Here is a 63,577-nt window from a genome sequence, read left to right as displayed (position 1 = left end):
CAAACACCCTGGCAGCTGCTGGCAGTGTCCCTGCTCTTGTCAGCAATGGGGTGAGAGATGAGTGGGCTACAAGGGATTGGGTTGGCAGGAGCAGTGGGGGCAAGAGTTGTCACCAGACTAAACTCATGGAGGGGGTGTGGAGGTGAGACTGCTTCATCTACCAGGGAGTGGGAATGGATGACCCAAGAAACCTGCTAAGAAATGGGCTGAAAAATGCTAAAAATTGGAAGAAAGTATAATTATGCATGTTATGCATCCTCACTACTCTGCTCAGGCACTTCAGAAACACTAATGGTTCAATGATTGCAAAGAGATCAGAGGAGTCTGCTGTTCAGAGTGGCCAAAACTGAGCTCAAAGCTCCTTGTAGATCAGAGGTTTTTAATAAATTCTGGATTTCTAAATCCACTTTGTGAGGTGTGTAGAGGTTGCATTTGTGGAAGTAGAGGTTTAGAAATGAAGCAGCTAATCAAAAGTAAACCAGCAGCATATGAAAGGGACCTCCTGATTTCTGTGGCTACTGCTCAGGGAGAGCAGTGGGGAACAGTAGTGTGTGACCAGAGTCCTCTGGTGCTCTGTGCACACAACACAGCACATTAGGTCAGCCACACCAGCAGTAGCTGCCCTGTGGGCAGGCATGACAAGGGGGTTATGCAAAACCATTTTTTGTGTCTGTGTCTGTTCATGTTTACGTCCGAGTTGCGAAGACTGATCTTTCTGGGGTGCCTTGTGTGGGCTGGTGGTTGCAGCGGACTGGCTTTCTAGAGAGCTTTGCATTGTATCATACATTTGTAATTGCTTCAGTTGCCTCTAATCCATTTTCTTCCTTCAGCTGCTCCTAATTTTTGAGTTACTTTAATACTGCTGATTTTGAGGGTGGCTGCGTGCACACTTCCTTCCTTCTTGCCAAATTGGAGCCATCTCATCTGAAACCCCTCTGAAGTGCACTCTGAGCATCTGCAAGTGTTGAGACCTTCAAAGAGAAACATGAGGCTTAAGCAGGAGAAGGCTCTCACACACCTGAATTTCCAACATCCAGGAGCAATTGCTACTGCTTTTGTGTAGTGCACAGGTCTCTGATGTAAATGAAAAAGCATTTTATATTTAAGTAATTTAAATGTGGATTTTTTTACAGGAGATCCTTCCTGGTCTCATTGCTGATGGCCCCTAAATCCTGTATGCTCCCTTCTGTGTCACTATACATGGATAGTTATCTCCTAATCATGGAAACTTGCTGTTATAACAGAGTGAGACAATAATGCTTTAAGATTTAAAATTATAGTGTATCTGTCAAAATTCTGTAATTCTCCCCCATTTTTAGTGTATTTGAGAGTTTATACAGCTCTTAGTTTAAATTGAGTATGTGATACTTATTAAAAATGTCAGTAATTCCCTGGATAAAGTACTTTCACATACATTGTGTATGTATCACTACATTTTTTGATTGGTACCTATATGTACATTTCTGGCCAGATTTTGAATATGGACAGATGGTCATATGTTGAGGCAGTGCAAGGCTGCCAGTTTAGTAACAATATTTTCCTTCTATGGAAAACGCATAAATGCAGAACTGATTGGTACAGCTTAGGCCATGTAACCATTTCCCCTGTATTTCCTTGCAGAGTGTAGAAAAGGGAATTGTTTAGTGCATAGGTTCAGCAAATTTTGACCTGATCATATGGCACTGGGCATGCAAGGAGGGCTTCAACGAAGGCTGCAGGGGCAAAGCTTCATTTTGGCATTTCCTAGCTTTTGAAAGCGTATCTTCACATTTTTTTGCGTGTAATTCCTGATTTCTTTTATCACTACTGCCCCCATAGATGGTGCGCCCCTCTGGTAAGAAGACAGCATCATGCATCATGTGGAATGAAATTGTAGCGTTAGTCTGAGCCTCAGGGAAAACTTGTGAACTGGCTTTAAGAGATGGATGCTTTATTTTCTGTACGCTAAAACCATGGTTTCCGTAGAGAAACTGGCTTTGTTATTCATTCAGGTTTGCTGGGTGTTTCTCTTTGCAGCTTGTGCTTGATAAAGCGAACAGAGCCTGACGGTTTGGCAGGGATTGAGCGCCGTTCCCCTCCCTCGCCGTGCTACCGCTGGATTTTGGCGGGAGGACGCTGTGAGGGGAACCGGTGTCCCGCAGGCTGCCGCCGCCAGATGGCGCTGTGCCCCCGGCCCGCGCCGCTCGCGCGCCGATGCAGCGCCCCGCTCCCGCCTCCCGACAGCCCGGCCCGGGCCGATCCAGAGCCCCGCTCCCGCCTCCCGACAGCCCGGCCCGGGCCGATCCAGAGCCCCGCTCCCGCCTCCCGACAGCCCGGCCCGGGCGCTGCTCCTCACCCTTCTCCAGACAGCCTGGCCCGGGCGCTGCTCCTCACCCCGCTCCCGCCTCCAGACAGCCCGGCCCGGGCGCTGCTCCTCACCCCTCTCCCGACAGCCCGGCCCGGGCGCTGCTCCTCACCCCGCTCCCGCCTCCTGACAGCCCGGCCCGGGCACTCGTCCTCACCCCTCTCCCGACAGCCCGGCCCGGGCGCTGCTCCTCACTCCGCTCCCGCTCTCCCAGAAAACGGCAAAGTGTCTGGAGACTTGGTGTCTCTTGTTTGTAGTGTTGAAACTATTGTTTGTAGTGTTTGTTGGAAGATGCGATTGTTTCCAGAAATGCCTTAGAGAATCCTAGAATGGCTTGGGTTGGAGGGAACCTCAAAGATCATCTTCCAGGTTGCTCAAAGCCCCATTCAGCCTGGCCTTGAACACTTCCAGGCATGGGGCATCCTCAGGTTCTCAGGCAACTTGTTGCCAGAGTGCAGCAGGTGCCTCATCATTCTCACAGTAAAGAATTTCTTCCTAATATCCAATATAAATCGACCCTCCTTCAGTTTAAAGCCTTTGGCCCTTTCCCTTTTGCAGCAGGCCTTGCTAAAAAGTGTGTACCCATCTTTCTGATCGACCTCTTTTAGTTATTGAAACACAGTAATAAAGTGTCCTTGGAGTCTTCTCTGAAGTGAACAGTGCCAGATCTCTCAGCCTTTCCTCACAAGAGAGGTGCTCCAGCCCTGATCATCTTCGCGGCTCTTGCCTGGATCTGCTCCAACAAAGTGCATGTCTTTCTTGTGCTGAGGACTCTGGCGCTGGATGCAGCACTCCAGATGGGCAGGTGGGCTCTCATATTGAGCAGTAATAAAGCTGATGCCCATAGATAATTTAGATTTTTTTTTTGGTCTTTGGTTGGTGCTAAGAGCAAAGGGATTCAGTCGTTGGGCAGTTATTGAAATGAATTAATAATGTATGTGTCTGTCCAGCAAGCATCTGTTCTTTGAATGACAGTACATATGTCTGATTCTGTTATTTTACTGTGTTAATCTAGGAGGTATAATGCCCAACAATCCCAAGTATAAACTTTTTTCTCCCAGCATTTTTCATTTATTTCTTTGAAGACAGGACTACCCTGTGCAGTGTGCTTTTTCATTTTCCAACAGACCATCTTGGAAATGGCAGGAGACAAGAAGCACTGGTGTTCTCATGGGAACGGATGTCCGCCTGCTTTAAGGTGGTGATCATGGGCAGTTCCCATTATTGGATGACATGCAGGAATTAATTTACTGTCCTCAGGGCTTGGTAGTACCTTAGTTAGAATCCATGCCGTGGACTGGTCCTGTGCCCTGGAACAGACTTGTGAAGAATATAGATGGGCAGAGGGTGCCTGATAAATAATTGCTCAGGCCAACAGTACTTCTGCCTTGGCTGTTAGGGCCACCCATGGTGTGATTCCTCAAAACTGTGTTTGTCTCTGCCTGATTCAGAAGTGGAGTCTCTTATTATTATTTATTGCTGGTAGAAAATGGCAATGAGAAAATCCAAAGTGATTGCACTAGAGAAGGCTAAAAGGATAAAAATACTTGTAGAAAGAGTAAAAATGATGGAAAGTTAATGGAACAGAATGAACCAGAATGAGTGGTGCTGGTTTTTGTTGTCTGTCCTTCCCAGTTCTGTCAGGACCGAGTAAATTATGCCAAGTAGAATCTTGCAGAATTTTGCAAAAAATTGCCTGAATTTATCCATACTCACTGCTTTGTGAGGAAGGGAGGCCACTTCAGAGGCTGTGGCCTCTGCACTTGGAGTACCTTGTAATTTTGGGCATATTTCCTGAAAACAGAACTCATCTTTCAGGGATCTCCTGAGTCACTTTGAAAAACTCAGGAACGGGTAAACTCCAAAGCTTTCGATCGTGGTGGTGGAAGGCTCAAAGACTGTATTTCACCTCTTTCTGCGTGTGAGGCAGGAGTGAAACTGCAGAGCATTGAGCAAAGATACTTCTGTTATCCCGTGTCTTGCTCTTCCTTCGTGGTTTGTTTCAGGTTTTTCTTTCTTTTTAAGAAGTGGCTCTTCCCTCCCTGCTCCTTGCCCCAGGCTGTAGCCCTTAAAGCAACTGGGATGGAACAGCAGAGAGGCAATAGTTGTTTGTTGTTTAGATCTTACTTATGAAAAATACTAGGTTTCTGTTGAACAACAGCTGTTCTCACCACACTCTCTCATTACTCATTGGGCACCTCCAGCCACAATTTTATTCAGAAAACCTGGAGATGTGCTGTGAACCCCAAATCCCATGTCTTTATCCATCAGAACTGTTCCTAGTGACAGAGGTGTTCTGAAGCAAAAAATGTGTATGTAGTAAAAAGTGAGCTTTTCTGTGCACAAGTTACTCAACATTCAGGTTTTTGGCTGTTTCTTTCCAAGACACCAAACATTTGTTTTACATTTAGAGAGTCAACAGAACAGGAAGCTAACATATAGAAGAGGGAAAAAATCCTTAATTTTACAGTTAGGCTTTTTTTTTTTTTTATTTCAATCAATAGTTTAACAAGTGCTTAAACTTCCCCAGCAGTTTAATCTGGAACATAGTTGAGAAGAAAAATATCTTCTATAACTTTACAAAAATAAAAAGATTTTTTTTTCTTTTAGAATCCTGCACTTTAGGCAAGCACACTCCGACTCAAGCAAGACTGACATTATATCTTAAAATACAAACTTCTGTTCATAGAAATGACATTCTACCCCAGGACAGCAGGCACAATAAGTAAATGGTATAGAAACAGAGTAAGAACACTTGTTTTGACTTTTCTGATCCCTTTTGTCCTATTTCTTGAATAGAGCCTCTTGAAACAATTTGCCTAAGAATTTCTTTAGGTTGCCATTTCTTCTGTCAGGTGGATCCTTGAGTAGGATATTACTGAGGGAAAAGCTTTCACCTCTCTTGGCAACATTGGCAACAGCTAAAGATACCAACATTAATGGATTATTTTTTTTTTAAACCTGCATTTCAGCAAGGGACAAATCACCCAGCTTGCAGGTCTTTCACTGCTAAACCACTTGCAGCTTAACCTCTTCAGCAGCCAGGGCTGCCAGCACATGAGGTCAGGTTGGAGAAATAAAATGAATGGAATATATTGTGTCACATATGTATGTGGTGCTGTGCAGCAGTTAATTTAGTGAGTGATGAAACCAAAGAGGGGGTAAGCTTAGCTCCTCGTTCTGTGCCTGCAAGCAAGGAGAAGCCTCACAGAAAATACAGACCAGCACATAAACTGTGCACTCTGAAGACTTACAGCTTTGTCCAACTTGACTTGTATTGGCTAAAAGAAAAATTAAAAATATACAGGCACGTGGAGGTAAGCTGGTGCAGCAAATGCTAAGAACCCAGATCATAAAATTGTTTCTGTCAACACTACAAATAAACTACAGAAGTCCCCAGTCAGATTTCATGTAATGCATTGTGAAGATCTTTTAAAAGTACTTCCTTTTTAAGTGTCTTTAAATAACGGGGAAAAAGAACATTTATGGTACAATTTGTACAGTGAGTTACATTTTCATGTAGTCTAACCATAAACCTTTTAAAACCTAGACCTTTGCGAGTCTGTGATTCAAAACAGCTGAGATGTGAATGTGCTTTTAGAGGTTATAACTGGACAGATCTTTCTCTTGAAACTGTTGCAACATTTTTGACATTAGACAATTTACAGAGGAGTCACAAGGCACTAACCAACTGTAGATGATTGCCCTGATAAGTATAGAAAATCATGCTGTGGAACAGCTCCTTTGGTCTTTGCTTTCATCCTGCATCACAAGGATGTGCAGATTTCAGCTGGGATTGAGTACGTGTGGCACTTGCACAAGCCAGTGACACAGTCTGGCAACTTCTAACCACGGATGTTTTTTCAGAGATAGGACCACATGGGAGTGCTCAATGGTGGTAAAAGCAGCTTGTCTTGTGTGATCCAAGGAATGCCACACAGTACCCATCCTTTAAAAAAAACCCAAGTGTGAATTCACTCCTGGTGCTAGATCTCAAATAGAAGTCAGAAATGCAGCAGGTACTTAGGGGACTTGTTTGACTTTAACAGCTCAATAGCCCAGTTAGAGAAATGCTGGTATCACTCTGCTGACTACAAAACTCAATCCAGAGAAAACCAAACTCCATGCTGGTTCATAGCTACTCTGTCAGAGGCATCCAGCCTCCTTCTTGACCCTCTAGTTAAAACTGTGCTCCCCACCAGCAACTGATCCAGAGCTGGCTCTTCAAGTACATTTGACTGCATGGAGCAAAAAATACATCAAGAAATGCTGATCAGAACAGCTGTTGTTCATTGGGCTCAATTCACCACAGCTTTCAGATCCTTCCAACAGGCTGAAGAAGGATCTAACAAAAAAAGGATGGATAAATACTTTGTCTGGTGATTACTGAGCCAACCAGAGCTCCATTCCTGACTCTTAAGTAACAGTCTTCTGTGAGTTTTTATTTGTCTGAGGAAAAATATGAAAAGATGTGGTCTGACTCAGCAGTGCATCTATCCATGATACTGCTCCTTCCCCCTGTCTTCCTGCTGTCTCAAAACTAGGTGAACTCATTCTGTTCCAATCCTGAGGAAAGTCACATCCATGTTTTCAAGGAATGGTTTTGCTATAGTAGTCAGTATGAAGATTCACTATGTAAAGTTGAAAGACTTTCATTCAAAACATACTTTCCCTAGGATACTGAAAATAATACATTAAAGGTTCTTTTTCTGACACAGTATTGGGCTGGGCAGCTAGCAGCTGCTTATGCTGTGAAGAAACACTACAACTTTTTTCCTTATGTTTCTTACAGATGTTCCTGCTCTTCCTGTGAGCCAGAATGTGTACATCAGTAAAAGCCACAGCCCAAACACACGACTAAGCTACGTTCTCAATTCATTCCCCATTAAAGCATGGGAACGTGGTTCATCTATGAACTTCCAACCCCTTGCTGGCCTTAAACATCTCCCCTACTGCTTCCAGAGTCTGCTCTGACTTGCATCAGTGCACAAAAGGATGTATTCACCACCGAGAGAAACCTGAGAGTTTCCAGGGCAGGCTCTAGTCGACAAATGCTCTCTGAGGGCTGTCTCTCCACCTTCCCAGCAGTGTCTCTCCATACCAATGCTGATTTAAGCTCCATAAAACCATGGCATGTGTTGGGACACTTCAGCAAGGAGAAAAGGAAGGACGTGGTTGCATTAGTGCATCACTTGCTCCTCCCTCTCTAAGACTGGGCTGGTGTTCCTCCATCCGAGGGGGTGTTTCCAGCTGCTTTCTTGTTTTACCAGGAGCTACAGTGTGTTTGCTGCTGTAACCCTTTTCTCTGTTCTTACACAAGGTCAGATGACTAAAAAGATGCTGCTAAATAGGGCTGCAGAACACATTAGATCCCATTTGCTTTACTCTGCCCACCCAGCTCACCCAAGTACTGCACGTGGAGTATGTAAGGCCTCAGGAATATGGGAAGTCTTTCCTGCAGCCTTGTATTGGCAGCTTACCTGCACTCTGTGCATCTGACAGGAAAATTGCTGCTGCTGGCTGGCTTTGAGGGGGCTTCATTGTAGCTACTCTCTAGATACAAGGGGAGGCCTCGAAGCAATTACACAGCCAAGTTAATTGAATGAGAAAATACTAAACCACTGGTTATTTTTACAACTTAATGATTGTAAAAATAGCTTAAATTACTTGGAGTATTTTTGTTTTAATTAGGGGTATCAACCCAAATTTAGCACTTTTTGAACAGAGGGCTGTTGATTTGCTGATTCTTTCTGTATTATGAGCTGTGAGATAATGGCAAGATAAATCTTTGTGGGTTTCCTCCTTATATACATATCTACATCAGAGCTGTGAAGTCAGAGGGGGAAGCTGCTATCACAGTACTGGCACAACACCGAGCCCTTCCCCAGAGCTAAATTCTGATGAGAAATCAGGCACTGGGGATAAGAGTACCACAACAGTAAGATGGCAGAGATGACTGAAGCAGGATCATAGAGTTCATCCCAGCAGTTAAAAAAAAAAAAATAAAAGGAGACCCCTTCCCTCCCCCCAGAAGTCTGCAGTCCTAAAGTGCAATTACTTTTGTGCAGTCGTGTCAGGCCAGGGATCAGACTGGATGAAGTTCAAAGCACAAACTTCAAACGAGTGCCATTCGGGATTCGAGGAGGAAGAGGGAAGTAAGGAAAAGAACAACAGTTCTCAGGCATTCAAGTGCATCAAGAAAATAAATGTCCTTTTCTGTCTGAAGAAAAACAACCCCCAGTCTGGTGGAATCCTGGCTCTGTAGTCATGAAAAAGAAGTTTTCCTCGCTTCTAGCTGAGAATGTCCCAATATGACACAGTACAAATAAACAACAGAGCAAGAGCTGGGGTGCTGCGATATTTTTCCGGTGCCCTGCTGCTATACAGCCTGATTTTATTCTCCTCGTGTGACTCTTCAGCTCTGGGCTCTGATGAGGTGCACTGAATTAAAGGCATCTGGTAGGAAGTGGCTCTCTTCTCGGGTCGGTCGGGGCTGGAGCCGTCGCTGGGTCTCTGGCCGTTGTAAAGCAGGTACCTGCCCCAGGCATCCTGCTCCATCTTGAAGATTTCGTACTCGGTGTGAGGCAGGCGGATGCCGAGCGCGATGCAGCCGTTGGTGTGGGTGACGTCCTGCTGAACCCCAACCTGCCAGGATCCCTGGGCTCCACACTCGTTCCCGTTGAACACATTGAGCAGCGAGGCTGTGGATATATCCATGGGAGTGACCTTCATGTGATTCACTGTGAGAGAGGAACAGGGGAGCTGTTAGCGGAGGGACGAAAACAACAGCAAAGCCAACGTGCAGATTGGGGCACACCTGTTAAATCAAAATTGTCTCCCCTTGTTTCTTCTTAAACTTGTTTTTCACATTACAGGTGTGGCCAGCAAATCTAGGAGCACCATTTAATGTCTTTGTCTGTGCAAAAATTGCTTTTTGCAAAGAACAACCTCCCTCCAACTCAGCTGAAGAAAACCTGATGGCCACATATCTCAGCCAGAGATTAAGCAGAGCTTTTCATAAATTCCAGACAATCCTTCACAGATAAAGCCTGGTTTGTTGTACTAGGAGATAAGGAAAAGAGGAAACAATAAAACTTTACCCATGTTTTATTACTGCCTGTATTAATTCGTAAGTGGTGTATTTATCACATATTTTTCATCATTTCTTAACATTTGCGAGCTACCCTGCAAACCTAATAAAATAATTACTTCCCACTGGGAAATCTGTAAAACAACACAGTTGCACTATCATCCTATATTACCTGTCCTTTTTTGCATGAATTATAAAATATAGATGACCTACAGAAAGATGTTTTTTCTCATCTCTCAACATTGGCTGCAGCTTGCAGTATCAAATGTAGAACTGCTGCAGTTTCTTTAGTTCTAACCTGCTTGTATTTCAAAGGAGTTTAAGGCATATAAAGTTTCATTTTCCAGCCAAGTTAAAGAAGTTGAGAAAAGCCAAAATGAATAAGCCTGCAGAAGCTGAATAGAGATTTTTCCTGGTGTGTGTTTGACATTGTATATCAAGAAAAAGGGATCTGAATGGATTGGTGCTACCAAAACAGAAGCAAATAACCATCCCTCATGCCTTCCAACATACAAAAATCCCAAATTCTCTTGCAGATCATTTTATAGTAAGATTTGTTGTGAGCTTTTCCTGAGCTTTTATAAACAGCCATTTGACTCAATAGCTCTACAATTCACATTATTTACTCTAGCTGGAGTAAAAGGTAATTTATAGAAATTGAACCGGAAAGTTTTACCTAAGCCCAAATTAGTGACCTTGATCTGTAAGATACGTTGGCACAACATAAACCAGAAATGCAAGCTGGATTTGATGCCAGGAGCTGAGCTGGGACATGCTGCACAGGCAGCCCTAAAGAGCCAAAGTTCTGACAGGCAAGGGTATCTCCCACCTCCTACAAAACATCTCAGATAAATAAATTATTTCTTCTAGTTGGATGCTTTTCTAAATTAGACCCATGTAAGATGCTTTACACTTCTAATGTGGTAACTGAAATAAGGAGAAGAGCCTACAGAGGGCTTGAGGCTACCAGAGGCTCCGCTGGGGCTGGTGCCATGGTGGGATGTTGTGTTTTGGAGATGTTTGTTTGTGTGAGTGGCTCAGGCCCCTGAGCTCTTTTTAAGCAGGGTTCCATGGGGCTGTTTGCAAAAGAAAGCTTCTCAGCCATGGGTGGCGTCACCACCGAGAGCTGCTTTCCAAAGCACCCGATGCCTTTGGGTTGGATACATTTTGTCTTTGCTCTGGCATCTTTAATCAGAGCTGTCTTTAGGGACACCCTTATTTGCTTGAGGGCCCCTTGGGAGCACATGAAAAGATGCATGCTGCTGCATCTGTTTTCCAGAGAAAATTATTTATACCCCTTCAGATCTGAAATGCCTTCTGAAGATGCTTTTTTCTCTCTACGGAAGGAGCCCTAGGACACAGATCTAACCACTTCTTTTAGAGGCTTGATGGCTGGCCACTGGACTTCAAGATCACTAAGTAATGTGGAGTCTTATTTTCTTGTGTGTACTTAAGGACTTCTGCCTCAAATGAGTATCGCTTCAGTGGTGTGAAATGCCATGCAGCTGTATAGTTTGGCTGGGCATTGACACAATGCCTGCAAACTTCCCAAGAAATTATGAACTGCTGAAAATCCCAGAATGAAATCATCAGCAACCAAGTCATTATGAAGAAACTGCTCTGGTCCAGAACTACCTCCCTCCCCACTGTATCACGCTTCTCTACCTTTGAACACAAACTCCGTGCCACCCATGACTTTGGACGAGTGGACTCCGCGGCTGTAGCGTCCCTTGGCGTAGATGGTGAAGGTGGGGTGCTTGCAGATGGGGTCGGAGTAGTGGTAGTAGTGGCCCTCCCAGGTGTTGTTGTTGTCGTGGAAGATGAAGTGGCGGGTGAGGAAGAGCACCTCCGGCCGCACCTCGCAGCGCTGGCTCACCCACTCTCCATGCAGCCCGATCGTCAGGTCCGCCTTGGGGGGCAGGAGGGGTGGGTGGTGCTCGTCCGAGCGGTAGATGATCCTGCACGGGATGCACTTGTGGTCGTGGTTCTGAAACAAAGCAGAGAGGAACCCTCAGTTGGCATCACCTGGGATACAGGGCAGTGTATCAGGCCAGCCACTTCATGCTGACGTGACACCAGCTCCACACTTGAAGGAATGCATTGTCATTTCTGATCTTGTTAGTGGTACTATTTGGCTTTGTATTCATAAGACTGCACAGCAGAGGGGCATGTAAGAAATGAATTCTCCTGTCTGCATTTATCTGAAATTAACATTTTAGTTCAGGATCTAGAAAAAGCTGACTTTATCCTTCAAATCATACAAGAAGCTGGCAGATGGTAATTTACTACGATGATAGGGATTTTGCAATGCCTGTGTCAGAAATCAATACATTTGCTGAACTCTTATTTGTCTGTCTTTAAGTTGTTAACTTTAAGTACTGTAGATAAACATGAGTGTTATAAGGACTTCTTTCTTTTTGGATGGCACCTTGGGAGAATAGTAACCAGTGTTTTTTAAACTCTTTCAGCTTTGCTGAGCCCTAACACAAGTTTGGGAAGTGTGTGATGTGGCTGGTTGCTGCTGGACACGGTGAAAGCTTTATTATAGCCCTCTCCAGCAGGAACAGGGGCTGTGATACATGCTGAGCTCCAGGGTGGCTCATCACTGTGGGCCATGCAGCAGCCTCAAGCAGCCAAGTACCCCTGGCCCCAAATGTGAGTACCTGGGGTGTCTAAGAAGGGGCCTGCAGGCTCCAAGTCTGTGGAGAAATTTCAGGCTGAAGCTTCCACCTTCTGAGCAACACCATTTATAGTTACTTTGTATAGACCATTATTCTACATCCTAGGGACACAGAACAGCAGCCATTTCATTGATTTCACTATTGCTGAAAAGACTTTGGATGACTGTCTGGTCTGGGGCAAATATAAACCCTGTTTAATATGTGTAAAAGACATATTGTGGGTGTTGTAAGTTGATTCTCTGAAGCTACCTACAGTCATTTTATTGGAGGAATTCAGGGCACCTAATGAAGATGGTGTGAATGTCACCTCTAAAGTGAGCCAGAGCTGAAGGTAGTGAGGGGAGAAACGCTGAGCTTCACAGCAGCTCATGTGGACTTTAAAGTAAGAGCTGTGAATATGAGCATTTATGTTACAGAGGGTGCTCAGAGAGGCCTCAAAAAAGAGGGCTGGAAAGGTGTACATAGAAAAAGTATTTCTGTAAATCTCCCAGATGGCTGCATCTTGAGCTTTAGCTCTTAACTCAATGCACCTCAGGAAAACACCTCACAGCTTGAATGTGGTGGATGTGAGTAACCTGCCAGTGCACCTCCCTCTCTCCAGGAAGGATCGAGGAGAGTCCTTGAGAGATGAAAGCACAGGATCTGTGTTGGTTGATCTGAACCACTGCTGGCCACCAGCCCTGCTCTGAGGAGGAAGGAGGTTGGACTCGGTGACCTCCCGAGGGTCTTTCCCCCCCTAAACACATGGTCTTCTGGAGACCACATGTGCTGACATGCTCTTGAAGTGGATGTAGTCCTTTCCAAACACTGTGGAGCTTGTTACCAAATTTTAAGATATGTTTTTTTCAGCTAAATTGTGCAAGCAGGTTGAGGTCTGTCAGTACCTTAGTGAAATACAAAAAACATTTAATTGAGTAACTTAACTGTAACTGGTGAAGTTACTGCAGATATATCCACAAAAAGTATCTTCAATTGTAAGAGAAATAATGTTTTTTTCTGGAGATGAAGATGCCAGTGCCTTTTAACCACACATTTCTGTCCTGCTATGGAGCAGACTGGCTGCACTGTTCCCTGACACATTAAGGGCAATGATGACAGTAACTTTATGGCTGTGATTGCCCCACTCACAAAACCAGAAAGCAAGAAAAGTGCTATAAAACTAAAAATAACTTATATAAGTTGAATCTATCAATAGTAGGAGAGAATTTCTGTTACAGTCCCTTCTCCTCTGAAGTGCATTTGAAAGCTTCTATCATCTCCTAGAGGAGACCTTGGCAGAGCAGTATATTGGTTTGGTTTATATACACATTTTCCTCCCAGGAGCTGATCCTCCAAAACCAGTTTGTGAGCCAAGGCAATTTAACCTGGGAACCAAGGATTCCTGTTGCCCTTGTTCAAAACCTGAAGAAAACCAAACAACAACTCAGCCTGTTTTCTTTTTTGGTCACCACTGGCCACCATCACACTGTGAGCAGAGGTGACTTGTTTGGCAAACCCCAGGAAGGTCCCTGTTAACTCTCTGTTACTTGTCTGTAGCTCACCTTTGTAGTTCTTTGACCACTGTGGTCCTGAACTACTGTACTTCTGTGCAGCCCTTCTAATTGTGAAGGCTTTGCACCAGCTGTGAGGGTCTGGCCAGCTGGGCTGCTAAGGAATGTCCCACCTGATGGCCTTGTAGTCACTGACAGTGTGCCCAAATGAAGGGGCTGAGGTAACCAGAAACTTTTTGCATCGAACTGAGTGCAGCAGGGAGAGGTTGGGGTGGTGAGGGAGGAAGCAGAAACATCCTTTTCACAGCTGTGAGACACCAGCTGGCTCCAGCCCCTCGCTGGATGTACTCTGAATCCATTGCTTTCTTGAGACCAGCATTTGAATCTAAGCCCACATAAACCTTTTTTGCTGTGATACTATCTTTCACAACGTTATAAACTTCTTAGTGGAAGAATATGCCACGTATAAATTCCCTCAGTATGATTTTTTGCCCATGTAATGGGCAAGGGAAAAAGCTAGTTCTGTTATGAGGCAATTTGGCTTAATTATGGAGTAATTTATGTTTAACAATTGACTGTATATTTCACTCTTGCTTTTTTAGGTCAGCTGCTCTTGGCTCTTAATTACACTATCTGAGGCTTTGCAATTCAATCCCTTTCCATGTGTTTCAGGGAAAGATTATTTTCTAAAAACAGGCATTCAAAGAAAACAGGGAACAGAGACAAAGGACGTTTGAGTCCAAACAGGATTAAGAACTCTCTAGTAAAAAGCTCATTGGGGCATGACATAAACTAAAAAGCAATAAAACAAGCAGAGGACAGGATGGACATCGGTTCTACGTTTTGATTATCTTAGGTGCACAGTGCAGTATTTTTAATACTGGGGCCTTGCTAGAAGGACTGGGCCCTAAAATAGCTGGGAGATTCCCTCCCATGATGGGTGACTCCTTGAAGCTCTGCAGTGCCAAAGCCATAGTGACAACATTCCTCATCCTTCCAGGTGTTTCTTTAAAGCCAATTTCTGAACTAATCCACAAAGCCATGTGTGCCAAAACAAGCCTGAATCTCTGGCTGAAAACTCAGTTCTTGTAGCTGGGGAGAAAATAGCTTAGTATCTAAAAATTCCCACCAACATGTTTTCTTATCACTCTGTCCTGCTGTCTCAGCTGAAGTGGTAATAAGGACAGAGAGCTCTGGAAGCCAAGCAAGGAGGATTCCAATTAAAAAAAGCAAACAAACATGAGGTTCCTTCATCTTTTTCCCAATTGCTATGGACAGTCAGAAACACTCCCAGCACAATTTAATTTTTTCTTAAGTTCTGTGGAATTCTAAGACTGCCTAAGACTAATTATCTGACATTGGCTATGTCACATAGCACGTGGCTGGGTCTGTCATGCATATCCTTGTTGCAGGGAGACATCAGATGAGAGACCAGGCATTGGATTTCTTCAGGCATGGGCTCAGGCTTGAACTGTGTGTGCAGTACAGATCTAAGCAGAATCCTGGGATGTTGAAGGGGCCAACAGCCACAAGAGCTGGGGTAAGAAACCCCTGCCATATGACTGCATGTATTACCCTGAGGGGAAGGGCTGAAAAAGAGGGGGAAGAAAAGCCACACTCAGCTATGGCCTTGCACACCTCCTGAATACCACGTGTCACAGGCAGGACTGGTGGGACTGGAATGAATCATGCTTTAAGCCTCACCACCCAAGGAAACACAGTACCAGGTGTTAGGGCTAATAACCAGTGCTGCCAGGATGAGTATAAATGGAAATTCTTGGGAGAACATCAATTCAAGGAAATGCTTCCAGCTCAACAAAAAAAGCTGGATGGCTTTGCTTCACACTGCCCAGGAGCCAAGTCCACAGCAAGGACACATTTATGAATTGGTCAGGATAGTATCAGGCTCTCTCCTCCACCACTGTAGATAACTGCAGACCAAGACAACACTTTAAAAAACGACCACAAATTCTCTCCAGTACAAAAGTGATAATTTGCAGGCTTTGCATGACCTCATATGAGGCTGAGTTGACTAATGTGCATTAGGCTGGCTCTGGGGAGTTGACAAGCATGGCTGACACAGTTATAACTCAGCCTGCCAAACGGAATGAAGAGAAACGAAGATTTAAAACTTTAATTAAAAATCTTGAGGCAAGTAAAATGCTGGAGAGAGCGGTAACTCCTTTGCAGAGTTGTCAGATGGATATTTCTTTTGGTAGGGAGCAGAGGTGCTGCAAGCAGGAAGGAGGGTGGAGATACGCTCAGATTTATCTGCAAATACGTACCATATATTCTAAGATATTGAGGAATGGTTTTTATTAACTGCTCTTATGAAGGGAAAGATAGTGAAGGAATCTCAAGGCACTACCATTGCACAACTGTCTGATCTATGATGTTGATTCTGTTGCACAACCCTGCATAAAACTGAAATAAACAACACCAATATTAAATGCAAAAGTCTTCTGGTTGTTCTTTTCTGGTATAAATGACTTTAGTGTGGGCAAAATACAAGAACAAAAAGAAAACCAGACTTCTCAGATGAATGTGCTTACATGTCATCTGTCCCATTAAAATGATACTAAATTATGGTGAAATGAATGTTTTATGAAGTATTAATAAAAAAAATTCCTGGAAAACCCGAAGGGACAGCTTGAATGTCCATTTTCAAGAATAAAGTATTCCTGAATAAAGCTGCCTTATGTATTTATTAGGCCCTTAAAAAGCATCCTATCTAGCCCTCTAAACCATGCAATATTACCACTGAGTCTTCCCTGCCCTTTTACAAAAGATGAAGCCACTGTGCTAAGATGCCAAGGGAAGGTGTCAGTAGTTTAGATACATATGCTGAGTTGACCTGGAGGCCTGGGCTAGGCTAAATGGTTAATTTTGATCCCTGGTGCTGCACTTGAGTTGTGGCAGGCTTTTACTGCAGCTGCAGAGCAGCCAGTGCTCAGTGCAGATGTGGCACCTTCAAAGGCGCAGGGCCACAGCCGACAGCGCTGCCGAGCACGGCCAGAGCCACCCTCAGCTAAAAGCTGCTGCTCCCTCATCTCCTTAGGGCACCACACACACTGTTACTGTTCATAAACCTGGAGTTAACCCACCTGACCATTCTTCTGAATATTCCTACCTTGCTTCCCCTCATAATTTTCCTAACCAAGAGCTCTTTTCAAGTAAAAATGGACAAAAGGCACCCTTCAAGTGTTGCCTTAACCTAGAAGTCTAGTGGCACCACTCGGACAAACAAAGGAGTTTTGTCTGCCAAAATTGTGCTTTTTGGTTGAGTTTTGCATATTTCTCTGAGGCACTTCATGTGTTTAACATCTATTTATTAACTTATGATTGCATTTCCCTGGGAGCTTCACAAGTACATAGCATTCCCCTAGAGATGAAGTCATTGTGTTTCAAAGAGATGAAGACTCAAATTTTTGAAAAGCACAGGAAACCTTGCACCCTTTGCTCTTTCCTGGCTAAAGGAAAGCCCAAGAACCAGTCCTTCTCCATACATTGAATCTGTATCAGCTGCAAATTCCAGGTGCTGCTGGAAGTCAGGTCCCAGAGGTAAATAAAGTTGTAATAGAGAATTGATTCGTTAGTCACATTTTAAAGGGAAAACATATTTCTGAAAGAGTGTGTCCAGCAACTGATTGAGCATGACAAAGAGTGAAGGTTATCCTAGAGTGCTTTTTAGATTTCTTGTGATGTTCCTGGCCATGATAGCCTTATTCCTAAGTAATGATCTAATCAGAATGACCGGTCATCACAGCCCTGCTTTGATATTTCCTGTTACTCTGTCACATGATAAAATAGCACAAGGAGTTCTTTGTTTACAAAGCAATATTGCTGAGGCAATTACATGTCAAATAAGTCTCCCAGTACTGCTATTGTACACATTTTCTGTAGTTTAGAGCAGACATTTCTGAAGACATTTTCTGTCCTGCACAGAAAACGAATACTGCATTCAAGCCTTCTTCATGCTACAAGTCCCTGTATACTTCTGTGAGATTACAACTAACCAGGCAGCCTCCCTGATGTTGTCCTAACTGGGAAAATTCTGTATAACATATGTGATGATGGCCAAGCAGTTCCCCCATCCTGCCCTGCCCAGCCATGTGCTCCCTCACACTGGCTGAAGAAGCTCCATGTGTGATAGCTTGAATCACTCAATAAACTTGCAATGTCAAGAGACATCAAAGATGTTCATCTCCATTCATCAGCCAGTCCTAACTAGTACCTTGAGCCAGGTTAGAGAACAGCCAAGATAAATCTATATAGTGACCTATTCATCATCTGCACTCAAGAACTTACACATATTTTACTGGAGGAATTTGTTTAAGGTATATTCTTATCTAAGAGAGTTCGTAAACCCTTTAGAGATGACATATTATATGTTTTTATAAGCTCCCTGATTCTATATGAACACTTGAGATACAGTAATCTGTGAATTTATTCAGATTTGTAGCTCAGCATAAAGCTGTCTGGTTTTTGGACAGCCCTTTTGATTTACCATCCCGTGGTAAAATCGCTGCAGGAATTTGGAAAAGGTCCAATTCTATTTGTTTAAAGTCCTGATCATGTGGCTTTGGCATTCCTAACATATCCAGCAATCATTTGTTTTTAATTACCGTTCATTTCAACCACATAAGTAATGAATGTGGCTACCACATCCAACTTACAGGCTGTGTAAACTCTTGGGCTGGGTGGAACTTTCTTCTATATAGAGGCTTAACTATAAATTTAACTCCAAATGTGAATCCTCTTAACTTATTTTAGGCAGGCCTTTATGAGTCTAAAATATAAATAAATAAAAAGGAAATGAAAAAAGCCTTAAATGAAAGATTCCACACAATACACCTGATTCACTTCAGAAGCAATTTCCTGGCCTCCCCAACCTCTTGGTATGACTGTAGAAACCTTAAGAAAACAAGTTGATTTAACGTTTCTATTTATTCATGGTGTCCAGTTTCCAGAGGAGTCTGTGACTTGTAGTTTTAAACCCAATTTAGCATTTAAACTCATTTTCAGCTGGGTCCCAGTGGAGCAACAATTAAAAAAGGAAAAGAGTTCAAAATGGAAGGGTTATAACCTTTCAACGGTAGGTTTGCCTGGACTTCCAGAAAAAAAGGGGGAAAAGCACTTCTGTTACTATTCTTCCTGCTTTTGGCAAACAGTAGGTCAGAGTGCCTGTTGAGAACCTGTTGGTATAGGGATCTTCATGCTTAGGTGCAAACCAACAAACCCACATCCTGGAATCTTTCATGGCAGCTGAAGCAAAGGCTCATTTTCTATGGTATTGCTATTTATATCATGCTGAAAGCCTAGTACCAGCAGGCCCAGCTCCTCTTAGCTAACCTGTCTCAAGAAACACACCTCTCTTACGCAGAATTTGGTCCCTTAAATTTGAACATTGTATTTTAGAGCCACCATATTTTAGAGAGAAAAAGGGATGCTATGGTAGCAGAACACGCAGGCAGGAAAATCATTACCTAAAATCGCAGCAGGCCTGGACAACAATCTGAATTTTCTAAAGCTGTCTGAAAGTACATCTGACTGCTCTGACTGTAATGAAATTACTACAAGGTGGAAATGTAGGCATTTGCTGTCTTATATATCAGCCCAGAATAAAACATCTAGATTAGACCAGAAAAACTACTCAGCTACAGTGATTTAAATCAAGATTTTGTCTCTCTTTCAAGCAGTTGGAAAAAGATCTACAATTTTTTCTAGAACAGATACAATATAGCTGGTGTCTGATAATTCCTATCTACAGATACCTGTAAGGAAGAGATCTAGCAAAGAACCCTCACACGCAAATCAGTAAAGTTGATGTGGTCAATTAAAAAAACCCAACATTTTGCAGAGGACTGTGCTGTGGTACATCTTCTGCTGCTGAAACTCTCTATTTTGGGAAAGTAAGTTCAAAAAGAATACTCAAACTTGTCCTTGGTAACTTGAAGACAGCATAAGAATGACAGAAATTACTACAGTTTTCATAAAGTTTTTCATAAAGCAAAACAGTTGACTGTGGATTAAAATGATCCCTAGGCCAGGCTACAAAGCAATTAAAGGCAGATCACACAATGCTGTATTTCCTGCTATTGCTGATAAGCTGTAACTGATTTTTGAACCATTTGTGGTGAGATGATTAAAAATGGTGGTAACTCATAGGCTGGAAGTGATGCTGTGGCAGTGCCCAGCTGGAGCACACTGATGGCAGCAGCACCTGGCAATGTGGTTCCAATTGCTGCCTGCCTTTGAAATGTCACCAGAAAAGATCTATAACAGCCTTCCTGCTACAGGCCATCAGTGTCTCTGCTTCCTGTTTGAGTTTTATTTAGCTTACTATGGGTTGATCAATTCCCGATGAAGCTGAGGGCACTCTGAGGCTCCTTTGAAAACTGAATTATCAAGAGCCCCATTCAAAATTCACCTGTTTTTAATTTCATTAATGTGTGTGCCTACGTCTGGATCCATGACCTCTGCAGTCCTTCAGTTTTTTTCCCTTCATGCTGCCCCTTCCATGTGTTTACCTTCCAATTTCCTTGTCTCCTCTTCAGGTTATGGATCACTCAATTTCCATCTGCTGATATTCATATTTGATTTCCTCTCTCCCTGGTTGCCCCCACAGCCGTAGAAGTATCCACTGATGCCTGTTCCTCTTCTGCTATCTCAGTTCTATATGAAACATTCCTCTCAGCTGCTAGCCTACAACCATGGTCCCAGCCAACCACTCCCACTTCTGCCTACAAGTCTCTGATTCCATCTTCAGAGTGGCCTTTACTGAGTTTACTTAATGAGATTACTTTTTTCCATATTTGCAGTCACATAAACTGCAGCAAAGTTACTGTTCTCACAAAGTTCTGTTATCTTCTGTTAATTATGGCTGTAATCAACCCCCTGTATTAAAAGCACACGTAGATTTTAGGTTACATCAGTGCACTTACTCAGAACAACTGAGTGATTTGGGCTTTATCAGCAATGTCTTAAAAAGAGGACACATGCAAACCCCCAGACACGTACCTTGGCATTTTGAAGAGGAGGCTGGTAACTAGAGGGCCGATAGAACCTCCTCTGAGTAGCATCGGTGTGAATGTCTCCCAGGAATAGCTCCTCCACAATGTGGTCTACATTGAGGTGCAGGTACTGCTTCTCCACACGGATCAGCTGCAGCTCGTGCATGGCAAAATTCAGAGCTTTGGTGCATTCACAGCCATTGTCTTCTCTCAGCAAATCATAGCTCACATCGTGCTCCCAGGGACTACCTCCTGGGATAAATCCAGGGCACGTCTGGTTCACCAACTCGCTCAATTTTTTGGCTACGGCTTCGTTGTGGCATATGATCTGCACGCTGCGGAGCTGGTAGTCGGCCTCGGTGCCGCCGCGGATGATCCAGGACGCCTGCCGCAGGCGAATCTTGCCGCGAATGACCAAGGTGTAGATGGGGTTGGTGCAGCGATTGCCTCCGTAGTAGAACTGATAGGCATTGAAGGTGTTGTTGTGGTAGAACCTGTAAGACCTTGTGATGAACTCCGGGCCCGCTCTAACTTCGCAGCTGTGGGAGGAAACAAAGTGTGGAAAAAACATTTTAGCAAGGTGGCACATGATGTCTACTACGGGCAACATGACCCACATGGGTCCACAGAGACACCTGGGTGCTTAAATCCCTCCAGCAGGAATAGGAGTGAATAGGAACTAGGCATCTGTGGCCTGCCAGTTATCCAACAGTTCCCTCTGCTGCTATTAGCACACTGCTTCATGGTGTCATATATACTAAAGGCTTTATCCTGTAGGCTTAAATACTTTGAATTGTGTTTTGCTTTTGCCTTTTGTCTAGGGACCACCATGTGATTCAACTCTTTGTTGAAAATAGGAGCAGCTTATTAACATCTATTGCTCTCTTTTGCACAGTAGATTTAGCAGAATGACTGATAACATCAGAAAGTGAAATGTCATATGTCCAGGGAACAGCAAAAAGAACTGGCTTATAAGCTGCTCTAGAAGCTTCTCTGTGCAACTCCATAATCTCTGGTCTTCTGTGGATACGCAGGATCCTATCCTGAGCTTTTCCACTCAAAAAGTCAACAATACTCAGGTTCTGTCAGTTCTTTCTTTTTCTTCCCAATGACCACCCCCCTTTTTTTTCCTGGCAGTGTAAATGGCAGTTAAATTCCACTTCCTGTAGGAAGCCCTCCTGTGCCTTCAAACTTGTTCCCCTTGTCACCTCTACACTGCTTAATACAAACAGAACTGTAGAATTGTTAAGGTTGGAAAAGACCTCTAAGGCCATTGAGTCCAGCCTTTAACCCAGTACCACAATGTTCACCACCAAGCCACACCCCAAGTGCCACATCCACACGTCTTTTGAACACTTCAGAGATGTTAACTTCCAGAGATATTAACTCCACCACTTCCCTGGGCAGCCTATTCCAATGCCTGACCACTCTTAAGTGAAGAAATTTTTCTTAATATCTAATCTAAACCTCCCCTGGAGGAACTTGCGACCATTTTCTCCCATCCTGAAATACACTCCTTTCTGTTAAAAAAACCCCCAGTCTTTCCTACTACAAGTCACTTCCAATGAGCTTGTGAATATTGGCTGCTGAGACACAGAAAGCAAAACAGCTCTCTGAAACACAAGTCACCAGATATAAAGAGTGACAGAACTAGTGAAATACAGCTTCTTGATTTCTTTTGCTAATAAAACCTGTGCTAGACCGCTGCTCTGAAAACAAGGACCCATTCAATGGATCAAGAGCATGGAGACAAATATAGTACAATGTTATGTTTGAATGAGCATCCATTTTGGCAGCTTGGTAGGCTCCTTCCTATTCAGAGAGATTTAAAGATATTTCACAGCACGCTGCTTAAAATCCAGACATTAAATTGATTCATCAAGACAGCTTTATGGCAGACTATTTTAATGTTCATAATGCTGCTCCTTCTCCTTTTATGCATAAACATACAGAGAGCATCTGGAATTTAGAGCATCACCATATTAAAGAAAATATTTCTGTTGTTGAAAGTGGGAATATTCATCCCTCCCTCTCTGCTTTTTTATCATCTTCTCTTCCCCATCCCAAGCATTTTGTTTTATCTTTCCTTACCCAGTAGAGACCCAGTGGCCCTCAATATTGGGAGGCATCTGTACGGTGATGCGGGCTCCATTGTGAAGGTGTTTCAGCATATGATGGCACTGTGACTCCTTGAAAGCCCTCCAGGCACTCTTCTCCAAGGACCGAGGGTAGGTCCTGCTGTCAGGGTGCAGAAGAGCAGAACCTTCTCCCAGCCCTGTGACAGAAAGTGTAAATTACATCATGAGACCCTGCTGAGTCGGCCTTCAATGTGACAAAGGACACTGTGACCATCTTGTGTTGAATGACACTTGTTCATATTGTTATGTGTCTGGGCAAATACTGTTTACATTTATTTTCTCTTATGAAAACAAACAAACAAACAAAAATGGGAAGCTCTTCCTTTCTGTCATAATCCACTAAATAAATTTATGAAATAAATTGAGGAAAAGAGCTAGAACTGAAGTGCTGTGTTTCCACACCCAGGAGATGTGGCTCTGAAACTGAACTTTAGAGACACCTCTGTAATCTCTGGTCAGGACAATCAAAAACCTAGACTTTCAAACTTTCAGAAAGTTGCATCCAGATCCGGACACAAACTTTGCGGTTTCAGCCCTCCTCTAATTTGAACGCTTCTATAATAAACTTGCAAATAAAGACTACTCTTTAAAGTCAGGGGAAAACAGATATTAAAAGCAAAGCCTCTGCACACAGGAAGCCTCTGTGATGACTGAGGTGGTCAATTAAAGGCAGATCCTTCTATTTTTATTTTAAAGGGGAAAAGGAATTTCAAAAGCTAACTTTATCTCCAGCACACAGTAATTTTGGTTTCTAGTAATGTATACATGCAGAATTTACTAGCATGCTCTCTACACAATATTAATTGAGCAAAATGAATACATAGCTTCAAAAGGATTGTACCTTTACTCTTTTAGACACATCCTGCTCTTAGATATGTTGGAAAACATGGATCAAAAGAAAACTTCACATCTAGGGGTTAAAAGGTGACAAACATGAACCTTACATAACATGTTGGAAACTCTATTACATTGCCAGAAGGAATTTGAGCACCAGAGGGCTACAAAATGGGTAAGGGGTCGGGTGAAGGGGCTGTTTGGGTGCCTGGGAAGTTGGGGCAGCCATCTCAGGAAAGGGATGTCTCACTCTAAGATGCTTCCAGGAGCAGGGTCTGGGATTCATCCCCATATTTTCTGCTGCCTTCTCAGCTGACCTGGATAAGAAATGGGGCTGTTGGGGATCACCAGTGGAAACCACCCAGTACAGGATCCTATGCTTTATGACCCAGGCCCCATCTGACATTTGGGCACATGCCTAGTGTTAGGTAGACACTTTCTTAAGTCTTTCCCATTTCCTATTAAAAAGAATAAAAAAAAAAGAAAGGAAAAAAAGAAAAAAAAAAAAAAAGAAAATAAGAAAAAAAGAGAAAAAAATAAAAAAGAGAAAAAAAGGGGAAAAAAGGTGATTTATTATGTTGGCTAGGTCTTAGATCTTCTGGAAGAAACTTGGGTAGCACCTGGGAAAATGGCATTGCCAAAATTATAAATACATGTCAACCATTTAAAAACAGCAATTCCTCAGCTAAACAGAAGCAAAGACTTGTCCAGGAGACAGGGTAAAAAATGATCAGAAAGAATACAATAAACACTTTAACCTAAACAGTGCTCACCATTGAACAACACTGGGATTTAATGAGATTAATGAATACAACCTCACAAAATCTTTTCTGGAAAAACTGGTAAGTTTGTTATGTTGCAGGTAACAAACAATTCTTCAATGTGAATGAGAATTTATGGCCTTGCTTTCTATAGGGTAATAAATACTAGGAATACTTTGATATTTGAGCACACTGCCTGGGATGTCCTTACAGAAGCCTGATTTTCAGGGGATCAGTACTTCTCCTTTTCTGGATGTCAGAGATTTCTCAGGTATTCCTACACTGCTGAGCAGAGTCACTCATGCTAGCACCAAACAGCTCCCACTCTGCAGCCAGAAATGGTATAGCCATGACAGGGTGATGCTCTGCTGGAACTGACTACATCTTTGGAGAGGCAGGATTGACTAGGCTGGGTCTGTGCTTCATGTCCATGCAAGGTACATGGCAGAGGTTGTAGCCACCAGCACTATCTTTCAACGTGGTGTCTCCTGCAGACAAATTATCTCACACTGAAAAAAGACTTTGAAAATTCGCACTTCCTTTGAAGTTGTTGAACGTTTGAAATTTGCCATCAGAAGAAAGTTCTGAAATTGTTCAACTGGTTATTTTCAATGCATATTTATTGTACCACTGCTTTTATGCAGCTGTATTTTGCCTAGTTCATGTCATATGACTCATGAATACAGATGCATTTAGAAATGATTTATTCATTTAGGCATACTTGGGGATTTAATTTCTTCAAGCAAAAATCCTTCTTTGGGAGGACACCATCTTGTACGTGCACATATCAAAGAAAAAACTCAGTAACCACATCAGACATTCCCAATTATTCCCTGAAGGAAATAATAAAAAGAAGAAGATTTTGAAAAGGAGTCAAACTTTATGCGGCATTATACAGTGTCTTCTTTGATACAGCTCAGAAGCAATTGTATCTCAGCTCTCCATGTCACATGAGTGTAGTTCTGTCTGCAACTTGCAAATGACAAACTGCAGCTAGGGAATAGCAGGGAGCTTCCATCGACAGGCCTAGAGGAAAGAGGGTATTTGTTTGGGACTCTATCCATCCAACTGCAACAAATGAAGGCAAGAACAAATTCGGGTAATCAAGAGAGGCATGAGAACATAACGATGGCTGCAGAGACACGGGGAGAGGTGTAGAAAACACACATATAGAATGGTTTGGGCTGGAAGAGACATTAAAAATTATCCAGTTCTGCAACAAATGAAGGCAAGAACAAATTCGGGTAATCAAGAGAGGCATGAGAACATAACGATGGCTGCAGAGACACGGGGAGAGGTGTAGAAAACACACACATAGAATGGTTTGGGCCGGAAGAGACATTAAAAATTATCCAGTTCCACTTCCCCCTGACCATGGGCAGGGACACCTTCTACAGGACCAGACTGGTCAAGGCCCCATCCAGCCTGGCCTTGAACACTTCCAGGGATAAGGCATCCACAACTTTCCTAGGCAACTTGTTCCACTGACTCCTCACCCTCACAGTAAAGACTTTCTTCATAAAGAAAGAAAGGATTGGATTTAGATCTAATCTAAACCTGCCATCTTTCAGTTTAAAGCTGTTCCCCTTGTCCCATCACTAAATGCCTCTGTAAGAAGTCCCTCTCCAGCTCTCTTGCAGGATCTCTTTAGGTTCTGGAAGGTGCTCTAAGGTTTCCCCAGAGCCTTCTCTTCTGCAGGCTGAACAACGCCAGCTCTATCAGCCTGCTGCCACAGGAGAGGTGCTCCAGCCCTCTGAGTATCTTTGTGGCCTCCTTTGGACTTGTTCCAGCATGTCCACATGCTTCTTATGCTGGGGACCCCAGAATTGGACACAGTATTTGAAGTGAGATCTCCCCAGAGCAGAGGGACAGAATCCCCTGCCTTGCCCTGCTGCCCACTCTGCTTTGGATGCAGCCTGGGATGTTTGGCTTTCTGGGCTCTGAGTGCACATATTGAGCTTTTCATCAACCAACAACTCCAAGTCTTTGTCCTTGGGGCTGCTCTCAGTAATGCTAAACAACATCACAGGACCAGAATATCAGAATATGAAATACAGTATAAAATTGAGAGACAGCAATGGGACCTTTACCTATGTTTGCCTTGCTGGAGCAAGTAACTACTCAATTCAGTGCAAACTCCTTCCTTACAAAGAAGTAATTTCAACACTTTTGCAGTTACTGACATATGCCTGTAGATACAGCTGCCACACAAAGGAGATGTAACTTCCCCTTGTACCATCTGCAGGTCAAATACTGAGACCAGTGAAATGCTCCCCACACAGAGCAGTAAATCAAATTCCATCTTCTGTGTTTTTCCTCCCAGCAGGTGCTCAGAGGCAGTACAGTGCCCCCCTGCCCCACCCTTGGCAGTGCACACGAGGTGTTCTGCAAAACTGAGGGACTGCAGGGATGATTCACTTATTTTAAAAGATCCATTTGGCCATGTTAAATGAGACATTGCTCGAAAGGTTCAAGGTTAAAACATGCATTCACAAAACTGGGAAAAGAATTTCATGACTCTTTAGAAGCCCACTTTGGATAGTAGATGCAGTTGCAACATAGTTGGAGTCATTACTTTCATTCAGAGAGATCCAAGTCTGCTATTCTCCATAGCACTGACAGATGGTAGGTTTCAGTATCTCCATGACTGAGTATCTCAGACTCAACTGAGAATATTTCAGACTCTCTCTGACTGACTGTTTGAATTTTTGTGTGTTATCAAGGAATATTACCCACTTGTTAAAAAATAGAAACCCAAAAATCCACCCACTATGCTACTAATCAAAAGTGTGACAGAATTCAAACAAACAAACAAAAAAATCTTTGCGTGAGATGAATAACAATAATTTTGTGAAGTGTCTGGTTGGCTCTCACTTTAGCTACACCAAACCAGAGATTGGTGTGATTGTATCCCCTACCCCACAGCATTTGTTTTCACAAAGGAGCAAGTTCAAAAGGAAAAGGAAAATTCCAGAATCCACTTGAAATACCAGGTGGCAAAAAAAAAGCATGTTACGATCAGCTGATATCCAGCTTCCCTTTCAAAATCAAGCCCGAGCAGTGACAAAGCTTTAGCATGAAACTAACTGAATATAGCATGAGAGGTGCTACAGCTCACTGGGGATCCTTGCCCAGACCCTCAGAGATCACACAGGTCTTTGAGGGCCTGTGATCTCAGATCACACTTTACAGGATCCAACATCCATCTGAGTGGGAAAGTGGAGGCCTGCACAGCTGCCATGCCAGTAAGACGTGGATAGGAGCATGTACCACACCAGACAGAGGGCTTCAGGCTCTCATGTTGACCTATAAACCTGTATCTGATGTGGGAACAACCATTCAAGATAAAAATAATTGTTAAGGGAAGATAGGTTACTTTCAAGTTCTTCAAAGATTTCTGCACATAGCTGCGAGTAAAATACAGATCTTAAAAGGGCAATCTGTTAGCGGCCCATTACCCAAACGTGATTCAAAAATGGTTATGACAAAGCTCTCTGCCAACACTTCTGAAAAAAACTGCAAGCTGCTAGAAGGAATGTTTTGGTTTTCTGAAAAACAGCATGCAAATACTGTACAACTGCAACAAAGATAATACGTAGAGTTGTGCTTGAACACAGATAGTTTTAATTTAATTTGTGCCTCAACACCCAGGCCAAATTCTGTTCAGAGCTACGCCAGACTGCTAAAGCACAAGGCAAATAATCTTAAACTGTTTAGATTTTATCACTTTAATGAACGTCTCTACCAGAATCTAAACCACGGCTTCGAGCATGTCCAAGTGTAGCGCTTTAAACCAGTCTGAAAGCTACCAGGTGTTCAGCAGGTTCATCCTTTGCTAGATCGTTGGAGACATGTTACCTCAGAGTAGGATTCAAACCTGGCTTTAGGCTGGGATTGCTCAGCAGGAACCACTTTTTTTTTTTCCTAATTTCTAGTGATGTAAATACAGAAGAACAAAATTTTATTATGAAGTAAAACAACCTCGAGTGATAGCATAAGTTCAAAATAAGCAATGGCTTAATCTCTGACAGAAATATTTTAACATTCATGCTTTTCTCCTGCAGCAACCTCTTTTCAAGTTAGAACTTGTCTGAAACTGGAAAAACCTTACAACAGATAAAGAATAATTGGCTGGATTAACTTTATAGCTCTCCTTATCTGGGCAGTTGCCCTGCACAATTAAATAAATAGACATTTGGATCATGCTTTTTCTTGATGTGGGATAGTGTCAGATAATGCCTATGACAGGCTTTTAGCTCCAGTGCAAGCTTACATAATTGCCATGGAGAATATAATGTCCTGTTACCAAGCCACGAGCTGTGTTTACCAGTGTTTTCCCTGCACTTGAAACTTCAAAGAGTCCTCGCAAGACTGGGGCCCAAATTAGCTACTACAAACAAAAGGGTTGGGAAAGGAAAGCTGGGTTTTATGGCCAGGGAAGCCGACAGGACAATGACTTCCTTTCACATGTATCTGTTGCCTCTCTTGTGCACACAGAGCTTCCAAGTGCAGCTTTTGAAGAGAGGAAAAATGAACACTTCAGAGCATGGAAGATCCTGAGGAGGGATCCAAAGTATGTCTACATGGGACAGCTAAAAAGAAACCCCCTCAAAGCTGGCAGGGCCAGCATGGAGGTCCCCTGTTACCCTATAGCTTGGTCCTCATTCAATGCCCTCTCTTGGAAGAGGTCAGAGAACCAAGAGCCAAGCTGTTACACAGCCCATAACCTCTGCTTAGCTGAAGTTCTCAATTGGGATGGCTGCTGCTATGTGCGCAAGGTGAAATGGCACTGCCCAGAAAGAGGGCTTCTTTATGAAACCCTGAAGGGTTAAAGCCCATCTTCCTTCAGGGCAGTGGGAACTCTGCCCCTGACAGGAATGGGTGCAGTGCTAGGATGTCTGTGCAGTTCAGTATCAATGGTTGTTTGGTCTTGCCCTCTATGCAAGAAACATCTGCCCTCTGTCAGAGCATCTGCTCCATCCTGTACCCACACCTTGGCACTGGGGTTTATTCGTGCTGGTTGGCCCCAACTCCCCTGGCACTTGTGTCCAAGTGGAGACAGTGCTAAACAAACTCACTACAGATAATCCTGCCCTCTACCAGCCCTAAATAGTCACCTCACTAATGAAATCCTACCCTTGCCTTGGATAGCTGAAGGTATTTGCCTCCAGTGCGGGTGAGGCACTTTTGGGCCCCACTGTGTGCCAGCCTACTTTCTACAGACACCCTACAGAGCACAAAAAAGTTGTCCTCTCTGTTGATGACATCAACATCTTACCACTGTGTTAGCCCACAGTCAAGCTACAAAAATGAGTGAAATGGAATTTACTCTGACAAATGTGTGAATAAAATTTAGTCCATCTTCTAACTCTCCCTGCAAATTCTCCAACTCTTACACTAAGCACTGTGTCTTCCCATCATTTTATTTAACTGAGGAAACAGATCACATGTGTCTCTAGCACAGAGCACAATATATGTTAATTCTATGGCTATGGGTATTTATATCTCCTGATGCATTTACTTATTATTTTCCTGAAAAAGTTTTGAAATAAAACACTACTATATAACTAATTTAAGCAACACTGCCAGAGAACTTTTAAAAGCATAAAAAGTTTTTCTCTGAAAAGCCTATCAGTCTTGTTTTCATTGTCTTTATTAGTACCATTTCCATGATGTTGTCAACTAATTGTTTTAAAGTTTCTAACTCATTACTCTAACAGTAGCATAATCAGAAATATACTAAAGCTTTTTTTTTAAGCATCTGTATTTATAAAAAGCAAAGGTTATGTTTACAAAATAAATTACCCAAATTTGTTTTAAATCCCTTGAACGTAGCTCTTATTATTCAAGTCTTTTGGACTTGAACGATCTTAGTGTTTGGCATCTGAAACTTCTGTGGCTTTTTGTCTAAGCAAAGAAAACAGTGATAATGGACAACTTCCAGCTGCAAACCTGTTTTTTTTTTTTTTTTTTTTTTTTTTTTTTTTTTGTGACACTGTACATGTACAGGTTTTATTTTGATTAATGAAGACTAGTTTTTCCAAATTTCAACTCAGTGACGTTAAAGCAGGCATTTCTTAATGTAATGAAAGCAGAAGCTCGAGCCTTACAGGATATTTTAACTTCTGTCACAAAGCTTTAAGCCCTAAAAAGCCTCAACCACCCACCCACACTCACTCACTTTTAACCCTCGAATTGCCATATGCAATAGAAATCCAGAAAGAAAATGCTGCACGCTGCAGAGAGGCTTAACACTGCAGTCCCCTGGGAACGCAGGTTATTCTTACACATTAGCAATTTGGGATAGCTGCGGATCAAAGGATGCTTCTACTGATTTTATGGCATGGATGGAAAAGCTCTAGACCAAGTTTAAAGCCAACAGGGTAAAGACATTTCCATGAGCTATATTTCAGTGCCACTGATATAATTTTCAAGTTTGTAAGAGGGCAGTAGTTTCCAGACTCTTGAAACTCTGATCCAAACTGTGGACTGCTACATTACCAAGGTCCTTGTCTTCATATGCAAGGCAGTGAGTTGCATCTTTCTACAAGAACTTTGGTTTATGTTGTTTGGTGAAATATAACTGCAGATGGAAGAAATGGATGACTTTTCTTCATCATCCTCTTTTGGCAGCTGCTGTTTTGATCTGATCACTGGCCATGATTTGTTTCCTGCTCCAGCCAGCACTCAGCTCTGCTCTGTAATTCCAAGCAGATGAGCCAGGGAGTCCAACCCTGCAATTACACCTCCTCTCTTTACCCTCTAACTTCAAGTTTCCCATTTCAACTTTTACATCTCAGATCACAGAGTTTAAAGAACACCTATGGTGTCCTGTCAGGTCTGGCTCAGCTAAACATGTTTCTACGCTCTCCGGATCTCATAGCTGAGCTGTGAGAAGAGTATCAACCCCCTCCTGGGGATCAGAGCCTCCTACTCTTTCTTTCTTTCTTTCTCTAAACAAAATATACCATCAGAAGCCTATGCTCTTTATTATTTATTAAATACCATAGTGTGTGCTTAGCACTTGTACAAACACAGAGAGAGACAATCCCTGCTTCACAAAATCAACCCCAGGAATAGCTTTGAAATCCTTAACCCCAGCTCACAGATCTCCCACTGAATCCATGTAGGTCACTTGCATTTTAACAGTTAAAAAAATTCCTCTTTTTACGACTAAGCTTGGGGTCCTAAGAAATTTAAGTGATGGAGCCTGGATGCTACAAAGGACTTCAGAATTGGGAACACTCTCCAAAATGATGCTGAATAGCTTGAGTCGCACTTTCAGAAGGATATCATACCCAGATTTTTCAAATCTGGCTGCCAAATGTTAGACATACCTAAGCAGCTCATTAAACTGCCTCCTTTTGAGAAGTTTCTCTTGAAGAACACTGGCTCTCTGAAAAGATCGGTTATCTGTTTAAAGGCCTAAAAACGAATTTACAAGATAAACTTTCAAGTTTAAATACGCTGACTTTTCTCACTAAAATTTTGCCTGCAGAGAGATGTCAGTCCAGGGTTAAACTGAGAGGCTGTCAAAGCAGGAGTGTGTGTAAGAACACTGAGAATTTTTGTGCTCTGTAGCAAAACAATTTTAGTTGCGCACAAGATCCGGTGCTGGCACACTTTGCTACCGAAGCCTTCCCAGGTAACATCTCCACGCCAAAAAACGCTTCCCGATAAGAGGAAGAACGCGGGCCCCGCAGGGCGTCTCGGCCAAACGCGCCGGAGTTCGGCAGCGCCAGCTCTCGCCGGAGGTGAGTAAAGAAACTTTGTGTGAGGTGCCCGGACCAACTGTTCCATCCAAGGAGCTGCAACGCAATCCGCCGACACCCGCTCGGGAGCGGGGCGCTTTCGGCGTGGTTTTACCCACACCGGCGGTGCCGCTCCACGCGTGCTGCGCAGGGGCTCCGCTCACACGGGGGTCAGGCAGAGCCACGGGGGCTGCCCGCTTCCCATCCTCCGCCCGGGCAGGCGGGACCCAGCGCCCGCGGCCACCACGGGAGAGCGCACCCACCCACCCGCGCCCCTCTGCGCCCCCAGGGCGGCTCTGGGCCCCCCGCACCCCAGCGGCTTTGGGGGGCCGAGCCGCGCCGGCAGCGCACTCACCGTGCAGCAGCAGGGCTGGGAACAGGTACCGCACCAGGCTGCCGTACGGTGCGGACATCTCCCCGCTCGCAGCGCTCCTCGCCCGCTCCTGCGCTCCGGCCGCCGCCACTCCCGCCGCGCCGCCCGCGCCTCAGCGCCGCCGCGGGCAGCCCACGGCCCGGCGCTGGGGGGCAGGCGGCTGGCGGGCCGGGGACACGGGCACCCTCCGGGACCGCCGCCGCCGCTCCTCAGGGCTCCCGCCCCGCACGCCGCCCACCCGGCAGGGCTCCGGCTCGGCCGCCGCCGCTCGGTGCCCGAGGATGCCCGCACCGCCGCTGCCGCGTCCCCGCTCCTCTCCGCGCAGCGCGGCGACGGCTCCGCTTCATATTTCCCCGTCCAGCAGGAGGAGGAGGAGTGGTCGGGAGGTGGGGACTCGTCCCGGGGCGGGGAGGGGGCGGCCCCGCCGCTGGGCCGGCGGCAGCGCCGGACAGCGCTCGCTCCCACGGCGGGGGAAGGGGCGCCCCGGACCGGCGGGCGGATCCGCGGGGCGGGGGCGGCGCGGAGCGGACACCGCGCTGTGCGGGCGCGGGGCTTTGCCTTCGGCTGGGATGGGCACGGGGCGGGCTGGGGATCCCGTGGGAGAGAGAGCGGGGCTGCTCCGTCCTCCCGCGGCTGCGGGCACGGAGTTGCCGGCTGGGCTGCGGCTCCCGGGGCCGGCAGGAATCTCTCTTCCCCAGGGGTGCCAAGCGCGACTTCGCCGTCGCGACCGTAAGCTGGAGAGAAAGAAAGTTGGTGTGCGTCCTCTCTTTGAAAGGAAACCTCGGTGTAGTTACTGCTTTCCATGTAAATCCGGCGTTTTATAAGCTAAAAATGCGTGTCAATGATACTTCTGGTGCTACACTCTCCTGCACGCATTCCCCCATGTCTTTTGTTGATTAGTTTTGCTTTTTTCTCTAGTCTTAGGCCCTGGTCATGCAAACACGCATGGACTTAATGTACCTGTGAGTGACTCGTGCCCGAGTTTAATCACGGGACTTTCATTTGTGATGTCCTCTGGATAGGGATGTCATATTTTCCAGTTTATGTTAGGTCTTGTGAGCTCAGCAGTAGGGCCTCATGGGAAAGAATGTGTAACAAATTGGAGGAAATGTTGAGAAAATCAACATAACAACATTTTGAACAGCTAAAGTGTTTACACGCTGCATGCTTAAAAAGAAATACAAACAATGTTGATTCCTTCCAAGTCCCTTGAGAGGGAAGAATAAACTTAATCTTCCTCACTTATATAGGGAGGAAACTGAGACAGAAGCAAGTAAGTGGTGAGTCAGAGTCAATGCTCTGGTGCCTTGGATTCACCGGATTATGCTTGTGCCTTCACACAAATGTCTTTCCATCCCGAAGGGGTGGTTTCCAGAGCACTTGGTGGTGGTCTGTACAAGCCTGTAGTGATCAGACGTCCTCTCAATGACCTGGATAGACATGGACAGAGAAAGGCAACATCCTCTAAGACACAGGTGTCCATGAACACGATCAAGTAACACAGGGTAAGGCTGTAAAAATGCCTTTACCCCACGTTGGTTGCGTTGGTTGCTCATTGTCTTCTCTTGTAGTTGCGACAGAGGTGTTTGTCAGGCGAGCTTGTGAAGGGACGTGATTCATGCTTTAGACACATTAGTGCATTGGGAAAAAGTGTTGTGTATCCAGGTCAAAATTCTGATTTTGCCACTTGTAACAATCGTGCAACAGCAGAGACACCCAAGTAATTTTGCTTTATCTGCAAGTTCAGTAAATGAGTCAGATACAATGAGCAAGGAAAACAACAATATCCACTCAAAATACAGTACAAACGTCTGCATTTCTGAATCTTGAGGACCTGTGATGTACTTCAGATCTGTGTCTGCTGGTTGCCTCCCCTAAGAGAAGTCACTGATAACTCAGGGTTATCAGTAATATAATGCTGGGCGTGGAAATGGGTGTTAGAAGGAGAAGGGAAAGGTGATGTGTATGGGAAAGTGGATTGTTGGTTGAGCAGGTTATTACTAAGGGATCCTGCCTGGTGGAAGAAGCCAGTCTGAAGAGTCTCATGTGTTTGGCACACACATGGGTAATATGACATGTAGGAAGTCTCCTAATGTAACTTTTGCTATTTACCTGGATATAAAAGGCAGGCCAGTGTCACTGTAAGCAGTGGTGAAAGATTAGGGGTTTTGAATGTAATTGCATAAAAGCAGCAACGTCCAAAAGGAGAAGCTTCTTATAGGCACATTCTGTTTTACCATCCCCAGATCTAGCAACATAATAATTTGCAAAAAGATGAGGCTGAGAATTGCCTGCAAAAAATCAATTCTTACAAAAGGCAGTTATCCCGGAAGGTCGTGGTTTCTCCCTTGGGAAGTGACCGGACCACATGGCAGCAAACAGCTTTTCATAAGAGGAAAGCAATGCCTTCACTGCTCCAATGGACAACTTTGTAAATTGGGCTCTGCTTGTGGTTTACTATCAGTGCAGCTTCAGATGTGGTAATGAAACAAAATGAAATCAATACCCAGTGAGTTCAGATATGGGAGAACTTGCAAAAGACAGCACAAACTATACTTTGTTTTTTCTTGTCTTCTTTTTTTCCCTTGTTTTTTTGTCATTTTAAGGCTATGTATTTTATCAGCCCAATGCATGTTATTTTTCTTTAAATATACCCAGTCCTACTTGCTTCATTGCCGTGTCCCTCTTCAAAATGTGCTGTAATGGGAAGCAGTGACAAATAACAGCTCTCTGCACTTTGATCTAGGCAGCATGTCACATCAGTTCTCATTAAAAATGGCATTAACCAATCCAACCATGACTTTCTGAACTGGAGCTCCTGGGGTGTATACCTAATTTAGGTATAATGCAATATCATTCACAAAGGCATTTCTCATGCATATTCTCAAAAATAGCATACAGGTCAAAGCATTTCAAAAAGGAAATCGCCAGCAGAAGTTTTCACAGAAAGGAGCAGTTTTGAAAGAAAAAAGCCAAACACCAAACCTGATGGGAAATGTACTTTGTGACTGAGGCCCTCTGCAAAAAGTATTAAAATAGGAGGAAAACTAACTTGTTGGACTTGTTGTGTGACACTTCAAAGATCTAGGCATATCAGCATAGCACTTGTCTAGGTAAAGTGCCGACTGGTTGGCTGGCAGCCAATGCCAATCTGGTGGTGAAAGATACTTAAAAGAGGGAGAGGATGGGAAAGAATGGAGGCAGCGAGTGTGTGGGACACTTTATGCTATGGAGAAGAATAGGATGGGGCAGCACAGCTAGGATTTACTAATGGCTATATTATGTTTTTAAAAAGAAGGGACGTAAAGATTTATTGAAAAGGAGTGGAGTGACTAATTCGCAAAGAATCAAGCGTCTGTCAGATTTCTGTGAATTGCCCATGGCAAATTAATCAAAATAAGTAGGGAGAAGTTTTTTTACACATCCAGCTTGAGCTAGAAGCCACAAGATAAGCCTGAAGACTGTTTGATAGAGAGAAATATTCACTATGTGGCTTCTTATTTTGGCTTCAGCTGCTTGAGGAAGAAGTTAATCTGTTTAACAATTTGAAAGAAATGGTAATTGGTTTGTTTCTTCCTTCTTTCTGAACTGAAAATGCCATACTTTATGGGGTATAGCAGAAATGGGATTTATCCATTACTTCCTCTACTGGTTTTAAATATTTAGAATAAGGTGTTTAAGCTGCTGATTACTTTCCTTATTCTTTGTTTAAAAAGTAATTGAAAGAACTCTGGCAATATTTCTTAAATGTTTGGCTCCCAAATTATGCAGACTACTTGACTTTCCCCTACCAGAAATTTTTTTCTTCATTGCAGCTATTGAAGACAGTGGAATTTTATGGTTGCTTTAAGGGATGCTGAATCTGGGTTTAGTTTTGTCAAACATGTACCTGTGGTAAGGCTGTCCTGGAAACTAAGGTGGAGCAGATTACCACAGAGGTCTATCCTTTATTGCTTTTCCCTGTATAGGTAGATAACTAATCTGATAAGTGTGTTTTAGAAATGAATTTATTTTAGTCATCCAAGACACAATGCACGTGTTAAAGTCTGTTGCCTGAAAGCAAACATAGGAAGCATAGACCAAGCATAGTAAAATGAAATTATTGAGGCCACTGTCTATTTCTCCTTTTTTTTCAGATACACAAAGAGATGTGCATGCACATGAAAACACAGAGCCCATCTGCTAGAATAGACTTGATGGTTTCACAAAAATGAGGTTGGTTATCCAAATAAGGGATTTTTTTTTTTTAGTTTTTCTAGAATGGTTTAAGAAGTAGATGGAAATAAAGGTATAAAATGATGTAAGAGTAGACCCTGCAGAGCTAGGGCAACCCCAGGCACAAAAAATAAAAAAAAGATGTAAAGAGCTCAAACTCAGCCAATGGCTTTTCATAAAATTAGCTCTCTCCTTCTTGTTTCCCCACTCACTTCTGGCATTTAAAATCTGATTTTGATTTGACGATTCAGAGGCAAAGAGGAACTTCTCTGTGTAGAATTACTTTGCTACAACCACAAATTTCATGGTGCTGTTGCTGTAAGCAGAGCTTGAGAACAAGGTCCAGCTCCCAGTGCGCTTGGCTGGGGTCTTGCCATTGACCAGAGCGAGAGGTGGATCAGTCCTTGGGTGAGGCTGTTGGAAACACCAACTGGAACACCCAGTGCTCATATGTTGGTGACATTCATCTGGAAGCACAGCAAACAGGGGCCAAAGGTATTTCTTCACCCAGCACACAGGCAGCCATCCTAACCCTCTGCAGCACTGCCATCCATTCATGGCACTCAAATACCATGAAAATGGGTGTGGCAAAAATGTCTTCATAAATGTTGTTTGAACCTCCCATTGTTTGCACAGTGGCTTAGTGATGTTGTGACTTAAGGGAAAGTAAACCACCTCAAACAGCTAAACCAGCAGATTGAAAATCTGTTGCAATCTGGATAAAAAATGACCTTCTTATATCTTCTTGCTCTGAAGAGCTGTGCAATGGATCACAGAAATAATGATTCTGATTGCTGAAAACAAAGGAAAACTTCTGGAAAAACTTAAATGCATGTAGAGTGTTGTTCATTACTGCTTATATTTTGTCAGACTGAAATTGAACTTTGATTTTGATTAATTTCTTTGAAAAAATTGAAATTTTGGCAATTATGTATAAACTATCTAAAGAAGCAGATTTCATTTCCAAACTGAAAAATGTAGTAATGTGATCCGACAAGCTTGTGTTTAAAAGTCTCGAGTAGCATCTAATGCACCTGGGAGCTACTTTCCTAGTTTTTATTCTCCTTGTAGCTCTTTTGGGGCCAATGCTTCTCCAGGTTAATAACATCCTTTGGGAAATGGGATTTTCATCCCTTACACAGCACTGCCAGTGGTCCTCATTTCCCTTGGCAAACTTCTGCAGCAGGGGATGGACAAAGAGTAGGAAGCTGAATCTGTTCCAGGCAGCCCTGTTAAAAATAGAGCTGTTCCCTAGCGAGGGGAGGAGGAAGCCCTCCTGCCCTCCTGACCACATCTGAGCCAAGTAGCCAGCTGGGCTGGGTAGAACTTGAGTGTTGCCTTGAGGGAGCAGGTGGGAAATTTTCTTTCATGGTTTTGTTCGGTGTTTATATTTGGTGATGGGTCTCTTGCAATGTGCATTAGATACACAAATGGCCAAACAGAAATTGAAAATATTTCAATTGAAAGTATATGTTTTACAGTGCCCCGGGTTTTTGCAGCAGAGCTTTGGTCGGCTTGTATCCAGTCTCATTCTTGTGCTAAGGTTGGTTATTTCTCAGTGTGATGTTGTAGCAGCCACTTTCAACCTTGATCTTGTGTCGCAGGTCTGACAGTCCCGGTGTTCTGCAGATATCTCAAACATACCCAGGCTGCAGGCAATTTTTCTTTGTTCAATTACAAAGTTGACTTTTGTTCAAAGCATTCACTGAATTTTAGACTCAGGCTCTCAAAACCACTCATATGTTCAAGCACAAGTGTATTTTATCAAAGCTCCATCCCAAAGGGGGCTAACCAACACTTTCAGCAATGATATACTGAAGGAGTTTCAGCATGGCCACCAAGGGCAAAGTTGACTCCAAAGAAATGTAAAAGCATTTTTTTTCCCAAGTAGTTTGCAAGTAAGGAGGAGGAGAAGAAGGAAGCAGCAAGAAGTCTTGGAGAGATGATTTCTAGTCTTGGCAGCTGATGTGGAACAGAAGCCTGGGGCAAGCCTCTGCTCTGGTTTGATGTGCAAAGCTGGTGCAAGCCACTCGCTTTCTCAGGGCCTCAGTTTCCCTAACAGTGGGAAAAAGTAACTAGTCTGTGAATAATGTCACCAACTAAAAGGAATGTTTGTACAATAAGAACTGTAACTTGGGTGAGAGCTCACATGCACATAGAATGACATGAATATGGCTTTCAATGAGAAATATCACAGAACGGTTGAGGTTGGAAAGGACCTCTACTGTTCCTCTGGTCTAGCTTCTCTGCTCAAGCAGGGACACCCAGAGCCAGTTGCCCAAGACTGTATCCAGATGGCTTTTGAATATCTCCAAGGTGGAAGACTCCATAACTTATGCAGGACAGCCTGTATATACATTGTCTCAGGGTATTCCCAATCAACTGCAGTAAGTTCTGAATTCCTTCCATCATTTCCATCTACTTACCAATGTAAAATGTGTGTTATATGCATATATTTGTATGGGTGATGTATGTACATATACTGTATGTATATATGTATAAAATATGTCTATTTTCTATATGCATAAAGTCTTTGAAACATCTGGATAATGCATTATCCATGAATATGGGCTTCAAGTCCATATGCAGCCAGCCAGCATGCTGACTGCCTGAATTAAACTGCAGCCTTCCCAGACAATTCTGTCTGCAGCTGTAAGGTGTTCTATAAGTTACCTAAAAGCTGCCAGGTTCTGTTGAAAAACTCTTTATCTACTAAGAAAATGTTACCAGCATCCTCTTGGAGAGAAGCTCCAAGTTTCTCAGACCAGTGGCTAAATGACAGGTATTTTAAGTAATAAAAGGAGTAGAGAAGAAGGAAAGGAAAGGCACCAACCAGATGAATTTTAGCTGATTTCTTTCCTCTCCTATGTCTGTGCTTGGTACAAGAAGCAGGAATATAACAGGCAGGGTTTTGTAAGACGGGTCTGTGTTTTTGTGGCTGATGCTATTTAGGGTCTAGAAAAGAGTGAGTGAGTAACTGCTCAGAGTAGCAGAGGGCTGCTCTGTCCCCTTTTGGGTCTTTGCTTCTCACAGGCAACTGTGCCAAGCAGTTGCATAGCCTCAGTGTCCAGAGGATCACAGAATCAATTAGGTTGGAAAAGGCCTCTGAGGTCATTGAGTCCAACTTTCGACTCATCACTACTAAATGCCACATCCAGTTGTTCCTTAAATACTTCCAAGGACAATGACTCCACCACCCCCTATTCCAATGCTTAACAACCTTCTCCATGAGGAAAGTCTTTCTGATGTCCGACCTGAAGCTTCCCTGGTGCAGGATGAGGCTGTCTATGTCCTCTCATCTTTTTGCTGGTGGCTTGGGAGAAGAGGCTGATCCCCACCTGGCTACATCCTCCTTTCAGATAACTGTAGAGAGACATGTGGTCTTCCCTGAGCCCTGTCTTCTCTTGGTCAAGAACCCCAGCTCTCTGAGCAGCTTGTTTTGGGACTTGCTCTCCAGACCCTTCACCATCTTCTCTGGATGTGCACCAGTGCCTCAATGTCTTTTTTGTATTGAAGGGCCTGGAACCAGACTCAGGACTTGAGGTGGGGCCTCACCAGTGACGAGGAGAGGGGGACAAACACTGTCCTGGTCGTCCCTCCTCCCTCCTCTCCTGGCTTTTGTGTTTGGACAAAGTTGCAATTATCTTGTGGCAAACAGCACACAGAGGTACGTTTTCTTCCCACAATGGAAGGAATAGCAGCAGGAGACAAGCCTTTTATCCCATCCACTGTTTGTGGTCCTGGGAGCTCCAGCACCCCTTTCCCAGCCCTTCTTTCAGCCCCTTCCCTTTGCACTGCTTCCTGGCCTTGCACCAGCAGGGATCACGGACCTGTGGAGAGTTTTAAAACACATCTGGCAAAAGGGACATACTCACACCTGCATTCCCTCGTGTGGTATGGGGCTGCGTGTGTGGGATGCTCCAGGAGGGAAACAGAGAGCAAAGATGTGGACCATGGAGCAGGTAGCCAAGGTGTGCTGACCCTTGCACTGCTGTTTCTCTGCTGGACACATGTGTGCACAAATAAACACTCCATGTGCAGATGACCTGTGGAACTGTTTTTCCCATTGGAATAATCCCAGCTACTCCAATTATAACCACACGTGTGTGCGACTTACTCCTGGCAGATAATTCAGCGATTTTAAAGCTATCAGGTTACTAAAAATATCCCCTTCAGCCTGCTCTTTAATTACTGAAACTGTTTCCCATCACATTACAGGAAGAAAAAGTACATTTGGTAGTAATTGTCTGACATGAAGGCGTATACACAAAGAGTTCTCTGGTCGTCATACAAGTGTGGTAGACTCCCTGAGATATTTTTAAAGGAGACTTTTACAGAGGTTGCCTCCATTGTGAATCAAGGGGCAGACAGCTGCTGCTGCTGCTTTCATTTTGGTCTCACCCAAATCTGGAGGAAGCTGATGTGGTCAAAGTGAGCAGCCAGTTGATGAGACTGCATTGATGCATGTCCTGGGAGCAGAATTTTCTTCTGAGCATTGTTGTGTGTGACATGGGAGCAAGCTGCCTGTGATGAATGAAACTTTTTAGAAAGAAGAGGAAGGGGTGAAGTTCATATCCACACGTCTTGTGGATTTTCATTCTTCCATAGGGGCACAAAGAGACATATGCAGTGAATGGGATCTGACATTTCACTTAAAAATTGTAAAATATCTTTCTCTAGCTACTGCCTATTTTTATAATTGTATATTATGAATGTAGACAGTAACATGGCTAATGGTTTCTGGCAATGCCACAGGGTCCACATTCCTATGGGCTAACACCTCCAAGGAATATGGGAGGAGAGGAAGAGGAATACAGATGGTTGGATGTAAAGGGCCCTCTGCAATGTGCTCCACTACTCTCAGGCTCTCTCTCACTTGAACATTAAGATTGGGAAACCAAGAACTTGAAAGAAATTAATTTGATTGCTTACATGATTTGATTGCTTTCATGGTCAGCCATTACCAAACTGTTGTTACTCATTTTGTTACTGTCTGACATGAGTCTGTAGCTATTTGTGAACATCCCAAGCCTTATTTGATGTGCTTGTGCTTGGGTTTTGGGCATGTTAACAGGACAGAAGCTTGCTCTGAAGAGCTGTGCATTCCTTGTTCACTGGCTCAATGCCTTAGATGTAAGCACTGGGAATGGTTCCTAGTGTGATATCCCAGGAACAAAGAGATGCATGGCAGTCCTTAAACAAAGGATGGCAATTAGAATCATAGAATGATTACATTTTGCCAACACAGATGACCCTCTGTGCTCCCTTCCAGCCATACCCATTCTGTGATTGATTCCATGATTCTTGATGATAGTATTTATCCTTTTACTTGTTATTTCTTCAATTTCTCAGCAAAACACTATCACCAAGTACCAGGTTGTTCCAGGTTTTGTCCAAGTTTATACAGTTCAGAAGTTTTGTACTGCAGTCAGTGGGAGTTTCACTTCTGATTTCAACAGAAGTGGGGTAGGTTCTAGGGCTAGTGACAAACCCTTTATAGTTCAGTCTGAAAGCAAGAGCAAACAACTAGAAGAAATCTCTTAATAATTTGCATGTTGAAACTTACATTGCATAAATGTGCCATTAATATCATTAATATCTTCCTGGAGATAAGATGCAATGAACTTCTTTGAAGACGAATTGCTCAACTCACCCTTGGCATGACTTCAGTGGAATCTCACCCACTTCTGACAGTGATTGATTTCGTCTGGAGCACTTTCCTCTGGGAGTCCAAGATGTCTATCTTTTCAAATCCACACAACCTAACATCAGAGAACTCAGAAGCAGGACTCTCAAGTTCCAGTACTAGCTCAGCCATGAACTAGCATTATGCTCGTTAACTCATTTAATTTCTGTGGGCCTTGCCTTAATCATAAATCTCACAGACATACTTATTTCTTGCAAAACTTATCAGAATCTCACTTTGAAAGGTGTACTCATGAAAAATTTAAATATTCACAAATTAAATGTTTCTAAAATAATGTGCAAGCAGAGAAGGAGATTCATTCCCACAAAAAGGAAAGGAGGAGATGTTCCCTGAGGCTGTTGTATAAATTTTTGGTCGTGTCTAATATGGTAGAATAGCAAAAAATATTCTTGGTGTGTTTGTTTGCAACAGAAAGGAGGCTCTGTCCTCAGCTTTCTCTGTTGTTGTAATGGTGCTTGTCTGTGTTTTAACTTATGAAAGTTAAAAGCATTACTTCTGTAGTAGGAAAAGTGGCAACAGTCCAGGCTTGAGCATGAGTTGTGATGGGCTGCATTTAAAATTTTTCACATTTGACATGGAACGAAAAATTCTCTATGCAAATGTTAGTTTTAGAAAACAATGCCAATGTTGTAATCCTTTATGCTAAATGAACAACTGAGTTTCTTAAACCCACTTTTATGCTTCCTTGATGCTGGTTCAGATCTCATTTGGGCCTGAAGTGGGTTTAAGTGTTCATTTTCAAAGTCTGAAGTTTTAATATTTTGGAGGCTTTGCATCTTGCCTCCAAGAAGGTATGAATGAGGGTGGGAATGGGCACATTTCCATAGTCTAAGTGTCAAGCAAATTTGCCTTCATTGCAGTAGTCCAACATGGACTTTAGGAGTGGAGTCCTTTGCTTCTGTACTTTGCCTCCTCTCTTTTCATACCTTGAATTTATGTTGTAGTCACTCAGGCTCCTTTTTTCTCTCTGTGATGGTAACACCAAGGGATCTGTGGTCTAACCTGACCTCTTGCTAAACAGAAGGGCTTTATTTAATAGTGCAGTCACTTGCTGCTGAAGTTGAAAGAACCATTACTTGTCTAAACAGTCTCAGACACTTGGACACAGAAAAACAATTCAAAACATCCACAGGCAAAAAAATATTTTACTATAATGATAGAGGGAGTGGCACCTCAGAGATATGGTGGCATTTAACACTTGGAGAGATCTGTTAACAAGAGAAGTTTTATAAGCTGTTTGTAAAGAAATATTTATCTTTTGGTGAAGGACACTTAATAAATCGCTGCAGCTGAAGAAATGCTAGGTGGAATGGGGTACAGTTTATCATACAAACTACACTCTATTCTGTTACTATTTCTCTGCTGCATCTGAATATTAGTGTTAAAATACTCAAGGTGTATCTTCAGCTCTACTCATATATATATATATATATATATACATATCCAAACACACACACATATATATATGCATCTATGCCAAATCCTTTTATGTCTGAACTGTAGATTGTGTCACAAGATTAAACAGCTTGGTTTTGTAAAACTAAAATAAAACATCTGTTTGGAAAGGCCCTGGCATTGTAAGAAATTTTTTGCAGGCCAAATCTGCATTCAATGAACATTAACCCACATAAGTTTTTATAATTATTTCAACTCAAATAATCTTATCACACACATTCAGAAACTGAAGCTAAAGGAACTGTTGAACTTAAGCAAAGGCTTCTCCTGAATTGCAGTTAAGTTTTTGTAGCTTTCTCTGTGGTAGTCTGTTGTTTCCACTGGCTTCTAATTTTCTGAACTACTTTAATCAGCTCCCTACTTTAAGGTGAAATATGTTTTTCAAGGATTTAAGCAAGAAATTATTAACTTTTCACCACATCTGTGAAATGCAAGAGAAAAATTTTGCCTTACTTACCACAAAATCCTGTCTGTGAACCTAGTGAAGGGGCTTGGGGATAAAACAGGGGACCTGGGGATCAAAGCCTCTTATACAACCAAGAATCTTTAAGAAATATTTGTTAGGCATACAGAAAAATGTTACTCTATCTTGAGGAATTAAAATTAATGTGCATTTAAAAAATAATCTACATTTTAATATCAGGTCTTACAATCAGGTCTTGGTACCCAGCTTTCTGTGTATGCTCAGCAGTGTTTTGTCTACAAGACATCCTTACTTCCCAGGCTGAAATGATTCCAGATTCTGTTCAGTTGTGTTTCCTGGTGAGCATAGGATATATTTACCCATCTGGGACAATCCCTTTATGATCTACCAGGGAGAAACACATTGTAATTGCCATGCTTTCTTACTGGCTGCCTGATGTACTGCTCGGCAGCAATGGAACAGCACAGCGGGTGGAGGGCTGCTTCTCCTCTGGAAATCAGATCACTTCATGTTGCACCATCATTTCTCAGTCCTTTCTGTATTCCCCTCAGATAAGAGAACTCAGTTTTGAATGCTTGTTCTGGGAACAGAGCAAGGACAAAGAAAACTGTTGTCTTTTCATCAACATACCACAATATGTGTCAGGGCAAAGAAATGTGGGCTCTGGAAAGTTTTTTTACTTTATCTGCCTGAGTAGAAATGAAAGCAGAAAAATAGCAAATTGCAGTTGTGAAAAAGTCACAGTTTTCCAGCTATAATTGTCCCTCAGTAAAATGCACAAACTGGGAAGCATGAGTGATCCAGTTGTGTGAGTGTTTCAGCATGGAGCAGGCTGGGTGTCAATGCTGTGTGCATTTCCCTTTCGCAAATAGGCTCAGTGAGGTGGAGGGGCTCTTGCAGCCATTCCCACTTTGTACAACTCCTTTTGCATGGCTTGTTGCACCCTACAGGGCCTTGGAAAGATCATAATCCGAACTCTTAGTGATCTCCAGTGTGGTCTCCTTCTAGGAGTAAGGCTGTTGTCTTCCACACAAAGCTGTGGATGCAATTATGTTGCACCATGTCCTGGAATTTTTAGATGTACAGATATAGAGGAAACAAACAGAAATAGAAGCTTTTAGAAGAGCAGAGGTCTAAATGCATACCACATTGGTCTACACATGCAGGTGGGGGTCCTTTAACATCGTTACGTATCCAAATAGTTGCACTAGGCTTCCAATGCTTGCCCTCCTACCCTATTCTCGTGTTCCCTCAACCACACAGACTAAACAATCCAAGCATAGAATTGCTGTTTTTCAGTTTTAGGCCCCCTTCTCTCCCATATGCTTTGTGTTTTGGTGAGGTGACTGGCTAAGACTTTAGAGGCTGCTTATTAGTATCCATGTAGGCGTAATTTAGCTGTCTTTTAATCCAGTCATGCTTTTATTTGAAATTTTAAAATATAATGGTACAATACTAAAAAGAAACAAGGAAAAAGAATTTAGCATGTGATCCCTTTCAGAAAAGACAAATTATTCCATGAAATGGCGGACCACTGTTCAAAATATATCAGGCTATTACAGAAACAGAACTAAAAAACAAAACCAATGAATAATAAGTATCAGTGTCCAACAAATACTAATCTACAGACTAGGCACCAAGACAAATTTTAGACTCCATTCTTGCATGCTGTTATGTTCCTGAGTAATCTAATATTTATGGGAATTGTCTATACCTGTGGCTGGAGGATGTGGTTCTGTGTGAACAACTCTGCTACTTGGAATAAAATGATGTATCCATTTCACTCTTAAAGCTGTAGGTAAGTGGCACTAAAGCACTGAATTAAATTCAATCAGATTAAAATGTTCTCATAATAACCTTAAGGAGTAGGTAAGCCTTATCATGTACATTCAGGAAAAGATGAGGCACACCATAAATTTTCATGCACGTACTCTGTAGGCCAGGCAGCTAAATTAATTTTGAGTGAGGTCTGTTGCCTGTAAGTGTATTGGATCCAACAGTGGGGCACACGTGCTTTTAATGTGGAATGAAGCAAGATCCCATATCCACATAGTTTGTTTCTGATGAAATCTCATCTTATGCATTTGTAAACATTGCTATTTCTCTCCTGGAAGCTCCTAACATTGTGCATAATTTCATCAATTTCTCTCATAACCATTTCTGACACAGCACGTACTCGGGCACGCAGCACATGCACACGTAGCGCTTCGCAAGGCCAGCAGCAGCCGTGCTCTCACGAAAAGATGGATTTGCTTTTGCTAATAGGGATGTCCTGGTTTAGGGCAAATTTAGGAGAAAAATTCCAGAAAGCAAACCCACATGGCCCCCTCTTCCAACCAGTTCAGGAAGGATTCCTCAGACAGAAGTGGAAAGAATCTGTTTATTTCACAGGCACAGCACCCCCCAGCACACCAATGAACAATACCGGGTGACACCACTCTTTCACTGCTCTGAAAAGGATGACAAATTCAGAAAGTCTCTCTCTTGGGGATGGTCGCTCTGTTATCAGTCCCTCCGGTCACAAGGTGCAAAATCTCGGTGTTCCCAGGTCCCAATCCAGAGCAGGCTTGAGTGGTTCCAAAAAAGGGAAAGGAAAAACAGTTCAGGGAAAAATTCGGACTGCTTAGCTAAACTAACTAATGAGCAGAAGCAAAAAGCAAGAGCAAAGCAGGAGCAAAGCAGGAGCAAGTGCAAAGCAAAACCCAAGCAAAAAGCAAAAGCAGCATTATGTACTGCCCCGTCTCTGTGTCCCTCCAGTCATGAGGAGCAGGCTAATAATAAAACAAAACATTCGCTCTTCAGAGCCGGTTTTGAAGGCACAGAACAGAATATCCAGCATAAACAGAACACATGAATGGGGATACAAGCATCATAACGTCACCCTAGGACAAGGGATTTTGGGTTTATGGAGTGGCCAGTACATGTGGAAGGGGCAGAGCTGTGCCTCTTGGTGGGACACAGGCTGTCCCCTCAGGACACCCTCCTTGGGCTGCCTGTTCCTCCTGTGTGGCTGCTGGCACCTCTGGGACCAGGAGTACCCTGCTCTCCTGGTGGGAGCTGGGAAGGTCGGTCCAGCCTTTCTGGAGATGGGGTCTGTAATTTAACAAACAGGTCCTGAGAGAACTGAGCTGGATTTTCTGGTTTTGGATGCTCATTTCCATCTGGAAGAGCTGTCACTTCTTCTGGCCAGCACAAGCTGCTCTCTGGTTACCTGGTGATCCTGACCAGGGAATGATCTGCCCAAAAAGTAAGTGCTCCTCAGCCCAGCCACTTTTTAGCATGAGGAGATCATGCCCAAACAAGAGTAGTGGTAGGAAGGAATGGCCAAGGATTAGGTGGTATCCAAAGGGACATACTCCTTGGGAAGAAAAAAGAGGGACGCCGAGCACCATGAGTCCTGGGTTGCAGGGAGTTCCAGCTGAAGTGTACTTACAGTGCATTGTGTGAGTTACATTTTAAATGATTTTTGTTTGACACCTTTGTTGTCTTGTCAGTTTTCCAGAGCTGAGTACAGAAAGGTAAAAATATTGATGGTATCTTTAATCTTTTTTTTTTATGATCTTTTTCTTTTCAATGGGAAGAAAAACATAAATAAAGATAACAAAGAGGAGATCAGGACTTTTCTTGTGCTTTTGAAGTAGTAAATGTCAAAACTTTTAAAAAGCAATAAAAAAAGGAATCAGTTGGGATTGTTTAAAGGACACAAACATCAAAACTCTGTGTTTACAAAAATCACATTTTTCTGATTGAAGAAAAGCCGATTTAATTGAAAAAATGCCTGCCATCATGTTGACTGAATTATACAATGCTTTGGTGACAGTTGCAGAAATGAAACACATAAAATTTAGTTCTTCATGTCAAGTAGGTCACGTTGTCCCATACTTTTCTAAGCAGAGCTAATTTTTAGTGCAGGATGTCTCACTAGCATGAAAGGCCTATTTTGAGAGCCTTCTGAAAAGTTGACATTTGGAATGAGTCCAGGATAAGTGTTACTGACCCTTTTAAGGCTGAATATTTATTAAGTAAGCCCAAAGGGTTTTTGGCTTGATCCTGTCAAATTTAGCAACAAGATTTTTGTTGGATGTTCTGTTGTTGCTGTGTTGGTGTTTTTGCTTTCAGTGTGTATAAATAAATTTAAAAGTATCTTTTTTGAACAAATGGTGGAATGTTTGCCTGTAAGTAGGCAAGACAAAATGTTCACAAGCCAGCCCTGAATTTTTAATCACAGTTGGACAAGCTTGAAAATACCATACTTCATCTTGACAATCAAGTATATTTACTTGTTTCCTCCATAATATCTCAATATTCATTTCTCTGAAATGACTTTTTTTAGTGGCTTTTCTTTACCTTTGGGGACAAGATAATCCAATGTAGCTATTGAAATATCATATAGGCATTTATAATGTTTATCAGTAAAGCAGGAGTATTTTATGGGTTTTTTGTTTGTTTGTTTGTTTCAGTTTTATGTGTTTATTGTTTATTTGGGTTTTTGTTTTAGTTTTTAAAAAAAAAGTTGGAACATTTTGCTTTGGCTTTAAATTTACAGATTGTGTTCAGATCAGCCTATCCCTTGGTAATTCTTCTCTGACAAGTCATGCTGATTAAGTGCCCAAAGCATGGGGCATCAGGTGCTCTGTGGATTAATTTATCCATTGTGCATGACATCTTCCATACTTTGCAATGTGAACACCAAAATCTGTTTGTCATGCAACTTGTGCAGTTCTCCTTGTCATCAGTACAGTTGTGTTTCCTTATCAGTTGGTGGGATGTTCCTCAGGTGACTCCAGAGAAGATTTATCTCCAGAAAGGTCCTCTTCTGTGGCAAAGAGGAAGGACTGAAATGTTGCAAGCAGGATGCTGAAAGCAAGCTGTGGTTGTCGCAAGAGGGTTGGCGGGTAACTTGGATATGAGATGGTTTGGATGCTAACAAAAATCTGTCACTAGAAGTGGTTTTCAGCATCAGAGATAGAAAACAGGAGTGTAGGAATGACAGTGCTGGTCAGACCAGACACCCATCTAACCTAGGGTCCTATCTCTGGTGTTGGTGAGCCATGGATGGCCAGGAAAAATAAGAACAGGACTTAGTGAGTAGTACTTGCCTGGTGTACTCTCCTGCCAGCCAGCAATGTGGGGCTCAATCTCCCTTGGGCTGGAAGTTGCATCTGTAAAATGCAGCGATCCCCTGCAAACCTTTGTTCTGTGAATTTGTCTGGCTGTTTGCTGAAACTGCTGCTATCCACAGCATCCTGAGGCAAGGTGCTGCAGAGTTTAATGACACGTTGTGTGAAGAGCCTCTGCCTTTCCTTTGTTTTCCACCTGGTGCCTCCTCTCTGCAGCCGTGCCCGGTCCCTGCCCTGAGGGTACAGAGCTCCCATTGTGCCCCGTGTGCTCCCATGACACACGTGTGTGTGTGTGTGTGTGTGTGTGTGTGTGTGTGTGTGTGTGTGTGATTTATGGACCTCTGTCCTACCCCCGCTCCTCATTTCATTTCCAGCCTATTCTCTTTAGTGATTCCTGGTGGGGAAGCTGATCCACACCTTTGATCATCCTTGTGACCTTTTCCTGAACCTTCCCCACTTCAAATATATCCTTTTTGGCTTCAGAGGAACAAAACTGCACAGGGCATTCAAGGTGCAGTCGCATGAGAAATAACACAGTGGCATAATAACAACTTTCAGTCTTTTCTCTAAAAACCCCACTGTTTTATTTTCCTTACTGATGGCTTCTTGCTACAAAACCTGTATTTATGTGACAATATCCACATAAAGGATTGTACTCTAGACGGATAATTGTCTCAGAGATCATGATTTTTTATCAGTCTAGAGAACTAGACTAGACCAGCCAAGCTGAAGCATAGCTATAAAAAAATAATAAAACAAGGTTTCTTTCAAGATGGACAGGATGATTTTTTTAAAATCCAGAATGAAAATAAACTCTTCTAGGCAAATTAACAAAAATTTTCCTTTCACTTTTTTTTTTTTTCCCCAAAAGGTTTTCTTTGAAAGTTTTCTTTATTTGTCTTTCATTATTTTGTAAAGAAATATTGTAGTGGTTTAGGCATGATTCAGAAGGTTTCAGGCCAGGAACCCTTCATTCAAGCCTTGCAAAAGGCTTTGAACTATTGAAATAAAATTAATCTAGAAGATCACAATGAGTGTTTGCAGTGGAGATTGTGCTGAGCAGATCCTTGGACTTCTTTGACTGTGTCAATGAAGTGGTCAGTGGATAAATTAAAATGAGTTAATAAAATTTATTTAGACTTTGAAAGACCTTTAACAGCAACTATTAAAAAATTAAGTAGTCACTGCTGTTGTTATTGCTGAAAAAGCAGGAAGGAATAAATTTCTATCGGTGATCAGTTTTCATTATTACAAAATCCTAAGAGCAGGGTCTGACAAGTTTCTGTATTACAGCCAATGTTTCGTGTGTACAATAATAACTTGGAAAGGATGGTGAGCCCAGAGGCAGAAAGTCAGCAGATGGCCCCCAAATAATTTAGACAAGTCAAGATGAAAGATGTAGATAGGAAGACAAAAACTGGGAAAAATTTGGTGAAGCTTAAGAAATCTAGATAAATGAAGTTCAGTATGGCTAAATGTAATTTATAACTGCAGTATTCGTTATAAAAACAATGGAAAAACACAGTGCAAATGTATGGAAGTGCTCTGTATGCTGAAGACAGTCCTATGTTACAGCAGCTCAAGAAAACATTGAAAAATATCTGCTCAGCTTGTAGCTACTAAGCTGCTACAAGTAGCATATGCAGTAGGGAAAGTCCTACCCAAAGAAGAAATAGAAACTATTCATGTAGTCAAATCGGTCCTTTTAAATTTAAGAAGTCCCTGGACCACATGGGTTTGGAAGACAAAACATTCATAAAGAACATAATTTTGAAGATGTTGCTTCCCTTTGCATAATTATAGTCTTGGTAACTAGCTAGAAAAGTGTTCTGACTGGTGAAACCTCCGAATTTGACTAAATTAGGTTAATTATCATTATAAGTTGTTTGAAGATTATAAAGATAACTATCTTTTGGTCTACCAATGCTACCTGTAAGTTTGAGAAAGTTCTCACATCACTGCCTTAATTTACTTAAGACTTGTGGAATTGTTTCTCTTTTGTGACTGACCTGTGTAGTAACATAATCCTGCTGATTGCCAAGTTAGGGGATAAAGCCCATTTAAAATTTGTTTTTCCTCAATATGCAACTTTGTGCTTTTCTGCCTTGTACAAGCATTTGAGCTAGTAAAACCCAATATCATGAATATCCAGAAAAAGCAGACATAAAGGAGGAAAAAACAGCTGGGAAACATTTGTTTAGGAGGTTGATCAAATATTTGCACACTTTTTTTCCTTCTGCCCAGTATTCACTTTCCTGTGCAGGCACAGAAGTAGTTTTCTTTATGTAGGCAGTGCTTTTCCTGTAGACAATTCGACCTGTTTTGCAGACAACAAGCAACATATAAACTTCCATTGCATTGGTGTGAGCTGAACTGCACTAGCCTGTGGTGTGAGGCAGAGCATACCAATTAGAAGCCATCTCCCCTAGTCTTGACACTGTGCCAATATTGAATCAAAGAGAAAATAAATGGCAAAAGTGGAATTTGACCAGCAGACTTGAACCAACATTTTCATTGCAATGAAGAATGTCCTAGATCTTTCTGTGGCTGCAAATAGCCAGGTGCTTCAGCCAGACCCTCTGAGCAATTCACTGGTCAGGGAGAGATTGCAGCACTCAGATCAGAAGTTCTGTTGTATCTTACAGACTCCTTCCAGCTTTTTCTTATGTCAGAGGAGGTATGTAAGGCATCAGAGAGCAGTCACTGTGGATTGTACACGGGGCACTCAGTGAATTGCTGCCTGTCTCTTCTTTCTGTTTCTTTCTTCTGCTCAGGTAGGTTTGCTGCAGCTTGAATCAAATGGATTCCATTTGTCAGTTTTCAGGGTTGATGCCGTATCTTGCCTTACATCTTGATTGACTTTTCGCTCTGTGCTTTTTGCTCTGCAGCTGCTCACAATTCTTTAGTGTAAGTTGTCACAGATGCAAACTTTGACTCACATGCTTGCAAAGTGAATCAGTGGCAACATCTGTTCCCCCAGAGGGATGGGTGCACCGGCCTGGAGCCACCCACGGCAGCAGTGCCGATGGAAGCTGGTATTTCCTGGCTCGCTTTCTGGCAGGCATGTTCACTAAGGGAAAAGAAAAATCAATCCATGCTTCTGTGCTTTTGTGCAAAGGTGTGAGGATCTCCCCTGTGTTCACAAAAACAGGGTCAGGGAGAGGGAGTCATGTGGCATTACTACTAACAGGCGTCTGAAATCTTCAGTTGAATCCAAGATTCCTGATATGGTTACTGCAGTCAGAGATGGCGTTTTTAATGTGTGGCAGATGTACCAACACACTGTAAGAAAATATTTGTTATTAAAAGAAAAACATTTTGTTGGATGCATTTTCCCCTCTGTTGCTTTAGTGGACCTGCATGTGTGTACCTTAAGCTGGCCTGTGTGGATCCTCCATGGAGAGCTGAATGTGGGTCCCTGTGGGATTCTACCAATCTGCAGTGACATCTGCAGTCTGAAAAATGAAACATTGTGGGATTCTGGGCAGTTCAGAAGAGGAGATACCAAGAACAGGAAAGCATGTGTGACGCTGACTAGGCATCAGTTTCAGTCCTAAATAATGACTTGGGTCTGTAGTTCTTCTGTGGTTAGATACACATTCTCCTTTAAAGACCACCTCAGAAAAAGTTCACACTATTAAAAACACTCTGACTTCAATGGTAAAATGGGAGAAAGCCAGAGATGAAGGGACAGAGAGTCAGGAGCTGAGGCATTGCTTGATGAGGAAGGATTAAAATGAAGGGAGGTTTACCAGAATGGCTTAGTTTCCCCTTCCCTCTCTTAGTAACACAAGGAACACTGCAAATTGTGGGTGAAGTGACTGTGAAAGAGTCATGGCAAAGTGTGGTTTCACATTATCTTTGTGGCTGTAATCTTCCATAGAAGTCTGGGTGGTCAGTGGAAATGTGCCTTTGATCCTGAGAGATCACAGGCTGAGCACCCAGGCTGCCCAGGGTGAGACATCTTGGCCTTCCTGTATTTTGAAGGCTTAAACTTCTTATTTCTATAGTTTGAAGGACAGGAGTGCATAATGGCAAGACAATTGTTCTCCCAGACAAAATCCTTGGTGGAAATGCCTCCAATCCTGGTGTGAGGAAGTACAGAGCAGGCAGGCTGAGATCTCTGTGGTTTGCTGGCAGCATCTGTGCTGAGGGAATCACAAGGGAGTTGCCTCTTTACCAGCCTCTCAGAACACCGGGTTACAAACAAGAGGTCATGGCACTTAAGAGGTGGCTTGATGGGAAGTTGATTGCAGGAGTAGGGCTGGCAATCAGAAGTGGGGTCATGAGCCTGGAAGTGCACTGGGAAGTGAGGTCAGGAGAGGGAGAAGTTGAGGAACTGCCCAAAGATCTGTGTTTAAGCGCCCTGCCGCCCTTGGCCTCTCTTGCATGTTCCCATCTCTGTGTCCATAATGCTTCTAGCGAGGATTAACAACCCTCTTCCTGATGCATGAGGATATTCACTTGGATCCCATTTCTTTGGTATCCCTCAAAACACTTGCCAGCAGGCTGACAACAATCTCCTTTGTCAGTGTGAGGAAAAACCTGGGAACTCTGTGATCAAGGACTATTTCTCATTTTCATGAAAGCAACAGGAAAGGGTTGAGCCACAGGGGAGACATTTGGAGTCAAAGAATAGAACTTGCCTCAGCACAGCTATGATGCATATACACACACCATCTAGTAGGGCTTAGAAGTCACAGTCTGGTAGCACCAGACCAGATTCTCTCTGAGAATGATCTTGCATAAGAAATGAGACTTAATAGCTATTTGTAATTAAAAAAAGTCTATTTGTTTATGTTTATGCTGTTCTCAAGAGCCTTGTTTTTTCTCAGTCTGAGTAAAGAGAAAGTAAAATGATCTCTCATATTTTCCTTTGTTTTCCTATATATTAATTGAGAAACTAAAACTGAGCATGTAAAAAGGATAGTGACATGCTTAATTAATATTAAAGCATTAGAAAGGGAGATGGCAAATTGTTCTATGCAAGCAATAGAATAATTTTATGTGCTGTCCTGCCCAATATTTGTGGTACTGTAATTTATGTTTTATTGGGAACATTTTCCTGAATGTGCAATAAGATCCTTACGTGTACAAATTAACAGTGTCCTTTGACAAGGAGGCCTTAGAGGGGGGTTTTGTGATCTTTAGGAGAAGCAAGCAAGATGCAGGATTTCCTTAGAATTGCATTGATCCATAAACAAAATTTCTCTCCATATCTCGGAAAGTTTAAATGTCACCTCTTAAGCATAAAACAAAAGAAGTATCTCAGGGTTTCCTCATTTTCAATAATTATTTTAATTGAAATGCTGGACTGTGTTCTAATTCCTACACCAAAATGTCTTGCAGGCACAGAGAAGAGGAATTATTTGTGGAATGCATCATCAGCCAAGTCTCAACACACACACTGGAAAGAATTGGCGTAGGCTCACCTGGTTTTGCATGCAGAGGAGTCTTGAAGTGTAGGAGTTTGGACTGGTTTTTCTTTTTAATTCTTTTCATTAATGCTACAAAACAACAGATGCAAATTTCCCATTGCCTGCTTGCTTTTCTCATTTCTCAAAGTCAGAATAACTAGCTGTCAGTGGGACTTCTCTTGTTGCAAACGGTATCAGACAATTCTTCTCTTCTCTTCTCTTCTCTTCTCTTCTCTTCTCTTCTCTTCTCTTCTCTTCTCTTCTCTTCTCTTCTCTTCTCTTCTCTTCTCTTCTCTTCTCTTCTCTTCTCTTCTCTTCTCTCTCTTCTCTTCTCTTTTTCCTTTTTCATCTATCTTACAATAATCATATTGTCTTTTCCTTAAACCTGCTTAGTAGACCTTTTCGAGTTGCAGCAATTTCTTTTATAGTCTGGAATTCTTACAGAGGCCGAGGAAATGAGACCTAACAGTTGGAATTGACTGAAGGTGCCATTAAGGCTATGTGAAGAATTGATTTTGTTTCTCTCTAGTGATGAGGTAAAAAAACAAACCAAACCAAACCAAACCTCCCAAACAAATGAACAAACAAACAAGCAAACAAGCAGGAAAAAAAACCAAACAAAAATTATCAAGATTTTGGTTTGTATTAAAATAAATCTAGACTTCTAAACATTTTTTTCTCCCCAAAGAAGAATGAAAAGTCCCCAAATTATATTTTATGTCATATGAAACTTTCTGTTCAATCCCAAATGAAACATTTGTTTTCCCAAGCCTTTACAAGAAAAGCAAAGGAAATGAAGGGATAGAGTCACAGAACTGGAAAATGAAATGGAGAGTTGGACAGTTTTAGCTTAGTGCCAGAGAACTGTTCTGTCACTTTTCAACTTTGTATAAATATTTATTAGAAAACAGAAATGAGCCCAGGGGACTGTTCCAACTTGCAGGTTACCTAGACCTCCTCCTGTGTCTGTTTCCCTTGAAGATTTAAAAAAAATATTCAACAAAAAGTAGACCAGAAGGCAGCATCTTCAGTCCCATCCTTTCCTGAAACACAGCAGTGGTAAAGACGAAGGGTGAGTTCACACACACCTTCTTTGCATGGCAAAACATTTAACCACTCCTGACATGTACAGCTCACTTTTCCTGTGCTACCAAGCCCCTGGAGCACAAAGCAGTGAATTTCAACTCAGATCTCTGTAGCAAACATCCAAACCACCAGGTTTTACTGGTGCTCCCTCAGTCTCTTCTGCTGAAGTGCTTTTACCCTGTTTTTTAGATTTTTAGGAGGTAAGACAGCTAGAGGAAGTGAATGTGCCTCCTTACCCCAAGGGGTAGGATGCTCACCTGGAAGGTGAGAAACCTGCAGTTCAGGGTTTTTTAAAGTTACTGATTGCTAGTGAAACAAGATAGCCTTGCAGACTGAGGTAGATGCCCTGCCCTGAACATGAGAAGATTTGATATCATCAGTGAACTTCTGGGAAGCGAGGGCCATTGGTTACATCTCTGGCAGAGGAGGAAAAGCGGTGTTTTCTCACATCCAGCTGGGTTTCCCACTGGTATAATACTAGCTAAAAGTATACCACAACTAATACTCTCCCAAGTCTGCCTTTTTTAACGTTTATTCAAGCCAAAATGATTTCGTGAATTTGACCAGCCTGCCCTTTGCTACATATATTACATGGCAGGTATCCCACCAAATAAAAAATGTCCTCAAACATGTGTGAATTTAGAGTACAAGTCCAGAATAAACAGTGGGCTGAATTAAGCCTTTAAGGTGAAATTCACCTTTCCTTTCAGAGAGCACTGGAAATCAACACCATACATGGCATTTCTCTCAACACAAAAAGAGCTATAGCAGAGTAGTCTATAGGCAGCAAAGAAATTTGAATTGTAGATTTTATAGGGTAGATACCATATCTTCTAGGTATAGTTTTATGCTTGGACTAAGCCCTTGACTGAATAATCTTTGCTGAAGTTGCCTGCAGCACTTGGGTGTCTGTAGAGAGAATATTAAAGAATAAGAGGAAAAAAATACTTTATTTATGAAGATGAGCTGAGAGAGGCCAGGTTTAGCCTTGAATAGGTTTTCCAGAATTGTACATTTCTGTGGTAGCATATTTATGAACAAGGAACCTTCTTGTGTTTTCCTGATACAGACAAGGAAAAAGTCTGAGACCAAGACAATTGCTCTGCACGCAATCAAGTTACTCATCCCTTAGATTGTGGAAACTTGCAATCTACTTCCAGTTCAGCTTTAATTTTCCAATTTACTGAATTTTTGTAGAAAATGGTACCTGTGTATGTGAATTGGTTTATGCAGATGAAGAGCTTTTGTTGGTGACTTCAGCTTATGCTCACAAAGTCTATCTAAATTGAGCAAGCTGCATTAATAGCAATCAAGCATTAGTGTTCAGAGCTTGAGGGTAAGCAAGGGGAGGCAGTGAAAAATGAGATTTTTTTTCTCCCCAATTCTTTATTAGAGCTAAAAAATGAAAAATGATTTTGGAAAAGTGAGAAAGTTTCATTTTGTCTATAAAATATCAGGAAAACCAGACAAAAATGAAAAGGGAGAAGCAAGCTCTGATCCAAGTGTTCCATACAAGGTCTCTACTGAATTTTCACTTGAGTAGCTGAATTGAGGATGCTGAAACAAACTCTTTCTATACTGGTGACCCCTAAGTGACCAATACTTGTTTATATTTGTACTTGTCCTGTTTTGCCAGGACTCAACTTCAGGACTTTCTTGTGGCATTAAAATACAAAATTTCAGTTTATTTCAGAACAGATAAAGAACAACCTTGTCTTCTCCACATTTTACCACTGTGGCTGAGTAAGTAGATGCACATAATTTACTTTATGTTTTATATAGCACATATGTGTACAAAATATGAAAATTTATGCTAAAAGTCACATAAAAAGTAATTTGTAATTACACTATAAAACTGAAAATAATTTTGGATTGATCAAAAATTTTCATTTGATGGAAAGTCAAATATTTAGTTTCCTTTGTAAGGTTTTAAAACCTTTTTAAAATCCCTTTGAATAATTGGACAACTTTAAAGTAAAAATGCCATTTTAAAACAAAAAAGTGAAAGAATACTGAAAATATAAAATGAAACACTTTGGCCTGTCATTCATGTTTCTAAGATCCCACTGTCAAAACTTTTAATTAAATTTCATCTATCCTTCCACTATTCCCTTGCAGAAAGTGTTTTTCAGCATGTAAAATACTCACTGAGGATAAATAACCTAATCTACCCTTGTGACCTCATGCTGCACTCCTTTCTCTGGTTTGCATGCTTTATTTGCCATTATTTGCATGCTCAAATAACTGCCCTGATGTTCACTTATCCACTGAGCTGTGCACAGGAGTGTGCAGGACACACTTCTCACAAGTTGGAACAGAAAGATCTGTGATAACAGTATGCTATGATTGCTGCAGAATTTGAACAGCTGCCCTAATAAATTTCCAGAAGTGAGTTGACTGAAGCTCCAGTAGTGCCATGCCATCCTTCCTTCAGTGACCTGCCTCCCGTGGGTCTTTCCTTTCTCTCTCCTCATGGTTGGCCGCGCTGGTGCTGCTGCATCTGCTCAGCTTCAAGATGAGGTCTGTGTGCTTGCAGAGGAAATTGGATTAATTTTTGCGCATTTGCATGCTTGTTTTTATTTCTTCTGTCAGAAACATTTTTGACCTGAGAAAGAAGGAGTTAATAAAAATAGGCTTTTTGCTCTTGAAATGTCAGCTGCAGCTTCTCATCACCCCATGAAAAGCCCTCTTGTTTCCTTGCTCAGCTCCTCCTGAACTTCAAACAGTCCTATAATCCCTTTGACCTTAGAAGGTCAAAGATATATAAAATGTATCATTCTTTGTGTAAAAGCACATTAATCATTCTTACCTAGCTTTTTATTCTCTTTGGAGGGCCCTGTGATATTTTAATTCATGAACCACCTTCTAGCATTAACATATATAATTTCAACTCTTTTCTTAAGCAGGTAAAAGAGGAGAAATCCTTTCTGTTCCTGCTTTTGCTGACTCCCTGAATAGAGGCATATAATTTATTTTCATTATTAATTTAATTGTATAGTTTAAAGCATTAATATTCACTCAAAATGCATATACATATGTCCAATTGTACTATAAATATTGTTTAATTAAAGAGTGGAAGCAGATATTTAAGTATGCTGCTCTCAATTTCTATGAATTTGGCAGGACTTGAAAGTTCTGGGAGTAAATTCTGATGTCAATGCAAATCCGGAATTTAATTTAGGTCAGTGAAAAAACCTCTCTGGACTTTCAGCTGAAGACAGAATCTGTTTTCCTTGAGGAGCTGTATCCTGCAGTGTGACGGGAAAGGGAATAGCCAAAATGAAAACCCCTCTAAAAATGAAGCAACTTCAGACGAACTTAATTAACTGTGTGGAGCCTGTCAAAGGTCAGGGCGAGCTCACTGCAGGAAATGCAAGTGCAAGACTGAAACACTGGCAGCGGGGGAGTGAGGGCAAAGGCAGGGATGAGCCTTTCAGGCAGGCCCGGCTCCGTGCTGGGGAGCCAAGCCAGTGTGTGAGGCCAGTGTGCCTGCCAGGGTACAGCTCCTGCCTCCGTAGCTCCTGCCTCTGTCTGACAGAGTGTATCGATGCCAGCAGGCAGCAATTGTCACAGAACCAAATCACACATCACTCCTGTCATTGTGCACATGTGCACTCCTGCATCAGGCCCTCAGTCGGAGCAGGCAGAGGAATGGGCTGGATGGAGGAGGTTGGGGAGAACTGGGCTGGCACTGGAGCTGTTTTGGGCCTGATTTGTGCATTCTCAGCTATCCATGCTTGATGCTCTTGGAGGAGTAGCCTTCTTGAACTGAGACACCTGTTCACTAGTACTTTAGTTTTCTTTCCTTTATTTGTCTTTCTTTTTTCTAAGTAGGTAAAGGCTCAATAGGAGCACGAGGACATAGGCTTGGATTATTGCTACTACTTCATCTAGGAGAGTTAGTAAGAAGAGAACTAGTAGACTTAGGAGTGAAACTGCTGGTATTGTGGAAAATAGGGCTGTTGTGGCTGTAGAGATGAGCTGGATGAGAAGGTGGCCTGCTTGTTTGCCAATGGATTGGCAGAACAGTTTTTGACTCCAGTTCCATGAGCAATGTTGAGATTGTCACATGTTTGAAGCAACTCTGCACAAGATGCTTGGCAAGGGAGGGCACAGAAGCATTTTGAAATGGTTAGGCTGGAAGGAAAACCACAGACTGCAGAGCTGCATCAAAGTGACACAGCTAGGGAAAGCCCCTCAAGGTGATATATACTACCTTTGTACTGATTTTTTTCCTGGGTAAACAGCATTTTGTTTACCTAGTGTTTAGTGCCTTGCACTAAAAGAATATAAGTAGCAACCGATTGTTGTGTCAATAAGCCTGAGAGGTTATGTTGGTGGGTCCAGATTTGCCCACCTTTTTATTGACCCTGCTCTTTTAGGACTGGAAAACAGTCTTGGGGACATACAGGGGCACAGCAATGTCCTGAAATTTGGGTATCTGACACAGCTGTTCTCAGCTTCCTTCAGCCTTCCTGGCATTATTCCAGACTCAGCATAAAGTAGTCACTAATCCCCTTAAACCTTTGGAATAGAACAACAAAATGATGAGAGAAGGACAGCTCAAAGTAGATGAGCAATCCAGGGAAAAATGTTCATTTTAAATGTGCTGTGCTTCCCTACAGGGAGTGGCAAAATGCCTCTCGCTGATGGCTGTCTCCCTCTGGCTACAGAAAGGCTACTTCTGACGGTTGTACAATTCCCTGGCTTTTTTATCTTTCCTTCTCTCCTTCCCTTGCCAGGAAGCAAAGGGAAGTGCAGCAGCTCTGACTTCATACCAGTAAATTCTGTAAGCTGAAAATGAAATAAAATTACGGATTGATGCTGGGAGGGCAAGGGTACACTACAGACAAAATGTTCTCTCTGTGATAGCATGAACTGATGAGCCATTGGGCTGCTCATGCCGGGGAAAAGCATGTTGTAAAACAGAGTACTGAAGTACTCTTGTACCTGTGAGAGAGTCTCATGGCTGTAAAATTCTCCTGCTTCCTAACATGGGATCCTGCCATCAAATCAATCTCAGACCATCAGCCCTGCAATAAATGTTGTCTTCCCAGTCCTTCGTCACTCACCACCCTTGCATCAGGACAGCTTTCTGGAGCTGTGATGGTGCCCTGAGCTCAGATTGAGAGCTCCCTTTCCCCCTGAACTTCCCTATTAGCCCTTTCTTCCCCCAAGTGTGGTGAGGCCCAGCCTCCTTCCTACTGCAGCTGCCTCCTCTCTGTTCCCAGTATCAAAACTCAAAAATCCCACCACTGCCACCCACCAGGACTTTAAATAATTAACAGGTTCTTTCCCTGGGTCCTTCCACTGTGCCCTTGGGCTGTTTTAGGAAGCTTTAGCTACTTTTGTCCTAAAGAGCTCAGGCCTCCCAGGGATGTGATCCATTTTAACCTCCTACCTCCTGCACTGATCCTGGCTTTCATCTACCCCCTTGCAATGCACTACTTTGGTCACTGAGCCAACTGGTTGTACAGGAGGGTCTTTCCCCAGACAACTTACCATATATGAGGACTCAGAATCACATCATGGGAGATATGTATTAACTGTTCTTTGTCAATACCTATTTCTTTGCCCAAGCCACGAGGGCTCGCTGTCCTAATCCTGCTAAAGGTAACGGCCCAGCCATTAGGAATCCCCACCTGGCTCAGACATTTGATATTGTGCATGAATTTCACTAATTTACCTCCCAGAATTTGAGAGAGGTGGGTCCATAGTTTAAGCCTGATTTGTGATTCCAGCCCAGCTTGGAAAACCATTGAAATCTAACCCTCCCTTAAGGTAGAGGGGACAGAACTCTCCTCCAGACACTTGCAGAGGAAAGTACGTAGTTGCCTGTAGGTTTATGGTGTGTGTGTGTGTGTGTGTGTGTGTGTGTGTGTATGTGTGTGTGAGAGAGAAAAAGCATAAAACTGAACCTAGGAACCATCAGGCCAGGTGTTTCACTCAGTGTTATGGGTTTCAGGGTATTGGCAAGCTGTGATGCTCTTAATGGACATCCCAGGTTTCCTGCTGGGACAGAGAAATGGAGCATTTAGATATTAGCAAAAAACATTTCCAGATACACATGTGAAGGAAAGAATTGAAATTGTAAGGGCTTGGGTGAAAGCTGAAGAATCTCTTGTTCACGTATTTGGGAACAGTGAATAATTTATTCTGGGTACTTCAGTGTGCAGGAGGGGTTCTGCTTAAGCCCTCTCCTTTCAGTGGAAGCCCTGACACACTGCTTGCCTTGTCCTTGCTCAGATCCTTCCCAAAACAGAGAGGAGTGACCACAGCCCGAGATGTGCACCACATACAGAGCTCCTACCTGCTTCTGGTGATCATGAGGAGGAGTTCAGGAGAAGGATTTGAGAATTTGATTTGCTTTCTTTTCCTTTTATAGTGGAGCAAGGCTAGTAAGCCTGCCTATGAGAAAGACTTTACATGTATTACAAAGAAGTTGGCTGCATGAAGCTGACAGTTCATTGGTATCCAGGGAGAGGTCGATTTCCTTCTTTATAAACATATCAGAATAAGGCTACAGAAGTAATAAAATAGTAAACCTACACCTATTTAGTTCCTTGGACAGTCCATCAGAAGAAAAGTAAGGGAAAAAGTAAAAAAATCATCAGTATGCTTGTGCATACATGTTGGATTATTTCTCCAGAAAGGAAAGGAGTCAGTCTGTGAGTATCTTTTGCAGGTAAGGAGGAAAATCATAATTTCTAGCTGTTGGATTTACAGACATCCACACAGCCCACCTTCCTTTACTAGAGAAGCCAACAACTTTTTGGATCACACTGCTTCACAAATTTTAGGAGATGATTAAAGAAGGGATCTAGTATGCAATCTAGAATTTATTAAAATTGGCTGTGACTTTGAGAAAACCTGCCTTTCTGCTGCCTGGAGAAGAATCTGTGCATAATATTTGCCTTGTTCTTATTTGGTTTCCTATTATTAGTCAGATTGATTTTTCACCTGTTTTTGAGTATCCTGTTATGGGAAAACTACTCTGAAAAGTCATGACTTAACTAACAGCAACTACAGCCAATTTTGCTTTAGTAGCTTTGAGCTGATTCAGATTGTGCTGGCACAGAAGAGGACAATACTTTTCCACCAGTCCCATACCCAGATTGCAGAGCTATAATTTAAGCTCTTTGGGAGTGATGTAGCACCCACATCTTGGGTGCTTCCAAAGAGCTTGGGACTGCAGGCAGGAAGCATCTTGCCTTCTTCACCCCATGCCACTGGAAAGAGCCAGCAGACCCAGCCAGGGTGTGGAAAGGGAAGCTACATTTGTCTATGGGGCTGGGCTTCTCTTCTTTAAGGAGAAGTGTTTCACTCTGAGAAAAAGGACTTTCAGTTCAGGAGATGGAGACAAAAGGAAAGGCAATGTCCTCATGACTCCTTGGTGTACAGTCACTCTGTGTGTGATATTGCTGAATATTCAGATGTGTGACAAGTGACAATATGCTGTGCAAGATGGGATCAATAAGAGGATGGGACTTGTAGGAATCCTCTCTTGGTCAACACACTCATTGGACTATGAAGATCAGGGTGAAGTTGGGAAAGAGAAGCAAGGCAGCACAGGAAAGTACCACAGAAGATATGACAAGACTGGAAGGGCAATGTGAGGATTGAATGGTTAGCCCTGCCTTGGGCTGTCTGCTGCCAGAGGATGTTCTCTGTTGCCTTC

At 42.7% G+C, this 63,577-nt stretch overlaps 1 protein-coding gene across 1 annotated transcript; it reads right to left on the bottom strand.

Moving 5' to 3' along the window:
- Window positions 1-4,586: 4,586 nt before the first annotated feature.
- On the bottom strand, window positions 4,587-32,653 carry APCDD1 (APC down-regulated 1). The gene is made up of 5 exons (XM_059479777.1): window positions 32,458-32,653; window positions 22,710-22,893; window positions 20,626-21,157; window positions 11,100-11,421; window positions 4,587-9,084 (listed from the first exon to the last, which is right to left on the bottom strand). The coding sequence occupies exons 1-5, from the start codon at window positions 32,513-32,515 to the stop codon at window positions 8,636-8,638; spliced, it is 1,545 nt and encodes a 514-aa protein (XP_059335760.1). The 5' UTR covers window positions 32,516-32,653; the 3' UTR covers window positions 4,587-8,635.
- Window positions 32,654-63,577: the final 30,924 nt, after the last annotated feature.

Source organism: Ammospiza nelsoni, chromosome 1 (genome assembly GCF_027579445.1).
Source record: "Ammospiza nelsoni isolate bAmmNel1 chromosome 1, bAmmNel1.pri, whole genome shotgun sequence".
Classification (NCBI taxonomy): Eukaryota; Metazoa; Chordata; class Aves; order Passeriformes; family Passerellidae; genus Ammospiza; species Ammospiza nelsoni.
This window is presented reverse-complemented; position numbering and strand designations above follow the sequence as displayed.

Excerpts from the sequence above, each read along its gene's own strand:
- APCDD1 (XM_059479777.1), bottom strand. The coding sequence starts at position 32,515 with ATGTCCGCACCGTACGGCAGCCTGGTGCGGTACCTGTTCCCAGCCCTG. Across the intron at positions 22,894-32,457 it reads CCCAGCCCTGCTGCTGCACG|GGCTGGGAGAAGGTTCTGCT; the intron begins GTGAGTGCGCTG and ends TTTCTGTCACAG. Across the intron at positions 9,085-11,099 it reads CACGGAGTTTGTGTTCAAAG|TGAATCACATGAAGGTCACT; the intron begins GTAGAGAAGCGT and ends CCTCTCTCACAG.